The sequence below is a fragment of the Muntiacus reevesi genome, chromosome 13 (genome assembly GCF_963930625.1).
Source record: "Muntiacus reevesi chromosome 13, mMunRee1.1, whole genome shotgun sequence".
Lineage (NCBI taxonomy): Eukaryota > Metazoa > Chordata > Mammalia > Artiodactyla > Cervidae > Muntiacus > Muntiacus reevesi.
This window is the reverse complement of record NC_089261.1, coordinates 50,083,718-50,155,806: the sequence shown is the minus strand read 5'-3', so window position 1 is coordinate 50,155,806 and position 72,089 is coordinate 50,083,718. Positions and strand designations below refer to the sequence as shown.

The window sequence follows — 72,089 nt, the reverse complement described above, 5'->3', positions numbered from 1 at the left end:
CAGGATTATAACCTCAATCAGCCTTGCCCATCAGAGGAAAAACAAACAAACAGAAACTCAGCACCATTCTCACCCTACAGGAAACTTACACAAAAAATCTGGACCAACCTTAGGAGGGCAGAAACCAAAAGGAAGAAAGAATTCAACCTTGAAGCCTGGGAAAAGGAGAACTCAAACACAATAAGTTAAAAATAATAATGAAAAGGCAGAGAAATACTACACAAATGAAGGAACAATCTAGAGACACAATAAAGGAATGAAGAGGAAATAGGCAAACTCCCTGAAAAAGAATTCAAAATAATGAGAGTAAAGATGATTAAAAACCTTGAAAACAAAATGAAGAAAATACAGGAATTAATTGAGAAAGGCTTAGAAGAAATAAAGAATAACCATACAGAGACAAACAACAGAATTACTGAAATTAAAAATACTCTAGAAGGAATAAATAGCAGAATATATGAAGCAGAAGAACAAATCAGTCAACTGGAAGATAAAGTGGTTGAAATAACTTCTGAAGAGCAGAATAAAGGAAAAAGAATGAAAAGATCTGTGGATAGTCTCAGAGACCTCTGGGACAATATCGAATGCACCGACATTTGAAATTAGGGGCCCCAGAAGAAGAAGAGAAAAAGAAAGGGTATGAGGAAATTTTTGAAGAGATTATAGTTGAAAGTTTCCCCAAGATGAAAAAGGAAATAGTCAGTGAAGTCCAAGAGACACAAAGAGCCCCATGCATGATAAACCCAAGGAGAAACATGCCAAGACACATGCTAATCAAACTGACAAAAACTAAACACAAGGAAAGAATATCAAAAGCAGCAAGGGAGAAGCAACAAGTAACACAGGAGGGAAACACCATATACTTAACCGCTGATCTTTCAGCAGAAACTGCAGGCCAGAAGGGAAAGGCAGGATATATTTAAAGTACTGAAAGGGAAAAATCTACAACCAAGGTTACTGTACCCAGCAAGGATATCATTCAAAATTGATGGAGCAATAAAAAGCTTTTCAGACAAGCAAAAGTTAAGAGAATTCAGTACCACCAAACCAACTTTACAACAAATGTTAAAGGTATTTATATAGTCAAGAAATACAAGAGAAGAAAAAAGAGCTACAAAATCAACCCCAAACAATGAATAAATGGCAATAGGTATGTATATATTAATACTTACTTTAAATGTGAATGGATTAAATGCTCCAGCCTAAAGACACTGACTGGCTGAATGGATACAAAAAAAAGACCCTTATATATGCTGTCTATAAGAATATGTCCTCAGACCTAAAGACACATATAGACTGAAAGTGAGAGGATGGAAAATCATATTCCATGCAAATGGGAAGAAAAAGAAAGCTGGATTAGCAATCTTCATATCAGACAAAATAGACCTTAAAATAAAAGATATTACAAGAGATAAAGAAGGACGCTACATAATAATCAAGGAATCCAAGAGGAAGACATAACCATTGTAAATACCTATGCATCCAACATAGGAGCACCTCAATACATAAGAAAAACACTAACAAACATAGAAGGAGGAACTGACAGTAGCACAATAATAGTAGGAATCTTTAACACCCCACTCACACCAATGGGTAGATCATCAAAACAGAAAATTAATAAGGAAACACAAGTCTTAAATGATACATTAGATGAGATGGATCTCATTGATATCTTCAGGACATTCCATCCAAATGCAGAAGGATACACCTTCTTCCCAAGTGTGCATGGAACATTCTCCAGGATGGACCACATCTTGGGTCACAAACCTCAGGAAATTTAACAACATTGAAATCATATCGAGCATCTTCGATGACCACACAATGCAATGAGACTAGATATTTATTACAAGAGAAAAAACTGTAAGAAACACAAACACATGGAGATTAAACAACACATTTCTAAATAATCAACAGGTTACTGAAGAAATCAAAGGGAAAAAAATAATTTCTAGAAACAAATGACAATGAAAACAGAACATTCAAAACCTAAGGGATGCAGCAAAAGCAGTTCTAAGAGGGAAGTTTATAGCAATAAAACCCTACCTCAAGAAACCCCAAAATCAGTAGAAGTGAAGAAATCATAAAGATCCAAACAGAAATAAATTTAAAAGAAATGAAAGAAACAATGGTAAAGATTAAGAAGTAATAATAAGTAAGGGTTAATAAAACCAAAAGCTTTGAGAAGATAAACAAAATTGACAAACCTTTAGCCAGACTCATCAAGAAAAAAGAGAGAAGAATCAAATCAACAAAATTGGAAATGAAAAAGGTGAGGTTACAACAGACAATGTAGAAATACAAAGGATTATAAGAGACTCTTATGAACAACAACATGACAATAAAGTAAGTAACCTGAAAAAAAAAAAAATGGACAGATTCTTAGAAAAGCTCAATCTTCCAAGACTTAATGAACCAGGAAGGAATAGAAAAAATCTCCCAAAAAACAAAAGCCCAGGACCAGATGGCTTCACAGGAGATTTCTATCAAAGATTTAGAGAAGAGCTAATGCCTATCCTTCTAAAATTCTTTCAAACAATTGCAGAATAAGGAACACTTCCAAACTCATTGTACAAAGTGACTATCACTCTGATACCAAAACAAGACAAAGACAGCTCAAAAAAAGAAAACTAGAGGCCAATATCACTGATGAACATAGATGGAAAAATCCTCAACAAAATTTTCGCAAACAGAATTCGGTAATACATCAAAAAACTCATACACCATGATCAAGTTGGGTTTATTCTTGGGATGCAAGGATTATTCAATATATAGAAATCAATCAATATGATATACTGTATGAACAAATTGAAAAATAAAAATCATGATAATCTCAATAGATGCAGAAAAAGCCTTTGACAAAATTCAGCACCCATTTGTGATTAAAATTCTTCAAGAAATGGGCATAGAAGGAATCTACCTCAACATAGTAAAGGTCATATATGATAAGTCCACAGCAAACATTATTCTCAATGGTGAAAAACTGAAAGCATTCCCCCAAAGATCAGGAAGAAGACAAAGTTGTTCACTTTCACCACTGTTATTCATCATAGTTCTGGAAGTCCTAGCTTCACTAATCAGAGAAGAAAAAGAAATAAAAGGAATCCAGATTGGAAAAGAAGAAATAAAACTCTAACTGTTTACAGATGACATGATATTGTTCATAGAAAACCTTAAAGATAGTATCAGAAAATTACTAGAGCTAATCAGTGAATTTAGCAAAGTTGTTGAATACAAAATCAATTCACAGAAATCACTTGCATTTCTATATACTAACAATGAAAAATCTGAAAGAAAATAAAGGAGTCAATCCCATTCTCTATTACAATAAAAATAATTAAATATCTAGGAATAAACTTACTTAAAATTCTGAAAGAGATGGAAATACCAGGTCACCTGACGTGCCTCTTGACAAACCTATATGCAGGTCAGGAAGCAACATTTAGAACTGGACATGGAACAACAGACTGATTCCAAATAGGAAAAGAAATATGTCAAGGCTGTATATAGTCACCCTGCTTATTTCACTTACATGTAGAGTAAATCATGAGAAACGCTGGGCTGGAAGAAGCACAATCTGGAATCAAGATTGCCGGGAGAAATATCAATAACCTCAGATATGCAGATGACACCACCCTTATGGCAGAAAGGGAAGAAGAACTAAAGAGCCTCTTGATGAAAGTGAAGGAGAAGAGTGAAAAAGTTGACTTAAAGCTCAACATTAAGAAAAGAAAGATCATGGCATTCGGCCCCATCACTTCATGGCAAACAAATGGGGAAACAATGGAGACAGTGTCAGACTTTATTTTGGGGGGCTCCAAAATCACTTCAAATGGTGACTGCCGCCATGAAATTAAAAGACGCTTACTCCTTGGAAGGAAAGCTATGAGTGACCTAGACAGCATATTAAAACCAGGGACATTACTTTGTCAACAAAGGTCTGTCTAATCAAGGCTATGGTTTATCCAGTGGTCATGTATGGATGTGAGAGTTGGACTGTGAAGAAAGCTGAGTGCCAAAGAATTGATGCTTTTGAACTGTGGTGTTGGAGAAGACTCTTGAGAGTCCCTTGGATTGCAAGGAGATCCAACCAGTCCATCCTAAAGGAAATCAGTCCTGGGTGTTCATTGGAAGGACTGATGTTGAAGCTGAAACTCCGATACTTTGGCCACCTGACGTGAAGAACTGAGTCATTTGAGAAGACCCTGATGCTGGGACAGATTGAAGGCAGGAGGAGAAGGGGATGACAGAGGATGAGGTGGTTAGATGTCATCACTGACTCAATGGACAGGAGTTTGGGTAAATTTTGGGAGTTGATAATGGACAGGGAGGCCTGGGTTTCTGCAGTTTATGGGGTTGCAGGGAGTCGGACATGACTGAGTTACTGAACTGAACTGAGGGAGTCAAAGAACTGTACATAGGAATTTATAAGACACTAATAAAGAAATAAAAGACACCATAAACAGATGGAGAGCTATTCCATGTTCCTGAGTAGGAGGAATAAATATTGTGAAAATAACAATACTACCAAATACAATCTATAGATTCAATGCCATCCCTATCATATTACCAATGGCATTTTTCACAGAACCAGAACAAAAAATTTCACAATTCATGTGGAAACACAAAAGGCCCCAAATAACCAAAGCAGTCTTGAGAAAGAAAAATGGAGCTGGAGGAATTGACCTTCCTGACTTCAGATTATAGTACAAAGCTAGAATCATCAAGACAGTATGGTACTGGCACAAAAACAGAAATATGGACCAATGGGACAAGATAGAAAGACCAGAAATAGACCCATGCACTTATGGGTAACTTATTTTTTTATAAAGGAGGCAAGAATCTACATTTGGGCAAAGACAGCCTTTTCAATAAATGCTGCTGGGAAAACTGTACAGCTGCATGTAGAAGAATGAAATTAGAACACTTCCTAACACCATACGCAAAGATAAGCTCAAAATGGATTAAATACCTAAATGTAAGACCAAAAACTATAAAAGTCTTAGAGGAAAGCATAGGCAGAACACTCGATGACATAAATCAAAGCAAAATCCTCTATACCTCCTAGAGTAATGGAAAGAAAAACAAAAGTATACAAGTGGAACCTGATTAAATTTAAAAGCTTTTGCACAGCAAAGGAAACTATAAGCAAGGTGAGAAGACAACCCTCAGAATGGGAGAAAATAATAGCAAGTGAAACAACTGACAAAGAATTAATTTCCAAAATATACATGCAGCTCATATGACTCAATACCAGAAAAACAAACCAGCGAATCAAAAAGTGGGAAAGAGACTTAAAGAGACATTTGTCCAAGAAGACATAGAGATGGCTAAAAAACACATGAAAAGATGTTCAACATTGCTCATTATTAGAGAAATGCAAATCAAAACCATGAGATATCACCTCACACCAGTCAGAATTGCCATCATCAAAAAAGTACAAACAATAAATGTTGGAGGGGGTGTGGAGAAAAGGGAATGCTCTTGTGTGGTTGGTGGAAATGTAAATTGATACAGCCACTATGGAAGATGGTATGGAGATTCCTTAAAAAAACTAGGAATAAAACCACCATATGATTCATGTCAATGTATGGCAAAACCATTACAATAATTTGAAGTAATTAGCCTCCAATTAAAATAAATAAATTTTAAAAAAATAAAAATAAAAACCACCATATGACCCAGCAATCCCACTCCTAGGCATATACCCCGAGAAAACCAAAATTGGAAAAGACACATGTATCCAATTGTTCATTGCAGCACATTTTACAGTAGCTAGAACATGGAAGTAACCTAGATGTCCATCAATAGATGAGTGGATAAAGAAGTTGTGGTATATGTACACAATGAAATATTACTCAGCGATTGAAAGGAACACATTTGAGTCATTTCTAATGAGGTGGGTGAACCTAGAACCTATTATACAGAGTGAAGTAATCAATAAAGAGAAAGATAAATATCATATTCTAATGCATATATATGGAATCTAGAAAAATGTTAATGAAGAATTTATTTGCAGAGCAACAATAGAGAAACAGTCATAGAGAAGAGACTTATGGACATGGGGAGAGGGGAAGAGAGGGTGAGATGTATGGAAACAGGGAAACTTACACTGCCATATGTAAAATAGACAGCCAAGGGGAATTTGCTGTATGGCTCAGGAGACACAAGAGGGGCTCTCTATGAAACCAGAGGGGTACAATGGGGAGGGAGGTGGGAGGGAGGTTCAAAACGGAGGGGATGTATGTATACCTACAGCTGATTCATGTTGAAGTTTGACAGAAAATAACAAAACTGTGTAAAGCAATTATTCTTCAATAAGAAATAAATTTAAAAAATCCATTTAGCTCAAATGATAGCAGATCCATTTAAATGTGTATAATTTTGATCATAAACTTAGAGAAAATACAGTTTAACTAAGAATGAATTTTTTAATCCATATTTATGTTAAAATAGGTTTAAAAGACTTTACCCAGAAGACAGTTTGAAGACACGTGATATTTTTATATTGCAATGACAATTTCTGTATAAGACAGTTTTAATATCATTTTACTGAATATTCCTGGGCTTCATATGACATCATAAATAAGAAAAATAATGCAAAAATCATAAAAATTACTTATTACTTATCTATGTCTAAAGTATAAAGCTGTCATAATTGGTCAATGGCAATCAAATTTGTTAACTATTTGACAAAAGGTCACAAGGTTTTCAGCATCTTATAAATGACCAACAAAGAATAATTTGCATAAATGTATTCCACTTGAAACTCTTGTTGAGATAGATAGATCGGTTGATAGATAGATAGATAATGAATAGATAGGTAGGTCAGTAGGCACCAGAAAGGTAGGTAAGCAGACAGATGGTTAAATAGGTAAATGTGGAAGAAGAAATTGAAACAATATATTCTTTGATAATGTTTTAGGAATTTAGCATTTAAATGTGTGAAATACTTAATACTTAAATGTGTGAAAGTGATAAGTAACAGCCAAGTCCTGGTGATGTTTTTCCTCATATTTAGGCACTAGAGAACCATTATCATTGAAAAGTGGAAGTATTAAAATGACTATGTAAGGACTGTAATTGGTAATGATAGCAATTACAGAGGTTTTTCTTTCAAGTTTTAGTTCTGCTAAGGACACTTTTTCTCAGATAATTGTTCTACAATAATGTGGTGAATGATATCCATCTATAAGTGGCCATTTCCCCATGATTGTGTCATTCCTTTTTTCATTAGACAACCAATAGTTTCCTCATTGAAATAGCACTTCCTTATTAGTGAAATGGGTAGGTTTGGTATTTTCTCATGGAATAACTAATATCCATTTTTTAAAAAAGCTAAGAAGGAATGTTCACCTTTCCTTGGGAATGATTACACAGATTGTCACTGGCCAGTCTGTGCTCTCGGGGCTTCCTAAAATATTGATTGAAGTAATGGATGCTATGGATGTATAATTTTCTCACAAGATATGCTAGAGATTTCAAGAGTGAAACTGACTAATCTCTACATGTTGTTCTGGAGGATGCTGATAGGATTTATGAAAAAAAAAAAAAAGAAAAGAAAAGAAAATTTTAGAGAGGTGTAGAGTGTTTCCAAATAATTTTATTAAAACATCGACTTGGCAGTCAAATGGCCTCTTCAGAAACCTGGGAAATCTTTTGGTCACTACCTTTTTTTTTACTTTCAAGCTAAATCTAATAATTCAGTTTTGCTTATCTCTTTCTTCCCATCTTTATTTTTTATAGTTCTACATGTCCAGCCGGAAGGTTTCTCCTCTTCACCTCATAAACAAACCTACTTTTCCATCTCTCTTAAATATGTGGTTAAAATTTTGGTTTTGTTGTTTTACTAAGACTTTATTTTTTAATAATAAGATTAATTAAATAAAGAAAATTTCTGTAGATTGAGGGAGAGGTATAGAGATTTCCTATATATCCCCTGCCTTCACACATGCACAACCTCCCCCATCATCAACATCCCCCATCGGAGAAATATATTTATAAAAATTGGTGAGCCTACATCGATATCACAGTTACCCAAAATCCATAATTTAAAATATGGTTCACTTTCAGTGCTCTAAGTTCTATAGGTCTGGACAAATGTATAATGATATATGTCCATCATTGTGGTATCATACAGAGTATTTGGGGGCTTCCTAGTTGGCACTAGTGGTAAAGAACCTGCGTGCCAATGCAGGACACGTAAGAGATATGGATTTTGTCCCTGGGCTGGGAAGATTTCCTAAGCTAAGAAATGGTACCTGATTCCAGTATTCTTGCCTGGAAAATACCGTGGGCAGTGGACCCTGGCTGGCTCCAGTCCACGGGGCCACAAAGAGTAGGACCCTACTGAGCACAAGCACAGTGCAGAGCATTTTCACTGCCCTAAAATTCTCCCTGCTTCATCTGTTTATTCCTCCCTCCCACAAACCCGCCTGTAAACCTGATCTTTTTACTGTTTTTTTACTGCATTGTTTTACCTTTTCTAGAATATTATCTAGTTGAAATCATATGGTACATAGCCTTTTAGGATTGACTTCTTTCTCTTAGTACTATGCATTTAAGGTTCCTCCATGTCTTTTCATGGCTTGATAGTGAATTTCATTTTAGTGCAGAATATTTCATTGTCTGGATGTACCACAGCTTATTTACTTATTCACCTAATGAAGGACATCTTTGTTGCTTTGTATTTTTATAGTTATGAACTGTGGTTTGTAAATTTAATTAAATCCAGCTTATATTAATAAGTTGTTTCTTTCATGGACCATGCCTTTTGTGTTGTATCTGAAAAGTCTTGGACATATCTAAGAAATTGAGATTTTCTCCTATGTTGTCTTCTAGGAGTTTTATAGTTTTGGGTTTTACACCTACATCTGTGATTCACTTCGAGTTAATTTTTGTGAAAGATGTAAGCTCTATGTCTAAACGTATATATTTTTGGTTTTTGCATATGGATGTCCAGTTGCTCCAGCACCATTCATCAAAGATACTGTCTTTGCTCCATAGTATTACTTTTGCTCCTTTGTCAAAAATCAGTTGATTATATTTGTGTCTCTTTTTGGTCTCTCTATTGTGTTCCATTGATCAATTTTCTTTTCTTTCCCTAATTCCATGTTTTCTTTGTTTTGTTTTAAATTAATTTATTTATTTCGACTGGAGGAAAATTACTTTACAATATTGTGATGGTTTTTGCCATACAGCAGCATGAATCGGCCATAGGTGCACATCCCCCCCCCATCCTCAACTCCCCCCCTCCCCACCCTATCCCTCAAGGTTATTGACTTTGGGTGCCCTGCTTCATGCTCCCTTGATTACTGTAGCTTTATAGTAAATCTGGAAGTCAGACAATGTTGTTCCTGGTGAAATTAAGGTGCTTTTTTGTTGTTGTTGTTGTGAGATAATTTGGAGACAAACCAGAAAGGTTAAGAAAGTAAAGTGAGAGTTCATTTAAGCACGGATATGCTCTCAGAGGGAGAGTGGGCAGGCAGGTGAGGAGTTGTTGCACCGTTTCTTTGGCAAGCTGGTTGTATATCTGTGTTACTCACTCAGCTGTGTCTGATTCTTTGGGACCCCATGGATTGTAGCCTGCTAGACTCCCCTGTCCATGGAATTCTCCAAGCAAGAATACTGGAATGGGTTGCCATTCCCTTCTCCAGGGGATCTTCCCGACCCAGGGATCAAACATGGGTCTCCTGCACTGCAGGCAGATTCTTTACCTCTGAGCCACCAGGGAAGCCCAAGGTGGTTATGAGGGGAAAATAAATGAAAGGGTGGAATATTCACTGGGGAAAGAGGAGTTTTGGGGTCATATTCCCTGATTTTCATCCCAACTCCATTTTCCTAAGGAAAGGTGGGGTTTTTGTGCTTATTCAGCTTATATCAGAAGTGTCATGGTGTTGGTACATGCTGGGTACTTTTTATCTGTAAGGCTAATTTTATTGTAATGAGAGCATAATGAGCAAAGGTTGTCTTCTGTCACAGGAGATAACCATCTTTCCCCGTCTGTCTTTGTCTATACTACCCAGAAGACACTTCTCACCCAAAATGTGAGGTTTCCTGTCAGTTCAAGGTTCCTGCTTTCTTTTGCCTATGGATGCCTGCTGTTTACAAGATGTGGGATTTCCTGCCACCCAGCTCTTGGCCCCATTTCTCTGCTCATACCTAGCTATCTGCTTGCTCTAACAGGATCAGTCTTCCAGCTTTGTTCTTCTTCAGTATTTTATTGGCTATTTTCGTTCTTTTGACTCTTCATATATACTGTAGAATCATTTTGTCCATATACAAAAAATAACTTGTTAATATTTTCATTGTGATTGCTTTAAATTTATAGATCAAGATGGGAAGAACTTGAAGAGGAAAAGCTAAAATTTTACATAACCTCCTGCTCCTTCTTCCTCTGTAACTCAGCTTGCTCCTTGCAAAGTCTGGATCACGTAGGTCATATAGCCTCAGAAAGTGGGGACTTACAATAGTAGGAGAAGGAAATGGCAACCCACTGCAGTATTCTTGCCTGGAAAATCCCATGGATGAAGGAGCCTGGTAGGCTAGAGTCTATGAGGTCACAAAGAGTCGGACACAACTGAGTGACTTCATTTTATCACAATACTAGGAACTGGAACTTATCTCACTCACCCTTTTCCTGCTCTTTGCAACTGCCCAGCCCCTGCAAACCTGTTCAATCATGCCTGTCTGTGTAAAGGTCAGGCATCCCTCTCTCCATCTTGACTACTATTCCCTTACACGTTGAAACCCCTTAGTTTAAACCAACAGTGGGCAATAAATATAGAATTGTCCACTATAGTCTGTCTATAAAAACTCTGTAACCCCTTTGTTTGGCCCTCAGAGCTTAGAGTGTTAAGTCCTCTGTGTCCGCCAGCATAATAAACCTGAGTTCTCCAACTCTCCAAGTGTGCTTTCTCAATTACTGGTTTCTGCAAGAAACTGACATCGTAACAATATAGACAATATTGAGTTTTCCTATACATGGATATGAACTATCTCTTCATTTATTTAGTTTTTCTTTCATTTAGTTGATCAATGTCTTATAGACTTCCTTATATATATCTTGTACATATTTTGTTAGATTTATACCTATAGTACTTTTTTAGTACTAATGTTAATGCTATTGTGTTTTTGATTCAAATTGTTTATTGCTGATGTGTAAGAAAGTAATAGAATTTTATGTATTAATTTTGTATCCTCTAACTCTGATGGTTAGTTTTAAGTTTTATGGGTCAGTTCTTTCAGATTTTTGGCACAGATGATCATGTCATCTACAAAGATAATTATATCTTTTCCTTCCCAGTCAGTATATATTTTACTTCCTTTTCTTGTTTATACTAGCTAGAACATCTATAGTACAATACTGAAAAAGAGTGATGAGAGAAGACATCTTTGCCTTATTGCAATCTTAGTGGGAAAACAATATTTCTTACCATTAAGTGTAATGTTCAGTCAGTCAGTCAGTTCAGTCGCTCAGTTGTGTCTGACTCCTTGTGACCCCATGCAGCATGGGGTCTGCAGCATGCCAGACTTACCTGTCCATCATCAACTCCGAGAGTTTGCTCAAACTCATGTCCATCGAGTTGGCTATACTATCCAACCATCTCATTCTCTGTGATTCTCTTCTCCTGCCTTCACTGTTTCCCAGCATCACGGTTTTTTCTAATAAGTCAGCTCTTCACATCAGGTGGCCACAGTATTGGAGCTTCAGCTTCAGCATCAGTCCTTCCAATGAATGTTCAGGACTGATTTCCTTTAGGATTGACTGGTTTGATCTCCTTGCAGTTCAAGGATCTCTCAAGAGTCTTCTCCAACACCACAGTTCAAAAGCATCAGTTCTTCAACACTCAACTTTATTTATGGTCCAACTCTCACATGCATACATGACTACTGGAAAAACCATAGCTTTGACTAGATGGGCCTTTGTCAGCAAAGTAATGTCTCTGCTTTTTAATATGGTTTTTAGGTTGATCATAACTTTTGTTCCAAGGAGAAATTGTCTTTTAACTTTATGGCTGTAGTCAGCATCTGCAGTGATTTTGGAACCCAAGGGAATAAAATCTGTCACTGTCTCCATTGTTTTCCCAACTATTTGCCATGTAGTGATGGGACTGGATGCCATGATCTTAGTTTTTTGAATGTTGAGTTTTAAGCCAGATTTTTCACTCTGCTCTTTCACTGTCCATAAGAGGCTCTTTAGTTCCTCTTCACTTTCTGCCACAAGGATAGTATCATCTGCATGTCTGAGGTTATTGATATTTCTCCTGGCAGTGTTTTTCCAGCTTAAAGTATGATGTTAGCTGTAGAATTTTTATATTCTTTATCAAGTTGAGAATGTTTGGCTCTACTCCTTGCTTGTTGGGAGTTTCTACCATAAATGTTGGATGGATTTTGTAAAATATATTTTTCTACCTCTGTTGATATGATCATGTGGTTTTGCTTTTTTAGTCTATTGGTGAATTACACTAACTGATTTTTGAATGCTCAATCTTCCTTGTTTAGCAGGAATAAATCCCACTTGTTTGCAGTATATAATTATTTTTATACATTGTTGCATTCAACTTCCTAATATTTTGTTGAAGATTTTTGCATTAATATCCATAGGGATTTTGGTCTATAGTATAAATCTTCTTTTCTAATATATGTATTCTATAAATTTATGTTATGAATTATATGCTATAAATTACCCTCCAAGTACAGTTTTTGCTGAATCCCACAAATTTCATAAGTTGTTTTTTAATTTTAGGAAAGAATGTTGTAAATTTTTTCTCCAGATTTCTTCTTTGGTCCACGTATTGCTTCAAGTGTGTTGGTTAATCACCACATATTTTTATATTTTCTGGTTGTCTTTCTATTATTGACTTCTAGTTAAATTTCATTGTGATCTGAGGATAGACATTGTGTGATTTATATTATTTAAATTTTTAAGGTGTGTTTAAACTGAGAATATGGTCTATATTGATGAATGTTCTGTGTGAGCTTGAAAAGAATGTGTATGCTGCTGTTGTTGGAAGATTAAGTCTATAAATGTCAATTATATCCAGTTGATTGATGATGTTGTTGAGTTCAGCTATGTCCTTACTCATATTCTGCCTGCTTGATCTGCCCATTTCTGAGAGAGGGTTTTGACAATTACAACATGATAGTGGATTCACCTATTTCTCTTTCTGGTTCTATAAGATTTTACCTCTTATAGTTTGATGCTCTGTTGTTAGGTGTATAAATATTAAGGATTGTAATACTTTCCTGGAAAATTGACCCCTTTATCATTACATAATGCCCTTATTTATCCATAATAGCTTTATTTGCTTTGAAATCTGCTCCATCTGAGATTAATATAGCTACTTCTGCTTTCTTTGATTAGTGTTGCTATATTTTTCTCCAGCCATTTACTTCAAATCTATACATGTTTTTATATATATTTAAAATGAGTTTTTTGTACACATTAGATAATGGGATCTTGTTTTGTGGTTCACTCTGACAGTCTTTATCATTTAGTTGATGCATTTGGACCATTGGTATTCAGAGATGTATTTGGACTCATACCTACCATCTTTGTTACTATTTTGAATTTAATGTTCTCCTTCTTTTTTCCTACTTTGCCTTCCACTCTTTGTATGCCTTTTGTGGTTTTAAATGAGCATTTTACATGATTCCACATTTCCTCTTTTCTTAGCATATAGGTTATACTTCTCTTTTTTGCTATTTTTATGGTTGTCCTAGGGTAACCATAAATATTGCAATAGGTATTCACATATAGTTTATGTCCATTTTCAAATGATAGTATACCACTTCATGGGTAGTGTGAGTACCTATTAATAATAATAATTATTTCTTCCCCTCCAACAATTCTCCAGTTTAAGGTTAACAAATGTGGTATTTTTGTATCTAAATATTTATTGTAAGTTTTCATTTAAGTTTAAATTCTGAACTATGTTTCCATAAAGACAGAGGTACATTGGTTTGTATTTCACAGGAAATAATTTATCTTTAGGTCACAAATATGAATGAGTATATTTTGCCAATGTTATAAAGATGATTTCAAATGCTAGCTAATCTCTTTCTCAAATTGCAACCACTTGTTTAATCTTTAATGAAAATAGAGTCCAAAAACAAATGCTTAAACATATCACTATGTGAAATTCTGATGACTAAGAAATCCCTGAAAGAGCAGTGAACCATGATTATTGGAAAGCTCAGAACGCTAGCAAGGTTTACTTGCAAACATTTAACAGAAGGCCACAAATTGTGTTTCCTAAGAGGAACTAGGAGATATATATGTCATTTAGTAATGCATTGAAATTGCCTTGTCCTGGGTGAGTACTGAACAAGAACTCCAAGTCCCCATTTCCTAGTCTGTTATCTATCACAGCATGGCCCTGCACTCCACTTTATGGACGGCCACCAAGTCATACTGGCCTTTGTCCTTTCATGATTTGTTGGCAGCCAGTGTCTCTGTACAGGTATCTTAGGGACAGTGATTCACCTCAACTGTTAAACTTCTTCAAAGGACTCAATACAACTTTGCTTTTTTATCCATGTAGTTTTGTATAAACTAATCAGAATCTATGACTTTATGGTTAGTTAAAATATGACCTGAGAAAGCTTAATGAAATTCAAAAGCATCGATATCATTTATTGTTAATCCTAACTTTTCTAGCACTTTTAGTGTAGCATATGTTGTTGGTTCAAGTGAAAGCTGATCTTTGGAATCCTGAAACAAATACACAAAATCCCTCGTGTGTGCCTTCAGCTTATAACACATGACCAGAGTTTTTTTCCTCAGCATTGGAGATGCACTGTCAGGAAAGAAGAATTTGCAGCTGTCACTATGCCATAGGGCTTGATGAATGCAGGTTTTAGCTTGACTGTCTACTTCAGAAAGGACAAAGGCCACTATCTTTGGGGACTATATCTTTTCCTTGTATTTTGAAGATCTACAACATCAGAAAGAAGTCCTTCATCCTGAGCCTTCTTGGCTAGACTGTGCAAACGTAGTGCGTACTCACTCTGTTGCAGTTGAGAAACAACAGGGCAGATGCAAGTCAGTCTGAGGACCGATGCATGGTCACGCTCGGGTGATAAGATTAAAGATAGTTACTGACCTAAAATCTTGGCCTTTTTGAGATCAAGCATGAGTTTCCTCAAATGACAAATAGGAACATAGGATATTAACTCTATATCACTGCCACAACCACATTACTGGCTAGAAGTAATCAAGCCAACACTTGTAGCCCTGGCTTGGTTAGCAAAGATGCAAGCCATGGTGACAGATCACAGGAGACTTGTCAGAGAGGTCAGCTTCAAGGGACAGACTCTTTACCTACATTGTTTTTACTTCCTGTATAACTTTGCCAAAGATGATGTAGCCAGCAATTTCCTTTGGGATCTTGGTTTGATGCAACAAATCAGAGCCAAATCACATGGCATCAGGTCTTTATGTGAAGTGCCTGACAGCAAAAATGGAGTGTGACATTATCTACCACCACCATATTCTTTATATAGGGTTTAGCCAAGGTCTTCTTTAATTTTTTCTGGGCAGCTGGGGCAGCATTTAGCTGCTAGGAACAGCTCAGAGGTCTCAAGAAAATCTGAGTACCCATTTTGCTGAACTTGAAAGATTTTTTTCACATTAATGTCAAGATGGGAGCCCTGCTGCTGTGGTCCCCACCTTACCTTGAGCTCCTGTTGTGAGCAGCATTTGGCCTCAAGTTTCTGGGATGAGAGGGATCTGGGGGTGGATCTAGTCTAGAAAGAACCCCTCTTGCAAGCCATCGGACTTCAGAGTTGTAGCTGGGTCCCGGCTGTCTGCCTGTCACCTGACTAGATGACTGACATCTGACCTCATGATAGGCCTTCTTTCTTTCAGTAGAGGAAGGGTTCTTTCTGCCCCTTTAGCCAAAGTGATGGGCACCATTAAGGGACCTGAAGTAAGTCAGCATGGGGTTGGAGGGGAGGGAGGTGGGCAGGCAGGGTTGGGTTAGTCAGAAAGTATGTTGAGGGCCTGGCTAGTGCAAGGCTGAGTCTGACTAGGGTATTCCAGAGCCTGGGCAGAACTCCTGCAGAGGCTAAGGCAGCCTCTGAGCCTCATCTCTTTTGCCAAAAAACTTCAAAAAACATTCCTTGCGTGATAAGTGTCCTGGTAACAAATTCCCTCTGTTTTTATTTATCTGAGAATATCTATTTTTCCTTCACTTTTGAAGGATAACTACAGGTTATAGACTTCTAGATTGGTAGGTTTTTTCCTCTCAACCTTTTTTTATACCCTAAACTGATCTTTTAACTCACCAGGTATCATAAGTTAGGCAGAAATGAAACATTAGTGCAACATATAAATCTTGCTCCAAGTCTTTAAATTCCTCATGCTCAGCTTTTCTTCTTACAAAAATAAGAGGAATTGGAAAATTAACTTTTAAATCAATATTTCTAATTACATATATACCCTCTTTTGAGGTAAGTCCCCAAATCAGATACTCATGCCTGAAAGGTTCTTGCTCTCTACCAGAAAGGCGCAAAGTGTCTTTTCCACCTTTCCAAAGCAGAAATGAATTTTATAGTTTCATATAGAGATTCAAAGTGTTACCTTTTTCCTCCACATTCTTGCTTCTTTTTCTTCTTCTCCCTGACTTGCGATGACAAGGAATGTGCATCTCAGAAGTGGAAGTTTGTCTCCCCTGGTGGCTAGTCCTCAGCATGTCCTCCACAACCTCTCCTTCCCCCCATGTCTGAGTTAGCCAACCCCTTCCCCTGGTGCCTGGGGTGAGAGTGAGGGGACGGGTAGGGAGAAGAGGACAGAAGATGATGAAGAAGGTTAGAAATAGTTTTACCGCAGCTAGCGTCAATGAGACTAGAGACCTAAGAACTTACATACCACATGTAGAAATCTCTCAGCACTTTAAATATTTCACTCTATTTTCTTCTCGCCTGGTTACTGAGGAGAAGTTGGTGGCAGTTTTTAATCTTTGTTCCTCTTTGAGTAATGTGGTTTTCTCCACCCCAACCCCTTGCTTCTTTCAGATTTTTTTTTTCTTTCCCTTTGATTTTCTGTAGTTTGAAAAAGATATGCCTAGCTTAAGGTATTTTGTTTGTTTTGTTGTTGTTGTTGGTGGTGGTGGTGGTGGTGGTAGTGTCATTTATCCTGCTTGGTGTTCTCTGATATTCCTGGATCTGTGGTTTGGTGTCTGACATTAATTTGGGGAAATTCTCAGTCGTTATTTTTATTTTTTTCCTCTGTCCCTTTCTCGCTCTGTCTTATGTTTTGGTTAAAGCATTTACCCAAAGGGTGAGCCTTCTCAAAAACTGAGGGATGCTGGAGTATTTAAAAATGGTTCCATTTCCCCTGCCCCTTCCTGAAGCCCAGGGGGATTTTTCGCTAATATTTACTCTGCGGACCTGGATAAATTCCTCATAGGAAATCCTGTAACTTAGAGGGAGGGGCATCTGTGGCTGGGCTGCCCTTGAGTTTTTAATTCTTTTACCTCTCCGATTTGTCCACATGGAGTCTCCAGCAGTTCTTCAGTCATAGCCCAGGTTTATTACCTGCCCCCTCCCATTTCTAGAGGTGATTTCTACATGGGATCTCTGCTCAGGTCAGGCATCACTGCCTGTCTATCTTGTTTGTCTCCAGTCCTAAGGACAGTTGTTTTCCTTGTGTCCTCCCCTCTATAGGGAACCAAGTAAAATTATTTATTTTTCACTCTTTTCAAATTTTTGTCATTAAGATAGGGTGGTGACTTAAGATCCTTGCATCGGAAGTGGAAACCGAACCCTAAACATGTCACTTTAACATATAATTAACATGATTTAATGCCTGCGCAATAAGATCTGCATGCCTCCCTTGTTAAATAGTGTGGCACTGCACCAATATTTCCTGAAGTCATTCTGGACCACTTAGTCTTCCTGTTTCCTCACAAGGAAGGAGAAAACACTAGAAGAAATTGGTATAGGCATACCTCAGAGATGTTGTGACTTTTGCTCCAGAACACTGCAATGAAGCAAATATTTCAGTAAAGGGAATCATTTGAAATTTGGCTTCCCAGAGCATGTGAAAGTGGTTTTTGTGCAGTCTACTCAGTCCTGAGAGACCCCAGGGACTACAGCTGCTCCCTGTCCAGTTTCTCTTGGAGTTTGCTCCAACTCGTGTCCTTTGAGTCAGTTAGGCCATCAAACCATCTCATCCTCTGTCATCCCCTTCTTCCCCCGTCTTCAGTCTTTCCTGGCTTCAGGGTCTTTACCAATGAGTCTGCTCTTCACATCAAGTGGCCAAAGTATTGGAACTTCAGCATCAGCATCAATCCTTCCAATGAATATTCAGGGTTGATTTCCTTTAGGATTGACTTGTTTGATCTCCTTGCAGTCCAAGGGACTCTCAAGAGTCTTTTCCAGCACCATGGTTCAAAAGAACCAATTCTTCAGTGCTCAAACATCTTTAAGGTCCAGCTCTCACATCCCTACCTAACTATTGGAAAAACCATAGTTTTGACTAGATGGAGCTTTGTAGGCAAAGTGATGTCTCTCTCTCTTTAATACACTGTCTAGGTTTGTCATACTTTTCATCCAAGGAACAAGTGTCTTAATTTGGGGGCTGTAGTCAGCATCTGCAGTGATTTTGGAGCCCAAAAAATAAAGTCTGTCACTGTTCCCATTGTTTTCCCATGTATTTGCGATGAAGTGATAGGACTCGATGCCATGATCTTTATTTTTTGAAAGTTGAGTTTTAATCCAACTTTTTCACTCTTCTCTTTCACCTTAATCAAGAGGCTCTAGTTCCTCTTCACTTTCTGCCATGAGGGTGGTGTCATCTGCATATCTGAGGTTATTGATATTTCTCCCAGTGAACTTGATTCCAGATTGTGCTTCACCCATCCTAGCATTTCACCTGATGTACTCTGCATATAAGTTAAGTAATCAGGATAACAATATACAGCCTTGACATACTCTTTTACCAGTTTTTGAACCAGTGCATTGTTTCATTCTAACTGTAACATTGTGTAACCATTGTCTGGTTCTAACTGTTGCTTCTTGACCTGCATACAGGTTTCTAAGGAGGCAGGTAAGGTGGTCTGGTATTCCCATCTCTTTTAGAATTTTCCACAGTTTGTTGTGATCCACAGTTTGTGGTCCTACACAGCATGGCTCACCCAAGACAGATGGGTCATGGTGGAGAGTTCTGACAAAATGTGGTCTACTGGAGAAGGGAATGGCAAACACTTCAGTATTCTTGCCTTGAGAACCCCATGAGCTGTATGAAAAGGCAAAAAGATAGGGCACTGAAAGATGAACTTCTCAGGTCGGTAGGTGTCCAATATGCTGCTGGAGATCAATGAAGAAATAACATCAGAAAGAATGAAGAGACGGAGCCAAAGCAAAAGCAGCACCCAGCTGTGGATGTGACTGGTGATGGAAACAAGGCCTGATGCTGTAAAGAGCAACATTGCATAGGAACCTGGAATGTTAGGTCCTTGAATCAAAGCAAATTGGAAGTGGTCAAACAGGAGATGGCAAGAGTGAACATCGACATTTTAGGAATCATGGAACTAAAATGGATTGGAATGGGTGAATTTAACTCAAATGACGTTTATATCTACTACTGTCGGCAAGAATCCCTAAGAAGAAATGGAGTAGCCATCACAGTCAACAATACAGTCTGAAATGCAATACTTGGATGCAATCTGAGAAGTGACAGAATGATCTCTGTCCATTTCCAAGGAGAACCATTCGATATCATGGTAATCCAAGTCTATGCCCTGACCAGTAATGCTAAAGAAGCTGAAGTTGAATGGTCCTGTGAAGACCTACAAGACCTTCTAGAACTAAAAACCAAAAACGGTGTCCTTTTCATTAGGGGACTGTAGTGCAAAAGTAGGAAGTCAAGAAACACCTAGAGTAACAGGCAAATTTGGCCTTGAAATACAGAATGAAATAGGGCAAAGGCTAATGGAGTTTTGCCAAGAGAATGCACTGGTCATAGCAAGCACCCTCTTCCAAGTACACAAGAGAAGACTCTACACATGGACATCACCAGATTGTCAACACCGAAATCAGATTGATTATATTCTTTGCAGCCAAAGATGGAGAAGCTCTTAACAGTCAGCAGAAACAAGACTGGGAGCTGACTGTGGCTCAGATCATGAACTCCTTATTGCCAATGTCAACTTAAATTGAAGAAAGTAGGGAAAACCACTAGACCATTCAGGTATGACCTAAATCAAATCCCTTATGATTATACAGTGGAACTGAGAAATAGATTTAAGGGACTAGATCTGCTAGACAGAGTGCCTGATGAACTTGGATGGAGGTTTGTGACACTGTACAGGAGACAGGGATCAAGAGCATCCCCAAGAAAAAGAAAATGGAAAAAAAAGCAAAATGGCTGTCTTGAGGAGGCCTTATAAATAGCTGAGAGAAGAAGAAAAGTGAAAGACAAAGGAGCAAAGGAAAGATATACCCAATTTAATGCAGAGTTCCAAAGAACAGCAAAGGGAGATAAGAAAGTCTTCCTCAGTGATCAGTGCAAAGAAATAGAGGGAAAAAGTAGAATGGGGAAAACTAGAGATCTCTTCAAGAAAATTAGAGATACCAAGGGAACATTTCATGCAAGAATGGGCTCAATAAAGGAAAGAAATGTCATGGACCTAACAGAAGCAGAAGATATTAAGAGGTGGCAAGAATACACAAAACTGTACAAAAAAGATCTTCACAACCCAAATAATCATGATGGTGTGATCACTCACCTAGAGCCTGACATCCTGGAATGTGAAATCAAGTGGGCCTTAGGAAGCATCACTTCGAACAAATCTAGTGGATGTGATGGAATTCCAGTTGAGCTATTTCAAATCCTAAAAGACAATGCTGTGAAAGCGCCACACCCAATATGCCAGGAAATTTGGAAAACTCAGCAGGGGCCACAGGACTGGAAAAGGTCAGTTTTCATTCCAATCCCAAAGAAAGGCAATGTCAAAAAATCCTCAAGTTACTGAAAAATTACACTCATCTCACACGCTAGCAAAGTAATGCTCAAAATTCTCCAAGCCAGGCTTCAGCAATACATGAACCATGAACTTCCAGATGTTTAAGCTGGTTTTAGTAAAGGCAGAGGAACCAGAGATCAAATTGCCAACATCCATTGGATCGTTGAAAAAGCAAGAAAGTTCCAGGAAAAACATCTATTTCTGCTTTATTGACTATGCCAAAGCCTTTGACTATGTGGATCACAATAAACTGTGGAAAATTCTGAAAGAGATGGGAATGCCAGACCACCTGACCTGCCTTTTGAGAAATCTGTATGCAGGTCAGGAAGTAACAGTTAGTACTGGACATGGAACAACAGACTGGTTCCAAATAGGAAAAAGAGTATGTCAAGGCTGTATATTGCCACTGTGCTTATTTAACTTATATGCAGAGTACATCATGAGAAATGCTGGGCTGGAAGAAACACAAGCTGGAATCAAGATTGCCGGGCGAAATATCAATAACCTCACATATGCAGCCAACACCACCCTTATGGTAGAGAGTGAAGAAGAACTAAAGAGCCTCGTGATGAAAGTGAAAGAGGAGAGTGGAAAAGTTGGCTAAAAGCTCAACATTCAGGAAACTAAGATCATGGCATCTGGTCCCATCACTTCATGGGAAATAGATGGGGAAACAGTGGAAACAATGACAGACTTTATTTTTTTGTGCTCTAAAATCACTGCAGATGGTAACTGCAGCCATGAATTTAAACAACACTTACTCCTTGGAAGGGAAGTTATGACCAACCTAGACAGCATATTAAAAAGCAGAGACATTACTTTGCTGACAAAGGTCCATCTAGTCAAGGCTATGTTTTTTCCAGTAGTCATGTATGGATGTTAGATTTGAAGTATAAAGAAAGCTGAATGCTGAAGAATTGATGCTTTTGAACTCTGGTGTTTGAAAAAAGACTCTTGAACGTCCCTTGGACTGCAAGGAGACCCAACCAGTCCATCCTAAAGGAAATCAGTGTTGAGTATTCATAGGAAGGACTGATGTTGAAGCTGCAGCTCCAATAGTTTGGCCACCTGATGCGAATAACTGACTCATTTGAAAAGACCCTGATGCTGAAAAAGTTTGAAGGTGGGAGGAAAAGGGGATGACAGAGGATGAGATGGTTGCATGGCATAACCAACTCAATGGGCAACTCCGGATGTTAGTGATGGACAGGGAGGCCTGGTGTGCTGCTGTCCACGGGGTCGGAAAGAGTCAGAAACAACTGAACAACAAACTGAACTGAATAGTTGGTGGTTGTCCACTCAATCAAATGCTCTAACGTAGTCAATGAAGCAGAAGTAGAATTTTTTCTGGAATTCTCTTTTTCTATGATCCAGTGGATGCTGGCAATTTGATCTCTGGTTCATCTGCCTTTTCTAAATCCAACTTCCTAATTGCATTCCATTAAGTGTACAGTAGCATTATGTTTAAAGAACAATATACATACCTTAATTTAAAAATAGTTTATTGCTAAAAAGTACTAACCATCATCTGATAATACAGGGTTGCCACAAACCTTCAATTTATAAAAAATATAATATCTGCAAAGTGTAATAAAGTGATGGGCAATAAAAGATTTGGCTGTATTTAGGAATCTTCTTTCTTTGCATCCAGTTGTGACATAATATCCTTTTACTCTTTTCTCCACATTTACTGTCTGCCTAGAAACTGAGTGCATAGGTATCTCTTTTTTCCAGAAACTCTCTGGTAAATACTCTAGTGTAGTGTTGTTGGGGAGAATGTAGCAATGTGGTGGAGAGGGGAGGATGTTGAGAGTGTCACAGAACAGGAAAGTTAAATTATTCTTGTCTTATAAACCCTTATATGTGACCCCCAGCTCTCAGTTCCTAAAGTACAGATTAAATTAATAACAGTACTTTTCATCCCTTCTTTCTTTATCTTGTTTAATAGCCTAGGAATAGACTTTTAAATATTAAAAGGTTGAACTGCTTCTCTACTGGGAACAAGATAAAGGAGAGAAGAGAGAAATTCTGAGCTTGACTGTGAAGTCAAAGCTAATGATTCTGTGATTTTGCAAAGGTTGAAACCCACATTATCTATGCAACAAAGCTTAAGAATTCTGTCACCAGACCTCGTCTATCCTCGTCCCAAAATGTGATAAAGACTGGTTAGTATTAGGTACCATTAGTATTGAGGAAACCATTTTTTGTTAAAGAATAGATACATATTTTAGTTTGTCTACTTATAAAAATGTCAACCTGGTAGTGAGTAGAGGTAATGTCACTATATATTATGAGAACATTTGTTCAGTTTCAGTGCTTTAGAATATTGTTTTGCTTTGTAAAAGTTTAAATTTTAATACAATTTTATTTGCATATTTTTGTCTCTTTTTCTCCTATATTAAACACTAGTGTTCTGCCTTATTGATGTGTAATAAGTAGTGCTAGCCCACGCTTTCAACAATCACCAGTGGCCTGTGTCCAGCGTTTTACTAGACTTCAGGGATCATTTTATGCATTTATCACCCTCTGCTGCTATTCAGCAAAATGTCATGACAACATTCTCATAGCATATAGAGACCTAAAACATCCTATGTGGTATTTTTCACTTTGATTGATTTAGGATCTATAACTGCTCTCAAATGAACAAAAAGCAAGAAAGTAATTTTGCTTTATCAAATAGTTCTCAATGAAAATGATCATTGTGTTTTCTTATAGGAAAAGAGGAGGTCTAGGGGATTTTTCAGTGATGTTTATTTACTTAATCCCTTACCAAATAAGATTGTAAAAATCAAAGAACTGATTCTTCGCACACCCATTACATAGATTATATTTAAATTCATCAATAAATCACTGGAAAAAAATATGAACTTAAATGTAAAAATGTCTATACATATGTATGATGTTTGTCTATAAGAATATGATCATTATTTTAGAAAATAGAAATTATACTGCATATTTACATTTGTACATTATAAGTTTACTCAAGTAAATACATGAAGATTTTAATATTTTTCATTAAAATCCTTACTACGTTACAGCTTTTAGTGTAGAGTTGTGTTAATTTTATTAAACTAGTCTCCTGTATTGAATGTTTATGCTATTTCTAAATTATCATAATCATAACAAAGTTTCAATGAATATTGTTTCATATAAATGTATTACTGACTTTAGCCTAAGTTATAGAGAAGAATTTTCTATGAATGAGCCATTTTTTAATTTTTGACATAATCACTGATCTTGTTAATATTAGCACAGTTATATTTTTTATCAATTTTAATTTTGTACAATTCATTGTATTTCCAGTTTCAACTGGAAAACTCATTGTTTTTATATAACTTTAAAATTCTTCTTATAGTCTGTCAGACATGGGGTAGATTAGTCTCCCTTATATTCCATTCATTTTCTAATTTATGGTAATTTTTAATTCACTTTGAAAGCTTCACATATTGATTTCTATCAACTGTAATATTTTTGATGGTATGTTTTCATTTATATCTAGTTTTAAAAGCTTCTTTCTATCCCAAGACCAGATACATGAATATTATAATTTATATTTTCTGTGGTTAATTTGGCATGTGTTTCTGTAATTTTTAGTTTCTGCTCCTATAAAATGTTTGAAATTATAGTGTATACTGTATACCTCATGTGCACTGGTGTGTGATATAGGGCAGAGCTCAAAATTTGAAAAATCTTAACACTTTTCAAAAGTTAATTTAGCTATTTAATTTTTTCTGATAGTTTAGAGGCCTGCTTGGTTAATTTCTTTTTATAAACATATGTTTGCTTTGACTTCTTATACCAAGTTAGCATTTTAAATTACTATATAAAATTCCATTGAATTTTGAATGGAATATTATTAAACACTTACATTTTTAAGCTTATAGTGTTTTTTGGATGTCATATCTCAGTTAAATGTAGAATTTTCCAGCTTTTTTCATTTTTCAAAGTTATCTATATTTTAAAACAGAATGGAGTCTTAACTTTCCATTAATTTCAATATGCTGTCTGATTTTCCAATTATTTTAATACAAAATGTTGTTTTTCATTTTTAAGTGTATCTCCATTAATTATGTGAAGCCATTTTTTTGTTTTTGTTTTGCATCCTTGTTTCCTGTAATAGACTAAATCCCATTTTTAAAAATACATTGTGGAATTTACATATGTAAAGGATAGACTTTTGGATTCTGTGGGAGAAAGTGAAGGTGGGATGATTTGAGAGAATAGCATTGAAACATGCATATTGCCATATGTGAAATAGATCATCAGCCCAGGTTCGATGCATGAGGCAGGGTGCTCAGGGCTGGTGCACTGGGATGACCCTGAGGGAGGGGATGGGGAGGGAGGGGGATTCAGGATGGGGAACACATGTACACCCATTGCTGATTCATGTCAATGTATGGCAAAAACCACTACAATACTGTTAAGTAATTAGCCTTAAATTAAAATAAACTAATTAATTAAAAAGAAATACATTGTGGGATTTAATTTATTATTGGGTTGGCCGAAAAGTTCAGCTAAATGAAGTTTTCAGCCAACCCAATATTTTATTGAGTCCTGCCTCATATAGCTGTGGGAGAGTAGAATATACAAACTACTGGGTAGGAGATACAAACTATTGGGTGGAAGACAGGCTCAAGGATGTATTGTACAATACAGATAATATAGTCAATATTTTGTGATAACTGTAAGTAGAAAGTAACTTTTAAAAATTGTTATAAAAATTTTGAAAGTAATTAAAAAGAAGAATTCTGCCTCAATATTGATAAGTTTGCTTAGGTTATGGAAGGGTAGCTGCATCTAACCCAGATTTTGATGATCTAAGTCCTGGCTCAAGTTCTTGAAGAATCTTCCCTGCCTTAAGCCCAGTAAAACAACACTTGATGTAACACTTTCATGGAGGTGTATATTACATTATAGACCAGAATGAATTATTTATATGTGAATATAGGTAGGTAGTTCACACATGGGGAGTTCATTCTGGTTTATAGTATAATATACTCTTTTGATCTCTGGGTCAGGAAGATCTCCTGGAGAAGGAAATAGCAACCCACTCCAGTAGTTTTGCCTGGAAAATCCCATGGACAGAGGAGCCTGATGGGCTGCAGTCCATGGGGTCACAAAGAGTTGGACACAACTTAGCGACTAAACGACAACATAGATTTTGTGTTGTTATTTATTCAAGGTTTTGTAGCAATTGTGAACATAATATGGGAAGCTTTTCATCTTTTCTAAATTGTGCTTATGTAACAGCAATCAAATATTTCTTCAGATGTTAAAGTAGTATGCTTTGAAAATCAGCTGTAATCATCACTTTTAATTATAGTAATATGTCCAAAAATGTTCTCTAATTTTATTCCTTATTGTTTTATTTTTGAGTTTTCCTTGAGACAATATGAATTGTTGATATATATATATATTTATTATATAAAACAATCTAATCCTTTCATCTTTTATTAGTATAAAATTACATATACAATTTGTTTATAATTAGAAATACACAGTGCCTTCAGGCACCGCACATCCACACCTAGTAATACTACTTCAACTCATATAAAAGGTGATGAGGAAGGCAGCCAACTTTGAGTGGAATCTCAAGCAGGAAAGTGTTGTTTTCTTTATTATGCTACTTCAAGATCAGTATAGTTTGCTGATCACTTCAAACAAATAAATCTTGATTTTTTAAATGAATTCTCTAGGTCATATTTTAATTTTTATTAATGCTGTTCTCATTTTTATTACTTTTTTTGTCCCACTGTCATGTTCATTAGCTTTCTACCTTACTGATTTTAATACTCAAGTGTTTCATTTTTATATAGTAATGCAAAATTTGATGATAATATTCTTCTGCTTACAGAGTATGTCATATGCCATATGTTTTGAAACACGATGTTCATATTAATATTTTCAAAATAATCCTTTTCTTCTTTGACCTGAGTATTTCAAGAAGGTGTTTTTGTGTTTTATTTAAATATCCAAACAAAATTCTTCCTAAATTGGTTTATAGATTACTGTGATCTCAAATAAAAATAAGAGCATTTCACTTTAGTAGAAATAAGATGAGTTTACAATGCTTAGTTGTCCAAGGGCACCTTCTTCTAAGATATTGTTAGGTCAAATCCTGTAAAAAGCAGACACAAATATAGGTTTTGAAATACAAGAGAATTATTAGAGAGAAATACTGTTAAAAGATTAAAGAGGAGCAAGCATTTGAAGCTGTCTATAGTCTGCATTACAGGTTTGACATTTGTGAAGAAGAGTGAGGTAATTAGCATTGGGAAAGAAGAAATTCAGGTTGGAACCTAGTTTTTGAACGTTTTAGCCAAAATAAGGGTGTCCTCAAAGTCACCGACTGGAAGAATCCCACGTCTTGCAGGAATGGGCCTGCATTGTTTCCATGTTCCCATTGTCACCACTAACTGATGGGATTATCTACAATAGAGTACATGAAGCATTCCATAAACTCCTGGGTAGTAAATTCTGACTGAGTCTCTGCTGAAAAAATAGGTAGTTGCTTATCTAGAAGAGGTATTCATTCCTCTGAAGACAAATCTCAGGCCCTTCCAGGATAAAAGAAGTCAAAGTAGTCAACTTGCCATTTAGTCATATAGTTTACTCATGCCCTTTCTTTCTATGGAGGCTCAATCCAGATGCACCTTTTCTATGTTTTAATGACCAGATCCTGGGCATGGTCAAACTTAATGATTTGCTATATCTTACAGAACTGGGCTCAAAATAGGCAATTCTGTACACATTATTGCTTAGACAACACAGTTCTCTAGTGGTTTATCTGGAATTACATATTAGTTTCCCTCTAGCATTACGACTTTTTTCAGCCTTTTTATTCTTTCTGTCGCTTGGGACATCTTTTTCTCTAGACGTCTATGAGCCACTCTAATAGTTTTCTCCATCCACTGATGTACTTGCCAGACTTTCCAAAAAAAGTGACCTAAAATCAATGAATTCTTGCTTAATCCACTCTTACATTTGCCTACTCTTGATACATCAGTCTCAAAATTCAATCTCATTCATGCTTCCCAAGTTCCTATGGGAGCATGCTAGCAAATTCTCGTAGCTCTTTAGGTGAGTAATGTCTTTCCTCCATCATCAGGACCAACATATTCAGTGTAGTGTTACGGTCAAACTTAACCCTAGCTATTGTCCTGGCAATCAGGAAAGGAGGTAAGGAATCTTTGAAAATACCTGTCAACAGAGAGATGCCCCTGCCATATACTAACACTAGATGTGTCCTAGATTTATTAAGGAATAATGCATCACCTGTAAAAGTTCTAAGGACTCAGAACAGAACATTCTCAGAGCATTTATACGGATTTACACACTTCATGTTTCAGGATCCCAGAAATTCCCAACTGCAGCCTGATATTAGCATGACATACCTGATTTTTGGCTGAAATTTGAATTTCATATGTATATGTCTCTGAAACTCTGTGGTTCTATCAGCATCTCAGTCTTTCTGTCTACTGTGTCTGTTTTCATTGCAGGATATAAGAGGCCTCTTATTTAGCTTATAACTGTTAATGTTTCTTGTGCATGCCTGCTAAGTTACTTCAGTTGTGCCCAACTCTTTGTGATGTTTCTATGCAAGCATCAGTTTAGCATAAGACTAGCCAGTTAGTTCCACTGTCCTTTTAGTCAGATACCCCTGTATGTTTCGAAATGCTTGAAATATTGCACCTGAAGGAACATTTCCCTGTATTAACATGTTTTCTCAGATAACCCTAGGAATGTCATTTCATCAGTAGTTTGACCAGCACTTCTTATATATGTGTGTGTGTTTGTGTGTGTGTGTGTGTGTGTGTGTTTATTTATTTTTTGGCCACAAGGCAATATAGGATCTTAGTTCCCTGACTGGAGAGGCAACCCGCACCCTCTGCATTAGAAGCATGGAGTCTTAACTACTGGTCCACCAGGGAAGTTCCCCCACCCCTACTTTTTACTAGGGACTCTGAGTGACCACATTCTCCTCAGAATGGCATCTTCTTTCCTGTCTGATGGTGAGTGAGTGAGTCAGTTCCAGATTCCTACCCTGTTGCCTGTTTTTGTAGACAAATCTTGGATCTTCTGAGAAACAGAAGTAAAGATGAGATTACATGTGTAACAGATATATAGGTGGAAATAACAATTAAAGACAAATATCAGGAAACCAAAGGAGGCAAGAAGAGTCTTCTGACCTAGCGTATGCTTTCCATCAGTGAAGAAGAGAAGGAAGGGGGCTGGGTAGGCTGCAACAGAGCTCCAAAGAAGATTCAGCCAGGATGCAGGGGGAAACACTGGAAGAGAACTGCAATAAGACCATTTCTCTGCCCGGTCATCAATGGGTAGAAGTCTTTGGAAAGGATGTCCATAATATAGAAGTGGTAGTGGATCTGGAAAAGCACCATCTGGGGTTACAGTTACTTACACTAACTGTAGTTAGTGTACAGTTAGTTGCACTCTGTGACAGATCTGAGAAGCACATTCTCATGGCCTCCACAAATGTTGTCTCATGTTCAGTGGAAAATTATTTAACGTATCCTTCATTTTCCCAGAGCCTTTAACTCTCTCCAGTTAAAGATATTTTGAAGAAGCCCTTCTAGGCTTTTCTGTACATACTTCCTGCTTTTTTTTTTTTTTTTTTTGGCAAAGAAATTAGGTTTCTCTTTGTTGTCTTTTTAAACCTGATTTAATAAGGAAAATTTCCTAGAGGCTTGGGGTAGGAGGTGGCTGCCTTTGATTTTCACATTTACACAGGTATATTGAGGTCTTTCTTTTATTTTCTTTGATCATTTATTTCTGTATTTTTGGAAAGGAAATTAGAGAACCTGTTAATCTATGTATCTTATTCAAAAGTTCCCCTGATCCCTGTTGAATTCACCAACTTAATCTATGTGTCTAACTGCACAATGGGTCTTGTCCCCACTCAAATCCCTCTAAATGCAAATGAATGAGATCTCTGAACTGAGAAGGTAATTTGTTTTAGGTAGGGTATCTGCTTGGCCATAAGTAAAGCTGAATACATAGATGAACAAATACAGTCAAAATTAACATTGTTTCACAAAAAGATAGCATAACAGCATGGATTTTACTAAATCCAGTAGAGTTATCATTTCACAATTAAGCTTTTCTGAACGATTACTTGTGCATATATGAATATATTCATTAATTTGGGAGTTGTCATTTTTAGAAAGTTAAAATTTTGTAAAGTTAATATGAGCAAATTAAATTCTTAGAGTATTAATCTTTCAAGAAGTATACATACTTGCATTAAAAAGACCCAAAAGAGAACAGAGGAGCCATTTTATCCTGAAGTCATTGGAATTGAAATAGCCACAAAGAGCTTGAATTTTTTAAAAAAACATTCATACATGTTTTTGTAAGAATACTTAACTTAAATCATTTTAATATACAGTCTCTGGCAAATATTTTTAGATGGAACCAAGGTTTCTATTGAAAATGTATATGTAGATTGGTGTTCTTATAATTCAATGTAATTTCAGTGTTTCTAGTGCTTTTTTTTTCAGTTGAATAAGGAAGAAAATTAAATAGAAAAATAAAACAAAACAAAAAAATATTTTTTAAATTCATAATTAAATTTGAATACAAAATTTTTTAAATTTTATCATTTTCTCCAATATTTTAGAATTATATTAACCACAAGGTAATTTAACAGCATTTTTAAATGAATTTCCTTTTACTGAATTTTTCCAAAGCAATAGACGTAGGTTTTATGTAAACACACAGATACACACACACACAAGTGGACACAGAGTTTCCTTGGCACATAGATATTAGCAAATTGTATAATGCTTACTTAAATCACCTCGTACTTGTCACAGTTTTAACTGGCATGAGAGAGTCGAGAATAAGCTCAGTGAACTTAGTAGGCATTCAACTTCAGGTGACTGCAAGTGCCGAGAAACTCTTCATAAGTAACCCAACAGTCATCAGTGTTCCAAAGGTATGGTTAGTAGTAGACAGAATAGAGGAAATAGATTGAAATATAGCATGTTGCTTAATTAGAAGGTGATTGTGGAAGCTTGTACTGTACATGTGATTTCCACATTTTCAGGGTTTTATTTTTGAGGTTTATTTGTAAACAATATGACAATGTGCTATAGCAACATATTCTTTTTTTTTTTTTTTTTTTTTTTTAATATTATTTTATTAGTTGGAGGCCAATCACTTTACAACATTTCAGTGGGTTTTGTCATACATTGACATGAATCAGCCATATAGTTACATGTATTCCCCATCCCGATCCCCCCTCCCACCTCCCTCCCCACCCGACTCCTCAGGGTCCTCCCAGTGCACCAGGCCCGAGCACCTGACTCATGTATCCCACCTGGGCTGGTGGTCCGTTTCACCATAGATAATATACATGCTGTTCTTTCAAAACATCCCACCCTCACGTTCTCCCCCAGAGTTCAAAAGTCTGTTCTGTATTTCTGTGTCTCTTTCTCCGTTTTGCATACAGGGTTATCGCCACCATCTATCTAAATTCCGTATATATGTGTTAGTATACTGTAATGTTCTTTATCTTTCTGACTTACTTCACTCTGTATAATGGGCTCCAGTTTCATCCATCTCATTAGAACTGATTCAAATGAATTCTTTTTAATGGCTGAGTAATATTCCATGGTGTATATGTACCACAGCTTCCTTATCCATTCATCTGCTGATGGGCATCTAGGTTGCTTCCATGTCCTGGCTATTATAAACAGTGCTGCGATGAACATTGGGGTGCACGTGTCTCTTTCAGATCTGGATTCCTCAGTGTGTATGCCCAGAAGTGGTATTGCTGGGTCATATGGCAGTTCTATTTCCAGTTTTTTAAGAAATCTCCACACTGTTTTCCATAGTGGCTGTACTAGTTTGCATTCCCACCAACAGTGTAAGAGGGTTCCCTTTTCTCCACACCCTCTCCAGCATTTATTGCTTGTAGACTTTTGGATAGCAGCCATCCTGACTGGCGTGTAATGGTACCTCATTGTGGTTTTGATTTGCATTTCTCTGATGATGAGTGATGTTGAGCATCTTTTCATGTGTTTGTTAGCCATCTGTATGTCTTCTTTGGAGAAATGTCTGTTTAGTTCTTTGGCCCATTTTTTGATTGGGTCATTTATTTTTCTGGAATTGAGCTTCAGGAGTTGCTTGTATATTTTTGAGATTAATCCTTTGTCTGTTTCCTCATTTGTTATTATTTTCTCCCAATCTGAGGGCTGTCTTTTCACCTTACTTATAGTTTCCTTTGTTGTGCAAAAGCTTTTAATTTTCATTAGGTCCCATTTGTTTATTTTTGATTTTATTTCCAATATTCTGGGAGGTGGGTCATAGAAGATCTTGACACAAACAGTTGGAGAAACATACCGTGTTCATGGATTGGAAGAATCAATATTGTCAAAATGGCTATTCTACCCAAAGCAGTCTATAGATTCAATGCAATCCCTATCAAGCTACCAACGGTATTTTTCACAGAACTAGAACAAATAATTTCACAATTTGTATGGAAATACAAAAAACCTCGAATAGCCAAAGTAATCTTGAGAAAGAAGAATGGAACTGGAGGAATCAACCTGCCTGACTTCAGACTCTACTACAAAGCCACAGTCATCAAGACAGTATGGTACTGGCACAAAGACAGAAATATAGATCAATGGAACAGAATAGAAAGCCCAGAGATAAATCCACGAACCTATGGACAGCTTATCTTTGACAAAGGAGGCAAGGATATACAATGGAAAAAAGACAATCTCTTTAACAAGTGGTGCTGGGAAAACTGGTCAACCACTTGTAAAAGAATGAAACTAGAACACTTCCTAACACCATACACAAAAATAAACTCAAAATGGATTAAAGATCTAAATGTAAGACCAGAAACTATAAAACTCCTAGAGGAGAACATAGGCAAAACACTCTCCGACATAAATCACAGCAACATATTCTTTAAGGAAAAATATATAGTTGTGTCTAGACACAGTTAAATAAGCTATTCATTTTCAAACATTTGATACTAAAATTTGCCAGGCTCCTTAAGCTATTTAATTAATAATCAATTGCAATCATTAAAACATACACTGATTGAGCCCTAAAAAGCTATATAATTGTATTAAACAATTTCATAATTATTCTCATTGACAGAAAAATGAAGAAAGTTGAAAGTAAGTAATACTTTTAGAGGGACTATCCCATAATTATTCATATTCACTCATTAATTGATATAAACATTTCAGGTATCTCCTTAATTGATGAAAATGATTATTGGCCTAGGATAAAAAAATTAAAAATCAACCTAATACATTATGTGCGAGGTTACTTGAATTTTAGATATGCCATTTTAAAATTGGCTTTATTTAAGAAAATTGTACTGTTTGTCACTTGTATCCTCCTATGTTTAGTCTTAGCTACCTATGGTCAAAAAGCTCTATTTCATAGCTCTAGTTTAGGGTTCTCATAATACAACTTGTAAAATATCTAAATAACTAGCAAACAGAATATCTCACTGGATAGAAACAATTTTTGACTCTCTCTGGATAGTATGACCTATGTAATCTAATTTTTGGTTTCAAGGTTTTATACAGGGGGAATTTCCCCCATGGACTTCCTGAAATAATTTGAATGAACAGGAAGTTCAATATTTAAGCATGGCAAACCAAATTTCCTGTATATTTCTTATATCTAAAAAATTCTTAAATTAAATTTATTTGTATAAGTGCTTCAGTTACCACAAGTACTTGTGATCATAATTCTACTTAGCACACACATGTGGGACAACATACATATATTAATAACTAAAACTTTTAAGTTCAACTTTTGTGGGTAGGTAAATTTATGAAGATAATCTTTCAAATATACCAGTGCTTCAATGTTTATGAATAGTATAACTCTAAAATGAACAGTAAAATACTGGCAGATAAACTTCATTAACCATTTTTATCACAACTTTGTTACATTTATGACTGCTATTTAGCACTCCAATCAGGATGTGCAGTGCATTGAGCATGAGAAAAACTATTAAAATTATTCTGTGTGATATGAGAGTGCCCTTTATTGGACTTGTGCTACTGACTCTGCTTCAAAATTGCCAAGTTTTAGAACAGCTGCTCAGATTTTATTAGTAATGCATCAGAGATGCTTAACCTGTGCACCTCACTTTCCTATTGCACTGTCTTCCTTGTGGATTAACAAGGCATTAACAGTGGGAATGGAGAGCTGTGTTCCTCTTGTGAAATTATGCCCAAGCTAGGTTTTCAAACAACCCTAAAGGCATCCTTTTGTTTTTAAAGAATATTAGTTTTTTCCCCTTCCTTACTTCCTTTCTTTCTCTCTCTTCCTTATTGCCTTCCCTCCTTTTCTCTTTCTGTATATCTATCTGTGTCTCTTTCTTTCTTCATTCCCTCCCTTCCTTCTTCTCTCTCCCCTCTTTCTTCTAATATCTTACTAGAAATCTGTTTTCCAAAGAGTACAAAAACATACTACCTGTGACTTTCATATAGGAAGTAGTAAAAATTTAACATTTAAAAACTATAGCTATGAATATGGTGTTCTATGACTTTGAAGTACTACATGTTACTGAGTTGAGTGCTTTAACATAGAGGGGCAAGAACCAAGTAGAGAAAAGACTTGTAATTGTGTCCTCCTTAAAAGACATTCATAAACTCCTTTCTTGACTGAATATTTTCTGAGCAAAATAAATAATTCTTCTTTACAATGCAGCAGGCTAGTCCTTTAATTTAGATATAAAAAGCTGATTGTTATATATGTATATATATATAGGTATGTATATTCATGTTGTTCTCCCTCAGTATAACCCTTACAGTCAGCCATTGTGAACCTGCTCTTTACAGCATGCTTTAGAGACCCCCATTTTGCCTTCCACTGGTCACTGCACTTTCCATGGTGAATGAATTGTAAAAGCCTTACCTGAAGTTTGTTTCCCTCCTTCACCATGGAACTTAGACCCTGGAATTACCTTTAGTTCCTTCAGAGTCCTTTTCTCCAAGATGACACAAAGCTGATTTTACTGCTACTGTGCTCACTGCTAGCCCCTAATAATGGACCTGGACTTCCATCTTTGCCTGAGGGCTTGTGGATAGAGCTTGGATGCAAAGGCTAAGTAATGTTCCTTTTAGTGAGAGAAAGTTCAGGGACCAGAGCAGGGGTGGAAGGAGGAATGAAGAGGTCTCACTCGGTGCCCATGTTTGTACTCTTGATCTGGTCCCACAAACGTACTTGTTTTGCATATCTCCCTTAACTTCTATGAACTTCTAGAAAGACAAAAAAAAAAAAAAAGAATCTTAATTATCTTTATATCCCAAAGCCTAGTATGTATTTTGGTTTTTTTTTTTTTGGTAATTATTTAGTAGGCTTTTCCCACCTTTAACTAGCAAACATATCCTGAGGCAAGATCTAATGTGTGAATTTTTGTGTTGGGTCTGCACAGTATTTAATTTTTATTTTGAATAAATATTTATTACTTGGGAAATTCTATACAATAATCTGTCTTCTCAGAAAAAAATCTGAAAAACACCAGTCCCAGCCATGTTCCCAAATGCTGTCTGCAAACACCAGCTTCTTTCTCATCTCCAACAAATATCCTGCAGCTTGTCCAGTTTCTAATGGCTGAGAGATCCCCATGATTTTTCTCACAACAATTTCAATGTTATGAGTCACCTGCCTCGATCCTTTAGGCCGCTGAATATGTGATATTTGCAAAAAAAATGCATGAAATGAATGAGAAGTTAAAACATAGAAGATAGTACTAGATTAGTATTAAAATTCTATATTAAAATTATTAAATTTTAATAGCTTAGTAATTATTATTTCATTTAAATTTAAATTCATAAGCCGGTATTGATTTGTACAAATGGACTTCCACTAGCTCTGTATCAATCAAGTTTAATTCTTAAATTTTGTGCAAAATTATTCATAGTTTCATTAGTCTTAACTGTTGAATGTTAAAAATCCTCAATTAATATTCCTAATCAGATAATTTTTGAGAAAGAAACTTTAAAATGCCTGCTTTGTATTTGAAATCAGCTCTCTCTGATTTCAAATTCTTATTTCTCGAAAGAGCTGTTAGAAATTTGTGCCTCAAAAGACCATGATGTTATAAATATATTTTTCCTTTTCAAAATATCACTACCCCATTGGACTAAAAAACTTTATTACTGTTTTTCTTTTCAGGATATAATGGCAAATAATTTATGACAGAACCAAATGCTAGGTACTTTGTTAAGTATGGATTTATATTTCATATTCCAGTTATCATGGTAACTTTGAATGTATCATGTGATATTTTATTATGAATGAAATAGTCTACCTTTATATCACATCTCTTATTTGTGGAAGTATTTTTCTAATAGCGCTGCAAAATATGTAATAGTTCATCAGTCATGACATTGGTAGTATAGTTGTGATAACCAGAGAGAAAAGGAAGAAATGCATAGGGGAGGTATTTCAAAATAAATAGTAAAGTCATTTTGTTCTGTGTGTGATGAGAAGAGAATCCAAAAGGATGCCTAAATTTTTGCAGTGATAGTTATAACCAGTTGTTCATCAATAACTTCTCCAACTTCCCTTCCCAAGGCCATCAGATGAGGCTTTCAAATATAATACTCTGTTTTGGAAAGTAAACATTATATTCTAGTTGAATTACAGATAAGATATGCTAAATACGATTGAGAATCTATATCTAAACCTTAAACTTATGCAGATATTTTATAAAATCTCAGTTATTCATCCTAAACGATTAAATTCCAAAATATTAGATTTGAAAGCTCTTGATTGGTTACATTCGTTAATATTTTCATGCAATTGTCTTCTGTATTCCCGGTAGAAATTTTGCTTAATGTTGATAATCTTAAAAATCTTAAGCCCCCGCCCCATTGTCTATTTCCCTTGTCTGTCTAACTGTAGTATTATCCTCCTGCCTGGACAACTATAGAATAGACCTGTGTCACAGCGCTTGTTCTTGGTTGGGAGCTTCATGCTGCATTGAAGCCACAGTCAGTGAGTCCCCCAAAGACACAGGGATTTTATTGATTTGGCTTTCCTTCATGTTATCTTTCAATTTTTGATTTGACTTGACTTTTGGTGAATCAGTTAAAAGCTTACTGCTGGGGCATGAGAATTCAGTGACAGCTTTCAGTGCTGTACCCCTTGTGAAGATATTTGGCTGCATGTAAGATACGGTTTAGTTGTCAGTCTTTAGCACACAGCTGACACCTTAAAATGATCCATAATCTGTTACAGGATTACTCATGTGAGAGCTCATACATAGACTGTACAGCCTGCTGGAATGTCAGTGTCAATGCTTTACTCTGTATATAGGCATCTAACAGTAAGCAGTCTCGTGACAAGGTCTAGATGTGACAGTTTCAGAGAGCAAAACTATTATGAAAAATTGGGCTAAAACAAATGGCATAACCATCTGCAGAGATGCCTTTTCCAAAGACATAGTTTATAAATATGTTGCCTAGAAAACTTGGTGAAATACTTAATACAATCAATTGCAAATCAACTTTGGAATATAGAGGAAGATGCAATCTAATTATAGTTTGTGTGTTTGAATAAAGATGTACAAATATACTGTTACAGATGTACGATGGGATAAATGAAACTTAATTTTATGTTCAGCAGTGGTCACAAGACTGAAAAAGGTCAGTTTTCATTCCAGTCCCAAAGAAGGGCAATGCCCAAGAATATTCAAATTAACATACAGTTGTGCTTATTTCACATGCTAGTAAGGTTATGCTCAAAGTCCTTCAAGCTCAGCAGTATGTGAATGGAGAAATTCCAGATGTACAAGCTGGGTTTCAAAGAAGCAGAGGACCCAGAGATCAAATTGTCAACCTTCCTCGGATCATGAAGAAAGCAAGGGAGTTCCAGGAAAACATCTACTTCATTTACTATGTTAAAGCCTTGACTGTGTGGATTACAACAAGCTAGAAAATTCCTAGAGATGGGAGTATCAGACCACCTTACATGTTTCCTGAGAAACCTGTATGCAGGTCAAGAAGCAACAGTTAGAACTGGACATGAAACAATGGACTGGTTCAAAATTGGGAAAGGAGTACAACAAAGTTATATACTGTCACCCTGCTTATTTAACTTATATGCAGGGTACATCATATGATATGCTGGGCTGGATGAGTCACAAACTAGAATCAAGATTGCCAGGAGAAATATCAGCAACTTCAGATATGCAGATGATACCACTCCAATGGCAGAAAGTGAAGAGGAACTAAAGAACCTCTTGATGAGGGCGAAAGAGTAGACTGAAGAAGCTGGTTTAAATTAAATATTTAATAAAAACTAAGACCATGGCATCCAGTCCCATCTTCATGGAAAACAAAAGGGGAAAAATGTAAGAGGGTCAGATTTTATTTTCTTGGGCTACAGAATCACTGCAGACAGTGACTATAGTCATGAAATTAAAAGACACTTGCTCCTTGGAAGAAAAGCTATGACAAACCTAGACATCATATTAAAGAGAAGAGTCATCACTTTGCCGACAAAGATGCTTATAGTTAAAGCTATGGCTTTCCATTAGTCATGTGTGGATTTGAGAGCAGGACTATAAAGAAGGCTGAGCATAGAAGAATCGGTGCTTTCAAATTGTGGTACTAGAGAAAAACTGAACAAACTCCTGGAGATAGTGAAGGTCAGGGGAGCCTGTCATGCTGTTTGGGTTGCAAAGAGTCCTACATGACTTGGCAACTGGACAACAACGAGAAACCTAGGAATAACCTTGGAAAATGTAAACTATTTTCAGAGACATCAATAGCTAACTCTTTAAGCCAGCGTAATAATGTTCTCAATTAGTTCATGTAGTGAAATAGGAATTAAAGTGTAACTTAAGAAGTATTGGGTGCATATTACAGGCAATGCATAGTCTTTGGTATCATTTTATCATGGGAGAATCTAGAGCTGCTGTTAAATCTGCCAGATGACTGAGGCTTCATAAAACTAATTTTTGGAGGTCCCTGTCTATGTAAATGAACAATTAGATTAAATACTGTTTCACAAAAATTCGTAAAACATGTAAGCTCTAGTGATCTGTCTGAAGATTTAGAACAATGGATAGAGGAGGTGTATTTATCACCCAAGCAATATACAGGAAGAGTTTTTCTTAGTGCCCATGCACCATCTCATCTTTATTGTCAACTGTGCCATTCTAGTTAATTTCATGTCTCTCACCAAGACATAAAGGAAAGAATGCTGTACCAATTATGATGCCATGGTTCTTCAGGACCTAATTATATTTAACAATATAGATTTGCTTGCTATGTAGTTAATGTTACTTATATCATTACTCATTTGTATTTTCCCAAAAGATATGTTCAAATCCTAACCCTTGGTATTCCTAACCCCTGGTGAATGGTGACCTTATTTATAATCAAGTTAAATTGAGGTCATATGGGATAAAAGTGAACCCTAATGCAGTGACTTGTTTCTTTGTAAGAAGAGGGAAATTTTGCCACAGACACAGAAGACACAGGAGAGAAGACCATGTGAAGATGGAGGTAGAGATTATTTTTTGTATGTCTACAAATCAAGGAACTCCAAGATTCCCAGCAGCCACCAAAAGCTAGGAGAGAAGCACGGAACTATTTTTCCCTCAGAGCCTTCAGAAGGAATCAACTCTATTAAAGCCTTTATTTTGAACTTCTGGCCTCCAGAAATATAAAGACTAAATTCATACTGTTTTAAGCCCCTCAGTTTATGGTAATTTGTTATGGCGGCCCTAGAAAGCTAATACACTGGTGATGCTGCATCATCTAACGTGTCACCCAAGAAATAATCAGTTTCAATGGCTCTATCCAAGATTGCTACTTTGATTCATTGATGGTGACTACAAATGTAAGTCTTACTCAGAATGTGCAGGGAACAGTGGGTGATAATTCATTTTTTGGACATGTTAAAGTTACCATTTGGAATTTAATAGCATAAATGTAGAACAACTCAATGTCTTCTCTTGAACTCTTTAGATCATAATCACTACATTCTTATAATGTGACCTTTGCAATATTGATGACACTCCTGCTTATTTAGTGAGGAATATAAAAAAAAAGAAAAAAAGTACTCTGATATAAATTTATAATCTCAAATAAAAAAAATGAAGTTGTACTTATGAATGAATCCATGTGAAGCCAACACTAGCCCTGGATTTCCATCTCCCTGTTTACTCTGAGTAAGACTTGGGTGGTACAAGGTTATCTAATTGATAATACTATGGATTTGAAGAAGGGTAACATTAGGGGCAAGGAAACCAGTTAAAAGACTATTGCTATTATTTGGATTAAGGGTTTGGACTGCATGATGAAAACTATGGTATTGGAGAAATTAAATTAAACCTAATATGTTAATAAAAACTTGATACCTCGATCCATAATCTGTTACGGAATTACTCACATAGTAAGTGGACTATACGGCCTGTTGGAGTGTCAGTATCAGTACTATCCTTTATATATAGATATTTAATGATAAGCAGTCTTGCGTTTTAAGGGACAAGGTCTAGAAAATGACATTTTCAGAGAACAAAACTATTAGACTGAACAAATAGTATAGCCACCTACCAGTAAAAACAATAGCACCTTCATTTGTTGTGTCAGTCACTGTGTAGACACTTCTGTCATTTTATATAAATTCTTACTCTCTCAGCAGGCATTATTCTCATTTTACAGGTGAGGAATCTGAAACTCTGAGTTTAAGCAGGTTGCAAAAATCATGTGCCTTATAACTGAAGTCACTCACATTTCATCCCCAAACTGTTTGGTTTCTAAAAACTGTGGTCTTTCCATCATATTAAGTATATATTTTATGTTTACATCATCGTATTTTTATCACCAGACTCATAATACACAGTACACATCAATGGAGCACCAGGTGACAACAAGGGCATAAACTTAATTATCATCTATCTATTCTTTACTTAATAGTTTCTACTCTGAAACAAATCTTACTAGGTTAGAAAAGATCCAATGCAAACAACCAGTGCTTTCAAAGTCAAACTTAAAATTCCATCTCTTAAAATACAGATTTTCCTGAATTACATAGAAATTAGGAGGTAAAGTAATTGAGCCCCATGTTATCTAAAATTTTCCCTGAATTTACAAAATTTATCAGTTTTGGAAGCTTTTATAAAACTCTGCTTCTGTGTGTGTGTGTGTGTGTGTGTGTGTGTGTGTGTAGCAGAGAAACTGAGAGAAATAAAGAAACAGTGACAGAGATTGACCTAAGCAAAGAGTTATTTTATGCAGCAAACAGCTATCATACTGGCTGTGTTTTATTGGCTTCTTGATATTCTTACAGTGGATACTGACTCACTAATATTTTCCCAGTCCTAGAGTCACTGACAGTACTCTTTTCACATTAACAGATGGCATTGCCTTTTGTGTCCTGGGACATGAGACTCAAGACTCAAGGGTTAAAGATATTACTCTAGGACCTTAATGCACTCCACACAACCCTAAGTTTCTCCAGATTCAGAAAGTTGTTTGATCTCTGAGAACTTTCACGTATAATTTTGTAGAAACAACCCCTCCAGAGATCACCCTGTTTTCCGCTCTTTGTCTAGAGCAAACATTTTTGTAATGAACCAAAGGTTAAATATTTTTGGTTTTATGAGCCAGATGTTCTCTGTCATGACTATTCAACTCTGCCATTATAATGTGAAAGCAGCCACATGTAATATGAATGGCATGGCTATATTCTAATAAAACTTTATTTACAGAAACAGGTGGCTGATGCAGTTGGTCCATGGTTGTAGTTTGCTAACCCCTGATATAGGGTATCACTATGTTATTTGTCTTCTTTTACCATAAGTATATTCAGTTTTGAACTATCTTGAATAAAATTTCACTATATAAAAGAATCAGGAAATCAAATTATCCTGAAATAAAATATTTGGGAAAAATTATTCTGAAATATATGTTTTATTCTGTTTACCAATTTTTCAAACCGAATTTCAAATCCTTACAGTCTATCTCAGCATATTTCTTCTACCCTATCTTTATACACGCACATACCCCAGTCTGATATTGATTATCTCCTCAACAGTCTAGTTGTACCACCATCCCACAGTGACATAGTGCTCATTTAATTCCTCTCTCTCCTTTTTTCTACAACTTCTACTTGCTGAAATTCTCACCCAGATATTACCTACCTAAATGGTGGTCATATTTCAATGAGTTAGAGTTAGAATGAACATAAATTTTTATTGTTTGCCTGAGTACTCTAATTGTTGGTAATATTTATCTAATTTAACTAATAACTTATGACATTAATTGTCATGACCAGCTATTCCCTCCGAGTGTCTGTATGTGTATGAGTGGGTGGGTATGACTATGTGGGGGTGTGTCTTAATGCTGCTCTAGGATCTGGGAGGAGAAGGCAATGGCAATTCACTCCAGTACTCTAGCCTGGGAAATCCCATGGAGGAAGGAGCATGGTAGGCTACAGTCCATGGGATCGCGAAGGGTGTGACACGACTGAGCGACTTCACTTTCACTTTTCACTTTCACGCACTGGAGAAGGAAATGACAACCCACTCCAGTATTCTTGCCCAGGAGCCTGGTGGGCTGCCGTCTAAGGGGTCGCACAGAGTCGGACCCGACTGATGTGAGGTAGCAGCAGCAGCAGGATCTGAGAATTACTAGTTTGCATTCTAGTAGGCAAGATAGTCATTTGAGTAGCTGTTTCCATATATTTTGCTTGCATTAAGCAGTATTATGTGTTATATTATTCCTTCTCATTAAAATTGTAATATAAATGAATCCTGAAAACCGTTCTATGTTTCATATATACCTCACATGATAACTAGATAAGCGGATGTATTTTTATTGGCAAAACTCAAAAACAAAATGTTAAACTAAATAAAAAAGCGAAGTTTCTGTTTTAAATTACAAGTATCATAAAAATTTAATATAATTTGCCACATTTTCCAACTTTTTTATTTGTAAGGGCACCATGGGTTTTACAACTGCAGGTTAATTCTTAAGTTCCTTCTAAAGTTAGAGTTTCAGTTAAGAGTAAACCATGCTTGACCCTGATGTAAGGGAGCAATGATGCAGGTTGAGTGAAAGGGAAGGAAGCTTAGGAGAGAAAAGGTGCTTGGGCTACTTGTAAAGAGACTGCAGTCCTCTCTTTTAAATGTTTTATTGTCTAATAGGGAAAAAAAACCTTTTCTCCATGAAGCTACTGTTAATTAAGGGGAAAAAGGGAAGAAAGAGATAGGTGAAGAATGGTATCAGAAAGCATTTTTCTTGATTTCTTTCTTCCATACACGTGACAAAAATATTCAGGGAAAAATATGCAACCACAGGCCTAGTGTGTGTCACTTTTAAAAGGATTCAGTATCTTTTCTTTAAACATCAGTTACTTAATTTAGAAATTAAATTTTTGATTCATTGCAGCGCTGTTTATAATAGCCAGGACATGGAAGCAACCTAGATGTCCATCAGCAGACGAATGGATAAGGAAGTTGTGGTACATATACACCATGGAATATTACTCAGCCATTAAAAAGAATTCATTTGAATCAGTTCTAATGAGATGGATGAAACTGGAGCCCGTTATACAGAGTGAAGTAAGCCAGAAAGATTAAGACCAATACAGTATACTAATGTATATATATGGAATTTAGAAAGATGGTAGCGATAACCCTATATGCAAAACAGAAAAAGAGACACAGATGTACAGAACAAACTTTTGGACTTTGTGGGAGAAGGCGAGGGTGGGATGTTTCGAGAGAACAGCATCGAAACATGTATATTATCAAGGGTGAAACACATCACCAGCCCAGGTTGGATGCATGAGACTAGTGCTTGGGGCTGGTGCACTGGGATGACCCAGAGGGTTGGGATGGAGAGGGAGGTGGGAGAAGGGATCAGATGGGGAACACATGTAAATCCATGGCTGATTCATGTCAATGTATGGCAAAAACCACTACAATATTGTAAAGTAATTAGCCTCCAACTAATAAAAATAAATGGAAAAAAAAAGAAATAAAGCCAATGTTACTTAAAAAAAAATTTGATTTCTGAATCAAGTGACAAGATGTGTCAGAATTATATATCAGTCAGAAATGGCATAATTCTAAGTCAGTTGAATTGAATATTGTTAAAAGATATATTTTTCACCGGTCTTACAATTACTTACAAGTAAGCAATCTGCCTAATTTTCTTTTAACATAACTATGATGGCAGAGGCCCAGTATTTAATTTAGAGCTAACTCCTATCAACTAATGGCTCAATTTGACACCTTGTTGCTATATACTAACAGGGATGAGATTTTGTAAAGGTTTTGGCAGGGATCCAGTCATCACAGCTGCTCTTGTATGATTACTGCTTGAGAAAACAGTTTTTCCCACCTCTAAATACCCTATTTTCAAATGTAATTTTGATGTGAGAACTTCTTTTATCCTTTTTTACACATAAATCCTTCCCCTTAGGAAATACTCTAACATCGGCTATTAACTGCTATTACTCACAACTATTACTCATCTGTGATATCATTGTAAAGTAAATCACCAGAAGCCATCCAACCAACTATCACAGGGAGGGTAGTATTTTATTGTTAGAAGGTTAAGGTAGAGAAGCTTCTAGGCAAAAGAAACAACACATATCGTGAGTATATCATAAAATTATTAAACAACTAAAAACATTAAACTCAAGTCTTGATAGCATTTTTTTATTCTTATAGACAAGGTGCAGATATTGGGAGATACCCAGATTCAGATTCCCAATTCCAGATATTGAGAATATTTAGAAAACCCTACACATAGAATAGATTCTAAGGTCCTGGAGTGAAAGCATGAACAAAATGGGTTTCTTTTGGCGTGGTTCTTAAGGACATTAGAATAAATTTTAGCTCGAAGTTTGGCATTATACAATTAGCTTAAATATAGCTTTTCATTAATATAATATTGGTGTGTAGTTATTTTGATTGGTATTTATTGAATTGTGATTATGTAAACTCTAAACTTCAGGAAAACTCTGGGCTTTGAAATGTACGTTATTCAATTTTGTATTCTGAGTCTATTAAGTTCACCTCTGAATGACATGCCAAAGTGCTCATAACCAGAATATTATAATAGACTTGCAAATATGGCACTAACACCAAAATTTCTCACTTGATCCATTATATCTTGTTTGCCTTGGACTATACTAATTTTGAGTCTTGATTAACTCTGTCCCTTCTGCTCAGGCAATCTTACTGGTATATCAGTTGTCTTCCTTGCAGTCTTTCAACTTTTCATTTTGTTCCCTCAAATTCATTCAAATTTGAGTGAATCAATGTCTAATTTAATGTCTAATTTAACTTGTCCTTGGTATCCATTGGCTGTTAAACTGAGAGCAAATACCACTAAACACAGAACCACTAGCAGCAGCTATCACAGAAGTCTATGTCAGAACATTTGTTACTGTGTGGTTTTGAGATGTAATATTATTAATTGTACGTTAACACATAATTAAGAGTCAACTTAGATGGTGCACAATTTTTTAAAAGTGTGCCTTCAATGGCAGAATCATTCTGTAATGATTCCCTGTAATATTTTCCTTCTCCACTGATTAAATTACATACTTAATTAAACAAACATGTGTCCCAACTTTGATCCCTTTTATAGTTGGATATCTATAAACAGTTGTATATATAGGGCTGCTAAAGAATGCCTTTGTTTCTTTATTGATTATATCAAAGTCTAAACATAAAGGATGTTGAACAGAGCTGGCTTCATAAGTGTGACCCCATATGCTTACACAGGGCCTTACACTCAGAAATATCCACACTTGGTATGGTTCTCTACCTCTATGTCTAACATAAATTGTATGCCAGATTATAAGAACTGGAGAGAAATTAAGGTATTATAAGAGGAATGAAGAAAAAGAGACAGACAGACAGGGAGATATTACCGCCAGGACAGAGACAATAAAATTTAGCATCATCTCTCTCTTTACTGAAATTGTCTTTGCCTTAGGAAAAACTCTCCTCTCTGACCTTTTAATATCAAAGAGGGTTGTTATTAGTCTGTCATTTAGGTGATAAAACAATTGATAGAAAGTTTTCCTGAGAAGTTATTGAAACCAAATTTGTGATTGATTAAAATCTGTCTCTGGCTCAGAACAAGTTCTTTGTTGTGGCCAATGGTGGAGTGAAGATGTCTATGATCAATGTATTATGTTTAATTCTGCCAACTAAACTGTTTCTGTCCTAAAGTAAGCACACAACCAGAGATATGATGGGTCCAGGCATTTGTAAAAGGAACATGACACCTTTGCAGATATATTTGAAGGTTGATAAGAATATGTGAAGGTGTTATAGCCAAGATGATCAATTTTCCAAGCACTTAAAAAATAATAAATACCAGAAAATTAGCCTCATGGTATTACATAGTCTATCTTGGAAGACATTTGGTCTTGTCCAAAATATCCATTGAGACATTGGTCCATGATTTGCTTATTAATATAAACATTTAACTTCATTACTTTTTATATTATTTTTATTGTAGTTCATGATGAATTTTGTATTTCACATTTATTCTTGTTCTTCTTCATCATTGAATTACTTTTCAGTAAATGAGCAATTTCTCTCAAATGTATATAGACCTGATTATTAGCTTTATGTTTGTTATATGCTAACAATCTCTATAGTATGAATTTGATTTTGTTAGTATCATCATGAGGTTGGTGACCTTTTCTGAGAGTGACCACCAAAAATCTGGATGATAACTTATACATGTTTTTTTAAGTTCTTCTTTTAACACTCCACTAGACCTCCAAATTAAAGGATCAGGCACTACTATCAGCTTTTGAAATTTGCTATACCAGCCTTCCATTGCGTTGTTCATCCTGTGGTTGCTGTTCAGTTGCTGATTGTGAGCATTCCAAGTTTCTTGTGGAAATCGTGGACCTTCTAGTTCTCTGCCTCTATCATGCCTTTCAGGGACATATACTCTCTCCACAAAGTCCATTTGGTCATCTAATTTTTTTTTTTTTTTTTTTTTTTGCACTCTCCACAATGTACTCGAAAGTTGCATTCACATCTTCCAAAAGCACATATGAAAGTCCAAAAACATGAATACATGCTTAGAGGTGTTACTTGTCGTATACTCTTATGTTAAAGCCAACAAAGATAATTTTTACCACAGTGATTATGAAAAGTGAAACAAGGATTCTTTTACTTGTGCCTTTGGTTAAGAGTAGTTGAATCACACACATATTTGTAATCTCAAAATCCATCACACACAGTGAAATGTTATAATGTTGAAAAGTTTTTCCCATGTAAGTGCAAGTATATATATGTGTGTGTGTGTGTATGTCTTTTCTTCTTTCCATTATTATGCAAAATCAGTAGTACTATGTAACTCAGTACTGTGCACAGTACATATCTGAGTGAACAGTGTTAATGCCATCTTGAAGTTACCATTACTGAGTAGTGTGGTAAGTTTGGTTCAGTTGCTCAGTCACGTCCAACTCTTTGTGACCCCAAGGACTGCAGCATGCCAGGCCTCCCTATCCATTACCAGCTCTCAGAGCTTTCTTGGACTCATGTCCATCGAGCCAGTGATGCCATCCAAACATCTCATCATCTGTCATCCTGCCTTCAATCTTTCCCAGCATCAGGGTCTTTTCCATCAGTCAGTTCTTTGCATCAGGTGGCCAAAGTAATGGAGTTTCAGCTTCAGCATCCGTCCTTCCCGTGAATATTCTGGACTGATTTCCTTCCAACACCAACATTATGCTGATATTTTCTTGTCGCATCTTGAATGACTGGACTGTTATCATAATCCTGACTAAATTATACATCTGGCATTACAGATTTTTCTCTCTTTACAGTGCTGGTACCTTTTACTTCTGTTTTTGTTAAAGGAATGGAAATGGTAACAAAACCATTATAATGTAACATTTTTTGTGAGTATAACTTTTCTGCCATTCATATTCACATTGCTAAGAAATAAAAAGAGTGTTTTTTTTTCCTTTTGTAGACATCTGATCAGTGGTTGCTGGTTTACTGGGGACATTAATAAGGGGAAACCTTATTAATGTCTTATGGACTGGACATCCTATTTGGCCAGGCTGACTCAGCCAGTCGGGAGACCCCAGCTGAAGATGTGGTGGTTCATGTTGATTAGCAGGTAAGTGTGGGAGTCATACCCACTAAAGCCTCTCTGTGCTTCTTGAAGTCTACCTCAGTTGTATATCTGTAGGGCATCAGTTCAAGGGAAAAATCACCCATTAGCTCTGAGCAATAGAATAGTTGGTTGGGCATTAATTAGATGTGTGATATCACCCTATGGTAGATATTACAGTGACAAGTGAGATACTGTATAAAGTGTTCACATAAACTCATTTGCCACCTGTTTTACAGTGTCTTGACCAAGCTCCTGTTTACAAACTCCACTCTAATGACCAGCCTCATCCAGCCAAATGCCCAATGATGTATTAATGCACCATGCATCACAAGATCCCATCCTTGACTTGATATATTCTATACATTTCTCCAACTGTAAGACTCCAACTGTAAGACTCTTCCTTGGTACCCATAATTAATGTAACTCCCACTCTTTTGCAAGATTTGAACCCTCACCCATCTACCTAACTGCATATGCCATTACCAGGTAGGCCACTGAGGCAAGAAGAGTTATTATAAATTGTCGATACAACCACAACATAGTTATTAGACCAATACAATATGATAATATTTTATGTATTAGTCTCTTAAACCAAAGTATAAATCGATGTTTTGGGCATTTAGGAACCCAGGGACATTTTCTAAGCATGGGCATTTTGACAGGACCAAATATCAAGGAACGCTTGTTATGGAACAAATATGCTTATGGATGTTTTGACAGGATCAGATTTCAAGGACCTTTTGGCTTGGGCAGGACCAAATGTGTACTAGTCCATATTTTATGATTTGTATGTTGTACTTCTAAGTAGCATATGTTATTTTCACTTGGACAGATGCAATATGTATATGCTAACTTAATGTACAAGTCATAAAATTGGGCCTTGATGGAAGAACACAGATGTCATATACAACACTCTATCCATGATACCTTTTAATTATCATAGCATTTTTACCATAATGACCTAAAGTCTCTTCAAATATATAACAAATGGTATTTCACACCTTTGCACAATCCATGCAAATCATATATCACCACAGTGCTTTAAGAGCTCTTTATATAAACCTAGGAAACCACATTAACTTTGATAAGTCAGTGAGTCAGCTGATAAACATGTGGCTCTTGAAAAGATTGAACCACCTTATTTATATCAAGTGTCTGTGTATATCCAACCTTAGCACTCTTAAGCTTACAAATCTGCTCAGTCACTCAGTCTTATCTGATTCTTTGCCACCCCTTGGACTGTAGCCCACCAGTCTCTCTGTCCATGGAATTTTGCAGACAAGAATGCTGGAGTGGGTTGCTATTTCCCACTCCAGGGGATCTTCCTGACCTAGGGATTGAATCTGCATCCCCTGCATCTAATGCATTGGCAAGCAGATTCTTTACCACTAAGCTAGCTGGGAAGTCCTCCTTAATATTTATAGGCAGAATTAAATTTAATAGAACTATATATCACCAGTCACTGGTTGAATTATGTAAATTACTCTATATATCACCAGTCACTGGTTGAACTGTGTAAAGATAAAAATCTGTTCATATTAGCAGTGTCATCAAAAGTAGTCATCATTACTTAAATAGTGACATTTTTCACCAAACATTATTGATTTTGGCCAGATATTCTAGAATTATCATAGTGTATAAAGCAGATACAATCACCTCTATGTACTCAGTTCAGTTCATGTCTGATTCTTTGCAACCCATGGACTGCAGCACACTAGGCTTTCCTGTCCATTACCAAATCCCAGAATTTGCTCAAACTCATGTCCATCAAGCTGGTGATGCCATCCAATCATGTCATCCTCTGTCATCCCCTACTTCTCCTGCCTTCAGTCTTTCCCAGTATCAGGGTCTTTTCCAGTGACTTAGTTCTTTGCATCCGGTGGCCAAAGTACAGGAGTTTTAGCTTCTGCATCAGTCCTTCCAATGAATATTCAGGACTTATTTCCTTTAGGATGGACTGGTTGGATCTCCTTGCGGTCCAAGAAACTCATAAGAGTCTTCACCAACACCACAGTTCAAAAGCATCAATTCTTCGGTACTCAACTTTCTTAATAGTTCAACTCTGACATCCATACATGACTGTTGGAAAAACCATAGCTTTGACTAGATGGACCTTTGTTGGTAAAGTAATGTCTCTGCTTTTTAATGTGCTATCTAGGTTGGTCATAGCTTTTCTTCCAAGGCACAAGCATCTTTTAATTTCATGGCTGCAGTCACCATCTGTAGTGATTTTGGAGCCCCCAAAAATAAAGTCTCTCCCTATTTCCCTTGTTTCCCCATCTATTTGCCATGAAGTGATGGGACCGGATGCCATGATCCTAGTTTTCTGAATGTTGAGTTTTAAGCCAACATTTTCACTCTGCTCTTTCGCTTTCATCAAGAGACTCTTTAGTTCTTCTTCACTTTCTGCTATAAGGGTGGTGTCATCTGCATATCTAAGGTTATGGATATTTCTCCAGGCAATCTTGATTCCAGTTTGAGTTCATCCAGCCTGGCATTTTGCATGATGAACTCTGCGTATAACTTAAATAGCAGGGTGACAATATACAACCTTGTACAACAATATACAACATATACAACATACAACCTCTATGCACTACCGAGTTTTAAAATATACTACCAAGTTTTAAAATGTGGGTTATATGTCTTCATCTCTGCGTTTAATTTTCTGTACTTTTCCTAGATCACAGTCCATTTCTTTTTTGCCTTGTATTAAAAAATGTATTTTTTATTTTTAAATCTTTACTATGCTTTAAATTATTTTAACATCTTTTCAATAGAATTTGAAGTAAAGTACATCAATTTGCATTTTTATTTATTCTAGATAAGTTATGCTCCTGTTAGATAAGTAGTTTCCAAGATGTGCTTTTCCTACCATCTGTTCCAATAACTGGGGGGGGAATGTTTAATGGCTAATGATGTACATGTGCTAGTATCTCTTTAAGATACTCTATCATTTTGATGGGCTCAGTGGTGCTAACATAATCATCCAGCAAATGAAATTTAATTTTGAAATCTAAGAGTGATAGGGACAAAATCTGTAAACGCTTGAAAAAATATTTTGGGCTTGAATTGCACACATTATTCCAAAGTATCTTTGTCTATTTTTTAAAAATTTCATTTGATACCAGCTGTATAATCTAGTAGAGTAAAACTGAGATTATCTTCTTGAAACGAGAGTTGTATTAATACATTTGTAAGTCATATATTGTGTTCAGAGTATTTGAGCAACTTTTGTAAGTCTATAACACCTCTTGTGGAAGAAATCAGAACATATTGCATATGTTGTTTACATTGCAGTCCTCAAACATTTTGACCCCCTAAACCTATAAAAATGTTGGATAGTTTATTATTACCATTAGGAATGTAGAATAGTTTTTATTAAAAATCAGATCATCTAGTTAAAATGAATATTCCAAGGTAAATTTAAAAAATAAGATTTTAAATTCATATAATTAGTAACACTGAATTAAAACTATAAATATGAAGGGTAAAATGCTATTTTTCTTTGTTTTTGGTCTATATGTTTAAAGTTTTAAAACTATATTATCAAACAAAAACCTAATAAGTTTGTTGTTCAGTTGCTCAGTTGTGTCCTAACTCTATACAGCCCCATGGACTGCAGCATGTCAGGCTTCCATCTTTCACTATCTCCCTGAGTTTTTTGAAACTCATGTCCATTGAGTCAGTGATGCTATCCAACCATCTCATCCTCCATCTCCCCCTTCTCCTCTTGCCCTCAATTTTTCCCAGCATCTTTTCCTGTGAATCAAGGAAAAGATACTTTGGCCATCAGGTGGCCAAAGTATTGGAGCTTCAGCTTCAGTGTCAGCCATTCCAATGAATATTCAGGGTTGATTTCTTTAGGACTGACTGGTTGGATCTCCTTGCTGTCCAAGGGACTCTCAAGAGTCTTCTCCAAAACTCAAACTCCACAATTCAAAAGCATTAACTTCTTAATGCTCATATTTCTTTATGGCCCAACTCTCACATCCATGCATGACTACTGGAAAAACCATAGCTTTGACCATATGGACTTTTGTCAGCAAAGTGATATCTCTTCTTTTTAATACACTGTTTAGGTTGGTCATAGCTAATTTTCCAAGGAACAAGTGACTTTTAATTTCATGGCTGCAGTCATTGTCCACATTGATTTTGGAGCCCAAGAAAATGAAATCTGACACTGTTTCCACATTTTCCCCATCTTTTGCTATGAACGGATAGGACTAGATGCCATGAAGCTTCATTCTTTGAGTGTTGAGTTTTGAGCCAGTATTTCTACTCTCTCCTCTTACACTTTCATTATGAGGCTCTTCAGTTCCTCTTCATTTTCTGCCATTAGAGTGGTATCATCTGCATATCTGCAGTTATTGATATTTCTCCTGGCAATCTTGATTGTGGTTGTGCTTCATTCAGCCTGGCATTTCATATGATATACTCTGCATATAAGTTAGATAAGAAGGGTGACAATATACAGCCTTGACGTTCTCCTTTTTCAATTTTGAACCAGTCCATTGTTCCATGTCCAGTTCTAACCATTGCTTCTTGTCTTGCATACAGGTTTTTCAGGAAACAGGTAAGGTGGCCTGGAATTCTCATCTCTTTAAGAATTTTTCACAATTTTTGTGATCCACACAGTCAAAGTCTTTTAGCATAGCTAATGAAGCAGAAGTAGATTTTTTTTTTTTTTTTTTTTTTTAGAATGTCCTTGCTTTTTCTATGATCCAGTGAATGTTGGCAATTTGATCTCTGGTTCCTCTGTCTTTTCCAAATCCAGCTTGAACATCTGGAAGTTCTCAATTCACATACTGCTGAAGTTTTACTTGAAGGATTTTGAGCATAATTTTGCTGACATGTGAAATGAGTGCAATTGTACGGTAATTTGAACTTTCTTTGGCATTGCTTTTCTTTGGGATTGGAATGAAAAGTGACCTTTTCCAGTCCTATGGCCACTGCTGAGTTTAAAAATTTGCTGGCATATTGAGTGCAGCATTTTAACAACATCATCTTTTAGGATTTGAACTAGTTCTGCTGAAATTCCATTACCTCCACTAACTTTGTTCCTAGTAATGCTTCCTAAGGCCCATTTGGCTTAGCACTCTAGGATATCTGGCTCTAGGTGAGTGACCACACCATCGTGGTTTTCTGGGTCATTAAGAGGGTTTTTTTCACAGTTCTATGTATTCTTGTCACCTTTTCTTAATCTCTTCTGCTTCTATTTATATCCTTGCCATTTTTGTCCTTTATTGTGCCTATCTTTACATGAAATGCTCCCAATAAGATGGGAGAGAGAAAATGATAAAATATTTAAAACATTTATGAAGTCATTGAAAACATAACTTTTCCTGTCCTGATATTCCATAACTTAGACATAAACAGCCTGCCTATTCCATTCATATTTGAAAGAACAGTTAGGATCCAGGTCCGTGGTGAAAACCCTTAAGGGTAGCTGGCTTTCCCCATAGCTCTCATTAGGTAAGTGGCTCTCCTACAGTAGGGGAGCCAGGGCTGCTGGCTGAAACTCTAATGCCCCAAAACGTGATTCTTGCTTTCCATCAAAGCACAGAGACTTTTCAGAACATGGTTATGATAAATTGTGAACCTGCTGTTTATCGAACTACTTTAGTATTCTATAAATGCACATTGAAAAATTCATCAGTCTTCCTTAAAGCAAGCAAGCAAGGAAATCATAATAACCATAGTAAAAAAAAATTAAGACTCAAAATATCCACAACAGAGTCGCTGATAGCAAATATGAATGTTTTTGTGCAGTCTATATAAAGTGCCTACTCAATGCCAAGCCCTGTCTTCGGGTAGGAATATAATGGTGCCACAATAGACATGATTTCCCCACCTCTGCACTGGACTCATAACACAGAGTGGAGATAAATATTTTTGACAGAGAGAGCATATTTCAAGACGTAGATGAAAAAACATGGAACATCAAGGGGACAAAATAAATAAATTCAGTGATAGCTACTGGAATACAGAGTGTGAAAGATACTAGTTTAAGAGGCAAGGTTGGAGAAAGAAGGGACTAGACCTTCTAGTGATGATGGCATTTGTAAGTCAGGTTTAGAAGTGTAGTCTTTCTTCTAAAAGGAAATAGATGCCTTTAAGAAGTTGAAAACAGAGAAGCGTCACAATCTCCCATGTTGGGCAACCGGGTAGACATCAAACTATTTACTTAAAAAGACAATGCTGGAGAGGAGGCAAGTTTGGGAGATGATGAGTTTAGATGTTCAAATACTAAGTATTATGTGTCTGGAAAACACTCAAACGTACATGTGCAATTGGCAATTGAACAAAACATATATCTTTAGCAAATGAGAGTAGGGTGATTTGAGACATAGCTTTGTAGCTTTATAGAAGTAAAAGGAGGGATCAAAAGGGACTTATATGAAAACAAAAAAAGAAAAACAAATGTGTATCTTCAGTGAATTTAAGGTGAACAAGTCAAATGATTTTGGATCCCAGGTTCAGAGGAATAATGAATACAGAAAACTATTAATAATGCAATCACTTATGGAGGAAAAGGGGACAATGAGATTAACAGGTTATGGAAGAAATTTATTTTTGTCATGGAAAAGATAAAGCAGCAGCTGTACAATGATTGGGTTAATGAAGGGCTTCTTTAATGAAAAAGTTTTAATGTTTGAATAGTGATGGGGAAAAGCCAGGAACAAGGAGATCTCTATTTCTCTTCTTCTTTGTCTCAATGCAATAGTCTTGACAATATCTGTAAGGACAGTGTAGGTTTTGTATGCATATGGTTAGGAAAATAGTTGAACTTATTTATCTGATTCAGTTTGATCTGGACAAAAGAGTAACCTTTTGTCACACTGTAAAAGGTAACATTGTAAAAGGTATTTTCGAGAAGCAGGATCCTAATTTCAGAATACCTCAGGGAGAAGTAAAGAACTAACTGTACCGCTGTGTCTTGAGATTCTTGGTGAGAATCTCAAGTACTTGCCTCTGGCAAGTATTTGCCTCTGACTTTCTGGAGTATTCCTTCATGTATTGTTTATATTTTCCATGATGTCTCAGTCTCTGATAGAACAATGTAGTGAAGGCATCCCTATTAATCAATCCATGTCAGTTTGGCCTCTGTTTCTCCAGGAGGCAAAGTCTGTTGATCTCAGAAATGATTCTCCTGCCAGAGCTGGAGAGAAAGAACATGAAAGGAAGCAGTTCAGCAGAGCAACATCTTACTGTAATTCTAAGTCAGTAGAATTGGGATTTGTAAATCTCCTGATCTTCTCATATACCCTTTACCCACCCACCCACCTCAATCCCCCACCCCCACCAAAAAAAAAACAAAACAAAAACAAAAACACATAGCTTTGAAAGCATTTAAAAAATTCAGTTTGTAGCAAATTAATATAAAGAGTAAATGTCTTTTCTTTCAAGAAGTATCAAAGAGGCTCTTAATTCATTCTTTCTCCAAGGAAATTTATTGGGTTTCTTATTTATTTAAATAAGGAATGCTGGCATAAATAAAAACATGTAACTAGTTTGATTCAAAGCATCAATATTTCTCAAACAACACCAAAAAGTCTTAGGCTATAACCTATTAAAAATACTTTGGAAATGTAAATTAAAGATGACGACATGGAACAGTACTATTGATACAATTGGTTTTAATTATGAAACAATGCACAGCCGTGCAAAATTTAAGAGCTTTATGAAAGATTGTAAGATTTTGCTAAGGAATGGAAGTTTGAGTGAGTTTATGTTGTAATAGGATTTGACAAGTATTTTATTATAAAGAAGCAGATAGTAAAAAGTTTAGATTTTGAAAATCATTGGCTTTGTGGTAATGACTCAATTCTGTCATGGTAGTTTTACAGCAGACAAACATAAAAGAGTGTGGTCCACACAGTCAAAGGCTTTGGCATAGTCAATAACTCAGAAGTAGATGCTTTTCTGGAACTCTCTTGCATTTTCAAAATTCCAAGGGATGTAGGCAATATGATCTCTGGTACCTCTGCCTTTTCTAAATCCAGCTTGAACATCTGGAAGGTCACGGTTCACGTACTGTTGAAGCCTGGCTTGGAGAATTTTGAGCAGTACTTTACTAGTGTGTGAGATGAGTGCAGTTGTGCGGTAGTTTGAGCATTCTTTGGCATTGCCTTTCCTTGAGATTGGAATGAAAACAGACCTTTTCCAGTCCCGTGGCCACTGCTGAGTTTTCCAAATTTGCTGGCATATTGGGTGCAGCACTTTCATAGCATCATCTTTCAGGATTTGAAATAGCTCTACTGGAATTCCATCACATCCACTAGCTTTGTTCGTAGTGATGCTTCCTAAGGCCCACTTAACTTCACATTCCAGGATGTCTGGCTCTAGGTGAGTGATCACACCATTGTGATTATCTGGATCGTGAAGATCTTTTTTGTATAGCTCTTCTGTGTATTCTTGCCACCTCTTTTTAATTTCCTCTGCTTCTGTTAGGTCTGGGCTTCCCTGGTGGCTCAGAGGGTAAAGCATCTGCCTGCAATATGGGAGACCTGGGTTTGATCCCTGGGTCAGGAAGATCCCCTGGAGAAGGAAAAGGCAACCCAATCCGGTACTCTTGCATGGAAAATCCCATAGACAGAGAAGCCTGGGAGCTTACATTCCATGTGTTCACAAAAAGTCGGACACGACTGAGTGACTTCACTTTCACTTTTTATATTAGGTCCATACCATTTGTTCTTTATTATGCCCATCTTTGCATGAAATGTCCCCTTGGCATCTCTAATTTTCTTGAAGAGATCTCTAGTCTTTCCCATTCTATTGTTTTCCTCTATTTTTTTTGCACTGATCACTGAGGAAGGCTTTCTTATCTCTCCTTGCTATTCTTTGGAACTCTGCATTCAAATGGGTATATCTTTCCTTTTATCCTTTGTCTTTCATTTCTCTTCTTTTCACAGCTTTAGTAAGGCCTCCTAAGACAACCATTTTGCCTTTTTGCACTTCTTTTTCTTGGGGATGGTCTTGATCCCTGCCTCCTGTACAATGTCACGAACCTCTGTCAATAGTTTTTCAGGCACTCTATTTATCAGATCTGTTCCCTTAAATCTATTTCTTACTTCCACTGTATAATCGTAAGAGATTTGACTTAGGTCATACCTGAATGGTCTAGTGGTTTTCCCTACTTTCTTCAGTTTAAGTCTGAATTTGGCAATGAGGAGTTCATGATCTGAGCCACCATCAGCTCCTGGTCTTGTTTTTGCTGACTGTATAGAGCTTCTCCATCTTTGGCTGCAAAGAATATAATCAATCAGATTTTGGTATTGACCATTTGGTGATGAGAGTCTATAGACCAGTGCGTTCTCTTGACCAAACTCTATTAGCCTTTGCCCTGCTTCAGTCTGTACTCCAAGGCAGAATTTGCCTGTTACTCCAGGTATTTCTTGACTTTCTGCTTCCAGGTATTTCTTGACTTTCAAGAAGTCAAGACTTCTTGACTTCTATAGGGTCCTTTTCCAGTCCCCTATAATGAAAAGGACATCTTCTTTGAGTGTTAGTTCTAGAAGATCTTGTAGGTCTTCATAGAACCATTCAACTTCAGCTTCTTCAGCATTACTGGTTAGGACATAGACTTGGATTGCTGTCATATTGAATAGTATGCCTTGAAAAAGAAGAGAGATCATTCTGTTATTTTGAGGTTTCATCCAAGTACTGCATTTTGGACTTTTTTTGTTGACTATGATGGCTACTCCATTTCTTCTAAGGGATTCTTGCCCACAGTAGTAGATATAATGGTCATCTGAATTAAATTCCCCCATTTCAGTCCATTTTAGTTTGCTGATTCCTAAAATGTTGATGTTCATTCTTGCCATCTCCTGTTTGACCACTACCAATTTGCCTTGATTCATGAACATAACATTCCATGTTCCTATGCAATACTGCTCTTTACAGCATCAGACCTTGCTTCCATCACCAGTCACATCCACAACGGGGTGATGTTTTTGCTTTGGCTCCATCTCTTCATTCTTTCTGGAGTTACTTCTCAATTGATCTCCAGTAGCATCTTTGCCACCTACCGACCTGGGAAGTTCATCTTTCAGTGTCCTATGTTTTTTGCCTTTTTATGCTGTTCATGGGGTTCTCGAAGCAAGAATACTGAAGTGGTTTGCCATTCCCTTCTCCAGTGAACCACGTTTTGTCAGAACTCTCCACCATGGCCAGTCCGTCTTGGGGGGCCCTACTTGGCATGGCTCATTGTGTCATTGAGTCAGAGAAGGCTGTGGTCCATGTGATCAGATGGTTAGTTTTCTGTGATTATGGTTTTTAATCTGTCTGCCCTCTGATAGAGAAGGATAAGAGGTGTTTATGGAAGCTTCCTGATGGGAGCGACTGACTGATGGGGAAACTAGGTCTTTTTCTGATGGCGGTGCCATGCTCAATAAATTTTAATCCAATTTCCTGTTGATAGGTGGGACTGTGTTCCCTCCCTGTTGTTTACCTGGGGCCACACTATGGTGGAAGTAATGAAGATAATGGCAACCTCCTTCAAAAGTTCCCTTGCACACTCTGCTATACTCAGTGCCCCCAACCCTGCGGCAGGCCACCACTGACCCCTGCCAGCGACTCCTGGACGCTCACGGGCAAGTCTGGGACAGTCTCTTGTGGGGTCACTGCTCCTTTCTTCTGGGTCCTGGTGCACGTGGTTCTGTTTGTGCTCTCCAACAGTCTGCTTCCCCAGTCCTGTGTAAGTTCTGGTGGCTCTATGGTGGCATTAATGGCAACCTCACCCTGAGGGCTTATTCCATACCCAGATCTGCTGCACCCAGAGGCCCTGCCCCTGCGGCAGTCCGCTGCTGACCCGGACCTCACAGGAGACGCTCACACACAGTTCTGTCTCAGTCTGGGTGGTGTCTCTGGGTCCTGGTGCGCACACCTCTGAGTGTCTCTGGTGGGTATGGGGTTTGATTCTAAATGTGATTTCTCCCCTCCTGCCATCTTGCTTTTCCTTTGCCCTTGGAGCCTCTTGAAAGTAAAAGAACAGAGTGAAAAAGTTGCCTTAATCCTCAACATTCAGAAAGCTAAGATCATGGCATCTGCTCTCATCACTTCATGGCAAATAGATGGGGAAACAGTGGAATCAATGACAAACTTTATTTTTCTGGGCCTCAAAATCACTGAAGATGGTGACTGCAACCATGAAATTAAAAGACGCTTGCTCCTTGGAAGAAAAGTTATGACTAACCTAGACAGCAGAGACATTACTTTTCCAAAAAAGGTCCGTCTAGTCAAAGCTATGGTTTCTCCAGTAGTCATGTATGGATGTCAGATTTGGACTATAAAGAAAGCTGACTGCTAAAGAATTGATGCTTTTAAACTGTGGTGTTGGAGGGGACTGTTGAGAGTCCCTTGGACTGCATGGAGATCCAACCAGTCCATCCTAAAGGAAATCAGTCCTGAATATTCATTGGAAGGTTTGATGCTAAAGCTGAAACTCCAATATTTTGGCCACCTGATGCAAAGAACTGACTCATTTGACAAGCCCCTGATGCTGGGAAAGATTTAAGGCAGGAGGAGAAGGGGAAAACAGAGGATGAGATGGTTCAATGGCATAATGGACTCAATGGACTTGAGTTTGAGTAAACTCTTGGAGTGGTGATGGATAGGGAGGCCTGGCATGCTGCAGTCCATGGGGTCGCAGAGTCAGACACAACTGAGTGGCTGAACTCAACTGATTATTGCTTAGGTCAGAAAAGTATGCCAAGTATATGCATTTCCAAAAATATGCCTTTCAGTACTCGGACACTTCACTGTGAAAATGTGGAAAGCTTCCAGAGTGACAGGTTCAGGATAGATTCTGAGGTTTATTACCTCATAGCCCACGGATTGCTGAGATTGCCTACTCCCCAAATATATGGCAGCTTTTTCTTTTAGACATTTATAAAGCAAATGGTCTGATTATATTGCCCTTTCCTGAATATAAAAATATTCACCAATCTTTGTCATTCTTAAGTAAGCTGCGTATTATTTTTTTCATAGTGTCTTGTTTTATCTCTCTTTTTAAAAAAGATACCCTCCTTGAAGTAGCAGTGTCTTTGCTGAAGCCAAGGTGCCCAAAACATAAATAAATAAATTCATAAATGCACAAGTAATCTTAGATATGCCATTAGACTATGTGAATATTAAGCATTTGCTACACACAAAAATGCCATAAATATATGATCAGAGTATTACTAGTCTTATCAGACACCAGACTGTTGCATTGCCCACCTCCCCCTAAATCTGAAATCCCAGATACTTTTTGCTATAAACTAACACTGATAACTATACCTCTGAATTCATAGTCCTCATGACAGAAATGTGACAAGTAGACTTCCAAATTGGTTGTACTGAAATGATTATTAAAATGTCATAATGGGTATCTGTTGTAGCTAAAATGCTGGAGTGGAGTCAAAGCCTGAGGCCAACTATCTAAGTGTAATAGTTCAGATGTCTTCTTCGTGTTCACAGAACTTACCACTCCCCTGTTCCCATACCTACTCCCAGCCCAACAGAGTCCAGGAGGGATCTAGTGTTAGAGATACATGTTGCAATTCATACTACACGGTATGTCTTCTTTGGTCACCTCTGTCTCAACGGGAATTATACCGTTTGAAGGCTTTAAAGAGCTTTAGTTTAAAGGCCAAATTATCTTTGTCATATGTCCATGAGATGAAATATGGGTATTAGTTCATCTTAAGGAGCCAAAAACAAGTGCTCAATAAATATGTCCTGGTTCTATCAACAGTTCAGCTGGTAAAGAATCCACCTGCAATATGGGAGACCTGGCTTCTATCCCTGGGTTGGGAAGATTCCCTGAAGAAGCAAAAGGCTACCCACTCCAGTATTCTGACCTGGAGAATTCCATGGACTGTATAGTCCATAGAGTCACAAAAAGTTGGACACGACTGAATGACTTTCACTTTCACTTTCTATCAGCTGTGGAGATGGTGATCAAAGGAATATGGTGGAAAGGGCACCAAAGCCTTTCATTCTCCTTCTTTATTACTAGAAAACTGCAGCACAGGCTACCTTTAGGAGATGGTCCAAGCTACAAGATTATCTGTAATGCTAGACCAAAACCTCAACATTTGGATGATGTAGCTCAAGGCAAGGCCTTTAACCAGTTAAAAAGCTTCTCAAGGGATTTTACAGTGTATTTATTCTTCCCCATTGATTCTGTACTCTTCTTCCTAGAATTAATTCGACTTTCACATGAAATCCCCAAGTAACATTGATGATTAGACTTTATAGATGGCCCCTAAATTCATTATAAGCTAATTATCCAGAATACTGATAGAGAGCTGATAAGTAGATGCAATGGTTAATGGTATATTCTCATTAGGTAATTATGCATGAACTTGAATATATCCTCTGCCTATAAGACCTAAACATTGTAATCTTACATGAAAACATCTGTCTTTTTGTTTCAATCTGGAACACCCAGATTGAAGGTTAGCAGCCTTCAAGCAAATATCTCTAAAATCAGCTTAAATGAATAGGGATCCTTATAATACTATGATACTTCTTCCCCAAATGAAAGGCGTTACACATAGCAAGTTGAAACTGAAGAAAGTAGTAGGAGGGAGTGATGCAGTCAGCACAGAAATGCAGTATGAGTTTATATTGTTGTTGTTCAGTTGCTAAGTCGTGTCCCGCTCTTTGCAACCCTATGAACCACACCAGGCTTCCCTGTCCTTTACTATCTCCCAGAGTTTGCTCAAACTCATGTCAATTGAGTCAGTGATGCTACCTAACCATTTCATCCTCTGCTGCCCTCTTCTCCTCTTGCCCTCAATGTTTCCCAGAAGCAGGATCTTTTCCCATCAATTGACTCTTTTTATCAGGTGGCCAAAGTATTGGAACTTCAGCTTCATCACCAATCCTTCCAATGAATATTCACGGTTGATTTCGATTGACTGGTTTGATCTCCTTGCTTCCAAGGGACTCTCAAGAGTCTTCCCCACCTCCACAATTCAAAAGCATTAATTCTTTAGTGCTCAGCCTTCTTTATGGTTCAACTCTCACATCTGTACATCATGACTACTGAAAAAACCATAGCTTTGACTATATAGACCTTTGTTGACAAAGTGATTTCTCTGCTTTTTAATATGCTGTCTAGATTTATCATAGCTTTCCTTCTGAGGAACAATGTCTTTTAATTTATATAGGCATATCTAAAACATTCTGTGATACTATTTAATTAAACTTCAGTTTAATGTGTTCATCATCAACCACATATTGAATATCTACTATGAATTCAGGGCTATAAACAGGCAGTAGATGTAGTGATAAGTATTTCATTCTTGCCTTGGAGAAGGCTGCATCTAAGGAAGAGAGAAAATCCCAGAGGATACTATGATATTTGCTACAACAGTATAAGCGTAGGAAATTACAGGTACAGGAAAATAAAGCACCTTCTCCCCGGAAGAATTAGCTAAAGAATGGAAGACTCTAGTCTCTTACCCGTTAGACAGGACAAGCCTCCTCTCCTACAGTGAAAGAGAAAATATAGAAAGAATGGCCAGAATGTTTATTTTTGCAAAAATCGACTGAAAAAAAATGGGAAACCAAGAAAATAGATGTTCTTTTCTGACATATGTGGCCAAAGAGGATCAAATTAGAGTAAATTTAGTTTTTTTTTTTTTAAAATTCAGTTCTTTTGTTGTTTGGTGGTAGGACTGCATGGTTTCTATCACTTTTTTTGTAAAAAACAACAACAAAAACAAAAAACAAACAATGTGCCCACAGGAACTATGAGAAGACTTCAAGTCACCATGAAGAGAGCTAGCCTGAAGATAGAGCTGACAGTGGAATGGAGCTAGATCCCCAGTAAACATGACTGTCTGTGTACTGCCTTAATCTGAAACATTTCACTTCAGTCAATGCCTTCACTTTATTAAGACAATTGAGTTTTTTTTTTTTTTCCTTTAAACTTTAGGGATGACAATGCTTTGTGATTGATATTCAGAGTGATAGAAAATAAATTTCTTGAAAGATGTTTTAAATGCCCTTAAAGATTTTTTATGTCAAAATGTGTCATATATATTTTTATCAGATTACATACTGATATTATATATGTTAATAAGCCTAGGATATGTGATGGCATGCTAATATTCTCAGGAAGCACAGGCAAGGAGACTTGCTAATTTCTTTCACTTCTTATATCTTTGCGTTCTCTTTTCCTCACATTGAAGCATTGCTTGTATTGGTCACTGGCAGAGGCAATCTGCCTAACTAGATGGGCCAGAAATCTAATCTGGTGTGACAAATGAAAGAGACATAATTGGCTATGTTTCTAGAGTAGAACTGTTATCAATTTCAAGCAATTGATGTTCTGAGAACAGCATTATATACAACACAAGTGATTACAATTACTGTGGGGAATCACTGAATGCTCGCTAATCTTTCAGTAGATTATAAAAATTAATGGAAACTTTTGGTAACTGGTATTTTACTCACATATGGTGATGATCTGAGTTTAACTTCTTTGATGCAAAATGTTTCTAACCATAAAGCTATTTCCATCTTATTGTGGAAAGCATCCATCTCTAAGTGTAATATGACTGCTCGTTTTCCTTTGAGTATAGAAGCCTTTCATTTTAGATCATGTCAAATTCTCTTAACTGAAGTACCTCCCAAGTGTGCAGTCCGGGGCACTTGTTTTGGTGACCTCAGCTTCTATTACTCTGCTCACCTTGTGGTCTAGGAAAACTTCTAAAATCGCTAATATTATTCTTTCAAATTCTATTGCTCATATACTTTCATATGTACCCTAATTTACCAGAAAACCAAACCCTTTAAGGTTTAAGGGAAGTCTAAATTTCATAGCTGAAAGTTTAGAGAAACCCTAAGTAGGCCATATAAAGAGTCACATACTAATCACTTCCTGGCTTGCATCTTAAGGAACTGATGAAATTTAGCCCAGACTTGGAAATGTCACTCTTTGCAAGAGATTGTGCTATACTACTGGTTATTTCTGTTTTTGCATTCCTTCAATATATCTCAGAGTTGGCTCATTCTCCACTTCACTGTTTTAGTAGATTCTGTATGATTTGGCAGATGGAAAGACGCAAATGAGACAGTTTTCCATGTGCCCACGTTCACCATGTGCTTACAATTAAACTATGCTCTTTAGCATAGCCTGATTTACAGAAAACAACTTTTGACAAAATATTCTGGATAACTCTGAAGCTGCAACATTGAAAATATTCAGGAGACATTAATTCTCTATTATGTTGCCAAATATAAAATAATACTATAACAGGACATAATAAATTTCCATGGCTTTGTAGGATTCTTAATGTAGAAGTGATCAGATAGTTTGTAACACCCTAACAGAATGAGAGTTCTAATAATAATAACAACAATAAGATATATTAATACACATTCAGTTTTTGCCAGGTACTGCATTAAGTGCAGCTTATACATTAAATTCTAATCCTTTCCACAAACCCTGAACATTTGTGATCATTATCTACTTTTTAGAGTGAGGAGTTTGAAACTCATAAGTTATTTGCCTGGCTATGTACCTAGCAAAAGAATGCACCAGGATTTGAATTCAATTTTGTTTCTCTTTAAAGTATGTGCCTTTTAAATTATAGCACCAAACTCAGCTTCAAACTAGTAGTGCCTTAAAATTTTTCTGTAACAAATTATATAATGGGCAAGAAGTAGATTCATTGTCCTGTTTTTAAAAGGAATAGTTGGAATATAAGCATCCAAAAGAAGGTAGCATAGATGTCCAATATGCTATTCTGTTAAACTCTAAAAATTCTGTTAAACTCTAATAATAGAGGTCTTAGTTCAGGGTTGTCAGGCAAAAATACTACCCATCAATGAACCAGATTTTTTTTCTGTAAGTAATAAACTAGAACCACATGTAAAGTTGTTTTATTATTTTTTTGTTTCCTGATTGTGTAAGAAACAAAGCAAAATATTTGAGTCACCAAAAAGCATTTCCTATTGCTTAGTGATTACAACTATTATTATAATAATATTGACTCCCATAATAAAAAAAATCCAAATGACTCAAGATTATCTCTGGGGATTAATTTGGAATTATTTAACTGATAGATGTTAAATTTACCAGGAATTTAGTTAGTAGAGCTATCAAAGGACTTCAAAATAAAGTTAGCTCACCATTCTTATATACTAGAGCCTAATTAGCCTTATGAGTTAAAGAAGACTTTTGTCACAGACAGAGGTTATTTGGACAAAGCCAAATTAAGGTAGAAATAAGTCCTGATACACAAAAACACTGCTCACTCCCCAGTGAATGTAATGATAATTAACATCTGACGTAAAAGAACCTCTGGGAGTGACTTGGAATGTTTTAATTTGTCCATCGTCCTTGCCTGCAGGCTTTTCTGTTGTGGAGATGATTTAAGCCTCTCCTTGCTTCCAGTTAAATCTCAGCATGTCTCAGATTTCTGAAGCCACCTTTATAGTTTGAGGCCTTAAGGAAAAAATGAATTGTAATTCAGCTTTCATCTTCCTTCATAGAGAACTAGAGTGTTTCCATAATTTTAAAGGGAGAGTTGGTTAAGAGAGCAGGAATCAATCAAAAAATAAAGAAAAATAAGTAGCAATGGATCTTTAGGAGTCCACTAATATGTATGACCTAATTTTTTCATGTAAAATATATCATGTGAATATATATTTTAATTTAAAAGTCATATAAGATTGTTCACAAAAATCACTGGGGAGACAAATTGAGATATGTTGAAATAGTACAAAGCCATAAATTTGCTAAAATCTATCAATATTTGGCATTCCTGTAATGAAATGAGACATGAAAATTACTGAATGTTAACTGTATTGTTTATATATTTTTACTGTTGAATACTTTGAATGAAACCCATCTGAGAGTGGTTATCAAAAATAATGATATCCATTAAGAGTGCAGATCTAATTGAAGGCATTATCAAATGTGGTAACACTTGCATCTGGACCATTATGGAAATGGAAATAAATATGCAGATGGTTGAAATCCAGTCTGCCTGTCAATGAACCATTAAGGCACGTTATCCCAGCTGTCAAAATTTTTCCTATTTATATTGAGTATTCATCTTTACTAAGTGGTAGACAGGCAAATTAATCTGTTTATCTTTTAAGACTGTATTTTTATAATTTTAGAAAACTAAACTATTGCTCAGACTTCTCTGTTGGCTCCGAGGTAAAGAATCTGCTTGCCAGTGCAGGAGACATGAGTTTGATCCCTTGGCCAGGAAGATCTTCTGGAGAAAGAAATGGCAACCTGCTCCTGTATTCTTGCCTGGGAAATCCCATCAACAGAGGAACCTGGCAGGCTGCAATCCATGGGGTCTCAAAGAGTCAGACACCACTTAGTGACGAAACAACCACCACCAAACTGTTGCTTTCTGGAAAGCTTTTATATTGGTTTGTTTGGTCACTCTCTTACTGTAAATGATACTATCCTAATTTCAGATTATATATATTATTATATTATTTATATTATAGTGGGCTGCTGCTGCTGCTGCTAAGTCGCTTCAGTTGTGTCAGACTCTCTGTGACCCTATAGACGGCAGCCCACCAGGCTCCTCTGTCCTTGGGATTCTCCAGTCAAGAATACCGGAGTGGGTTGCCATTTCCTTCTCTAATGCAGGCATGCATGCCAAGTCCCTTCAGTCGTGTCCGACTCTGTGCGACCCCATAGACAGCAGCCCATCAGGCGCTTCTGTCCCTGGGATTCTCCAGGCAAGAATACTGGAGTGGGTTGCCATTTCCTTCTCCATATTATAGTATATTGCTAATTAAATATATTCAATATTAACCGCTTTATTTAACATTTATTAACACATTTATTTTTCATGTAAATTCCTTTCACGTAAACACTAAATCATTATTATGAAGAACACAGCTCTTACTTTGGTTTTGAGCTATGTAGTTGCAGATGACATGTTCAGAAATGAAAATTTTAAAAATCTTTTGCCTGCAGAGAGAAATGGGCAGTGACATATTTTGTTTCCTTTTTTTGTTACTTTCACTACACACACACACACACGTGTGCGTGCGCACACAAATAGAAGCCCAAGTATTTTTATTATGCAGAGATAGAAATGCCAGAATGAGGAGAAAGTAGAGTCCTGCTGTCACTGAGAGTACGTGAATCTCTAATTCTGAATGAGTTATCTGAGGGTTGCTGGTAAATAAAGGAAAATTCTTGTCAACCTTGTACTTAATTTGATGTACTTACTTATTTGTATCTCTGGAGAGAAACTCTCTCAAAACAGTGGGCCAATAACATTTATAATTAAAATACTACGCTTAAAGTTTTCTTTCATTTAAGCCAGATAGATTTATTCTTTTAAGTTTCATATGAACATATTAGCATGAAATATATGCAACACAATCTGTGTAAGGTGAATATATATATGAGTTTGTGTTTTAAAAAATTTTGTCCTGAATCTCTATCATTTCTCAATAATTGTTTCCATTTTTATGTGGAAAGAAATCATTGTTTTTTCACATTTGAGTATGGTGAAGTGTAGTAACATTCCATCAAAATGTAATTTTGATACTAGTAAGAATCAAACTTGTGATGTGAAATATGTGAGAACACGTTTCAAAGTTGCCCATAACCCAGATTCATCTTCAAATAATTAAATGGCTATGAAACAGGAAAAAGAGTTGCAGTGGAAACCAGGAAAAAAAAAAAAAAAACTTGTATATATGTGTCAAAATATAAAGACATTTCTGCCAGCAAAGTAAAGGTAAAAATGGATGAATGAAAGGACAAATAATGAACATGACCAACCACAAATCACTTTAAAATTGATAGCGGAATTCATAATTTGCAGGGGTAAGAACTAGATCATGTCAGGGAAATCAGTAGCCTTTCCAGGAATGTTTCTCAGATGTTCATGAGGGAGTGTTGAACAGAGATCCGGATGTGCTCATTACTCCAGTGTGCAGTATCTGACAAAAGCACAATATTAGTCACAGGCAAAGTGACTGAGCCCTGACCATGCTTCTATTCAGCTATTGCATACACGCCAGGTGATAGACACTTGGCTTCAGCAGAGAGTCCAGATGCTTCCTCAACAAAGGAAAACCACCCATCCTTTCCTTTTTCTCTTCTCTCAATATCTTGCCTATTGTCAAGTTTAACAACCAAATTGACTGTAGGAGATCTAAATGTTCTACGTCATAGCAAGTTGAAAGAAGAGATGAGTGTTAGCTACAATCTCTGGCAGAATCTTAGTTCACAATATGAAAGTTAATTTCTCTTCCTGTTAAACATGGAACAAAGAGAAAATTTATCTGACATAAGAAAAAATATTGCAGTTCAAAGGAAAGAGCACAATATTAAGAAACAAACATGTCTCACTATGACAAAGGATTATAAAGAGTCAAGAAAATATGTAGACAATGTATCAGTTCAGTCCAGTCACTCAGTGGTATCCGACTCTTTGTGATTCCATGAATCACAGACTGCCAGGCCTCCTTGTCCATCACTAGCTCTCAGAATTTACTCAAACTCACGTCCGTGAGTCAATGATGTCATCCACCCATCTCATCCTCTGTCATCCCCTTCTCCCACTGTCCCCAATACCTCCCAGTATCAGGGTCTTTTCCAACGAGTCAACTCTTTGCATGAGGTGGCCAAAGTATTAGAGTTTCAGCTTCAGCATTAGTCCTTCCAATGATCACCCAGGACTGATTTCCTTTAGGATGGACTGGTTGGATCTCCTTGCAGTCCAAGGGACTCTCAAGAGTCTTCTCCAACACCACGGTTCAAAAGCATCAATTCTTCAGGGCTCAGCCTTCTTCACAGTCCAACTCTCACATCCATACATGACCACTGGAAAAACCATAGCCTTGACCAAATGGACTTTTGTTGGCAAAGTAATGTCTCTGCTTTTAAATATGCTACCTGGGTTGGTCATAACTTCCTTTCCAAGGAGTAATTGTCTTTTAATTTCATGGCTATAATCACCATCTGCAGTGATTTTGGAGCCCCCAAAAATAAAGTCTGACACTGCTTCTAATGTTTCCCCATCTATTTCCCATGAGGTGATGGGACCAGATGGCATGATCTTTGTTTTCTGAATGTTGAGCTTTAAGCCAACTTTTTCACTCTCCTCCTTCACTTTCATCAAGAGGCTCTTTAGTTCCTCTTCACTTTCTGCCATAAGGGTGGTGTCGTCTGCATATCTGAGGTTATTGATATTTCCCCTGGCAATCTTGATTCCAGCTTATGCTTCTTCCAGCCCAGCGTTTCTCATGATGTACTCTGCATATAAGTGAAATAAGCAGGGTGACAATATACAGCCTTGACGTACTCCTTTTCCTATTTGGAACCAGTCTGTTGTTCCATGTCCAGTTCTAACTCTTGCTTCCTGACCTGCATACAGGTTCTCAAGAGGCAGGTCAGGTGGTCTGGTATTCCCATCTCTTTCAGAATTTTCCACAGTTTATTCTGATCCACACAGTCAAAAGCTTTGCCATAGTCAATAAAGCAGAAATATATGTTTTTCTGGAACTCTCTTGCTTTTTCAGTGATCCAGAAGATGTTGGCAATTTGATCTCTGGTTCCTCTGCCTTTTCTAAAACCAGCTTGAACATCTGGAAGGTCACGGTTCATGTATTGCTGAAGCCTGGCTTGGAGAATTTTGAGCATTACTTTACTAGCTTGTGAGATGAGTGCAATCGTGCAGTAGTTTGAGCATTCTTTGGCATTGCCTTTCCTTGAGATTGGAATGAAAACTGACGTTTTCCAGTCCTGTGGCCACTACTGAGTTTTCCAAACGTGCTGGCATATTGAGTGCAGCACTTTCATAGCATCATCTTTCAGGATTTGAAATAGCTCAGCTGGAATTGCATCACCTCCACTGGCTTTGTTCATAGTGATGCTTTCTAAGGCCCACTTGACTTCACATTCCAGGATATCAGGCTCTAGCTGAGTGGTCACACCATTGTGCTGATCTGGGTCGTGAAGATCTTTTTTGTACAGTTCTTCTGTGTATTCTTCCCACCTCTTCTTAATATCCTCTGCTTCTGTTAAGTCCATACCATTTCTGCCCTTTATCGAGCCCATCTTTGCATGAAATATTCCCTTGGTATCTCTAATTTTCTTGAAGACTGTACTTAAATTTATTAAGTTTAATATTGCTTCTAAAACAACTCACTAAGAGTTGTGAGTAACAACTCTAAAGAGTGTTACATATAACAAATATTTTTTTATCACTATAGTAAATTTTTGTTATAATCCCCTTTTCACAGATTTTATTCTTAAGAAGAAAATCAAGAGCATGCTCTATATAGAAAAATGGAGGTGAAAGACATAAACAAGGAAAAATAGAAGATCAAAAAAGGATCATGGCTTTGGGATAATATGTAGCTCATAGTAGGAGCTCAATAAATATTTGTTAATTTGAATTTTGTTATATTTGGGAGAGGATTTCTGATTTTTTAAATATATGTGCTGTACTGTGCTTAGTTGTTCAGTCGTGTCTGACTCTTTGCAACCCCATGGACTGTAGCCCGCCAGGCTCCTCTGTCCATGGGTTCTTCAGGCAAGAATACTGGAGTGGGTTGCCGTGCCCTTCTCCAGGGAATCTTCCCAACACAGAGATCAAACCCAGGTCGATTCTTTACTGTGTGAACCACCAGAGAAACCCATATATGAGATTGAGTTATTCACACAGAAAATGTCAGCACCAAAATAATAAGAAGTTCAAGATTTTCTCACATAGTTAAAAATAAATGATTGGTAAAAATGAAATAATTAAACAAATAAAATATATGTATTAACAATTTTAGATAGTATTATAAACAGAATGCCAGGTTGACAAATGGAAGAGAAGCAATACTAAAGAAATAAGATTTTTGTAACAGTTTAAGAAAATTTCTTTTTTAATATAAGCATTCATGATATATTAGGTAATTAAATTGATAATGGTAATGATGATAACTAGCATTAAAGTACAGGCATACCTCTGAGATATTTTGAATTTGGTTTCAGACCACTGCAAATCACAATAAAGTGAATCACATGAATTTGTTGGTTTCCTAGCGCATACAAGGTATGTTTATATCATTCTGTAGTTTATTAAGTGTTCAAGAACATTGTGTCTTTAAAATGTACATACCTAACCAAAAACACTTTATTGCTAAAAAAACACTAACTAATCCTCTGACAAAGAGAGTTTCCACAACCTTCAGTTTGTAATACACAGTATCTGTGAAGCACAATAAGGTGAAGAGCAATGAAATAAGTTATGCCTGTAACAATAATGATTAACTTTTAAAGTGCTCTATGTCTATAAATTCACTTAATGTTCATAACTTATTAACCCTATAAAAGCTTATTAAAAGAGTACTGTTATCAGCACTTTGCAGAAGCAGAAATTGAAGTGCATGATGAAAGTTAGAGCCTGAATTCAAACCCAGAGAGCTTTTCCTTGAACCCTTTCCTCTAATCACCTCGAACAAATTCTAGTGATGAAAAGAGACTCACATCTTAATAAGTAACTTCAAGAATAACAGCAGCAACAACAGCTATACTTATTCATGCAGAAATATAAAAAAAGTAAACAATACAAAGGAAAAAAAGAAAAACTCAACAACTTGGTGCCTAATAAGATAGACATGAGAGTTTTCAGACAAAAATAAGTGTCAAAGACCATGAATCCATTTCCATATAGTTTTGAGTAAAACAAATTGTGATTCAAATTTTAAAACTAGCCATCACTTCAGTTCATTTCAGTTCAGTCGCTCAGTCATTTCCGACTCTTTGCGACCCCATGAATGGCAGCACACCAGGCCTCTCTGTCCAACACCACTCCCGGAGTTTACTCAAACTCATGTCCATCGAGTTCGTGATGTCATCCAGCCATCTCATCCTCTGTCGTCCCCTTCTCCTCCTGCCCCCAACCCCTCCCAGCATCAGGTTCTTTTCCAATGAGTCAGCTCTTCACATGAGGTGGCCAAAGTACTGGAGTTTCAGCTTCATCATCAGTCCTTCCAATGA

The 72,089-nt window shown here is 36.6% G+C and overlaps 1 pseudogene; it reads right to left on the bottom strand.

The window, feature by feature from the left end:
• Positions 1-14,408: 14,408 nt before the first annotated feature.
• On the bottom strand, positions 14,409-46,939 carry LOC136145488 (trifunctional enzyme subunit beta, mitochondrial-like; annotated as a pseudogene).
• Positions 46,940-72,089: the final 25,150 nt, after the last annotated feature.